Source organism: Xenopus laevis, chromosome 3S (genome assembly GCF_017654675.1).
Source record: "Xenopus laevis strain J_2021 chromosome 3S, Xenopus_laevis_v10.1, whole genome shotgun sequence".
Classification (NCBI taxonomy): Eukaryota; Metazoa; Chordata; class Amphibia; order Anura; family Pipidae; genus Xenopus; species Xenopus laevis.
Genome location: NC_054376.1, coordinates 122,065,037 through 122,136,965, shown reverse-complemented (window position 1 = coordinate 122,136,965; position 71,929 = coordinate 122,065,037). Strand labels below are relative to the sequence as shown.

At 43.0% G+C, this 71,929-nt stretch overlaps 3 protein-coding genes across 5 annotated transcripts; 2 read left to right on the top strand and 1 right to left on the bottom strand.

Moving 5' to 3' along the window:
- Positions 1–5,036: 5,036 nt before the first annotated feature.
- On the top strand, positions 5,037–14,278 carry rdh8.S (retinol dehydrogenase 8 S homeolog). The gene is made up of 6 exons (XM_018254704.2): positions 5,037–5,211; positions 10,694–10,855; positions 11,035–11,214; positions 12,011–12,104; positions 12,287–12,470; positions 12,982–14,278. Exons 1-6 carry the CDS (start codon positions 5,049–5,051, stop codon positions 13,204–13,206), a joined length of 1,008 nt encoding a protein of 335 aa, XP_018110193.1. The 5' UTR covers positions 5,037–5,048; the 3' UTR covers positions 13,207–14,278.
- Positions 14,279–30,942: 16,664 nt separating this feature from the next.
- shfl.S (shiftless antiviral inhibitor of ribosomal frameshifting S homeolog) lies at positions 30,943–48,922 on the top strand. Of its 2 annotated transcripts, none has more exons than XM_018256275.2 (9): positions 30,943–31,157; positions 37,017–37,152; positions 39,312–39,361; positions 40,006–40,047; positions 40,138–40,164; positions 42,735–42,890; positions 45,465–45,568; positions 47,606–47,754; positions 48,124–48,922. In XM_018256275.2, the coding sequence occupies exons 1-9, from the start codon at positions 31,128–31,130 to the stop codon at positions 48,342–48,344; spliced, it is 915 nt and encodes a 304-aa protein (XP_018111764.1). In that variant the 5' UTR covers positions 30,943–31,127; the 3' UTR covers positions 48,345–48,922. The 2 variants fall into 2 exon arrangements, with proteins under 2 accessions (XP_018111764.1, XP_041444790.1); XM_041588856.1 differs by lacking the exon at positions 30,943–31,157 and adding an exon at positions 32,663–34,710.
- A 2,274-nt stretch (positions 48,923–51,196) lies between these two features.
- Positions 51,197–63,289, bottom strand: angptl6.S (angiopoietin like 6 S homeolog). Of its 2 annotated transcripts, XM_018256272.2 has the most exons (7): positions 63,163–63,287; positions 57,775–57,950; positions 56,281–56,913; positions 55,961–56,153; positions 55,089–55,282; positions 54,444–54,714; positions 51,197–51,967 (listed from the first exon to the last, which is right to left on the bottom strand). In XM_018256272.2, exons 3-7 carry the CDS (start codon positions 56,860–56,862, stop codon positions 51,780–51,782), a joined length of 1,428 nt encoding a protein of 475 aa, XP_018111761.1. In that variant the 5' UTR covers positions 56,863–56,913; positions 57,775–57,950; positions 63,163–63,287; the 3' UTR covers positions 51,197–51,779. The 2 variants fall into 2 exon arrangements, with proteins under 2 accessions (XP_018111761.1, XP_018111763.1); XM_018256274.2 differs by lacking the exon at positions 57,775–57,950 and having other exon boundaries at positions 63,163–63,289.
- Between the last annotated feature and the right edge of the window lie 8,640 nt (positions 63,290–71,929).

The window sequence follows — 71,929 nt, the reverse complement described above, 5'->3', positions numbered from 1 at the left end:
GCATGCGCAGCTGCGCAAAGAAAACAGTAGATGGAAGAGGATTGCTCCGTGGTGCTCAGTGGTATAACTCCGGGCTGGTGCAGTTTTCTACTCAGGGTTTCAGGAAAGTCAATACAATCAATTGGGGGTAACACATATACAATAATCACTGCCCGGATTTCTTTAATTCATCATATTAAAAGCTTTAGTGATATGCTACATGATCACTATGTGTTTCATAACCACATGGGTCACTTCTTCAGGGCATAAGTGTGTTATACAAAGAGACCTAGCTTTATAGACAATTGGATATACATTCTCTACATTTCTTAAAGCTATACACTCTTAATTAAAAACGAATGTCCATTCTCCCTACATATTGTCGTCCACACACACATGTGGCTAGGTATATAACATTAATAGTTTTACAAGTTCTACATTTATATTCCTTTCCCGTAGTCGTACTTAGTCTGATTTAGATATTTTCATAAACAATCAATTGGGGGTGCCTAACATTTGGCACCCCCAAATGCAGGACTTTCCTTCTCCTTTAAGATTGTCAACATAGCAAATCTTGCTTCTATACTGTATGAAAGACACCATCTCTCCCTACTATACCTGCTATCCCACAGTCACACTCCCTTCCCAGAGACTATTATCCACTGTTACTATAGGCACCATCTCTCCTTACTATACCTGCTATCCCACAGTCACACTCCCTTCCCAGAGACTATTATCCCACTGTTACTATAGACACCATCTCTCCCTACTATACCTGCTATCCCACAGTCACACTCCCTTCCCAGAGACTATTATCCACTGTTACTATAGACACCATCTCTCCCTACTATACCTGCTATCCCACAGTCACACTCCCTTCCCAGAGACTATTATCCACTGTTACTATAGGCACCATCTCTCCCTACTATACCTGCTATCCCACAGTCACACTCCCTTCCCAGAGACTATTATCCACTGTTACTATAGACACCATCTCTCCCTACTATACCTGCTATCCCACAGTCACACTCCCTTCCCAGAGACTATTATCCACTGTTACTATAGACACCATCTCTCCCTACTATACCTGCTATCCCACAGTCACACTCCCTTCCCAGAGACTATTATCCACTGTTACTATAGGCACCATCTCTCCCTACTATACCTGCTATCCCACAGTCACACTCCCTTCCCAGAGACTATTATCCACTGTTACTATAGACACCATCTCTCCCTACTATACCTGCTATCCCACAGGTCACACTCCCTTCCCAGAGACTATTATCCCTGTTACTATAGACACCATCTCTCCCTACTATACCTGCTATCCCACAGTCACACTCCCTTCCCAGAGACTATTATCCACTGTTACTATAGACACCATCTCTCCCTACTATACCTGCTATCCCACAGTCACACTCCCTTCCCAGAGACTATTATCCTACTGTTACTATAGAGCACCATCTCTCCCTACTATACCTGCTATCCCACAGTCACACTCCCTTCCCAGAGACTATTATCCACTGTTACTATAGACAACCATCTCTCCCTACTATACCTGCTATCCCACAGTCACACTCCCTTCCCAGAGACTATTATCCACTGTTACTATAGACACCATCTCTCCCTACTATACCTGCTATCCCACAGTCACACTCCCTTCCCAGAGACTATTATCCACTGTTACTATAGACACCATCTCTCCCTACTATACCTGCTATCCCACAGTCACACTCCCTTCCCAGAGACTATTATCCACTGTTACTATTAGACCACCATCCTTCCCTACTATACCTGCTATCCACAGTCACACTCCCTTCCCAGAGACTATTATCCACTGTTACTATAGACCCCATCTCTCCCTACTATACCTGCTATCCACCACAGTCACCACTCCCTTCCCAGAGACTATTATCCACTGTTACTATAGACACCATCCTCCCTAACTATATACCTGCTATCCCACAGTCACACTCCCTTCCCAGAGACTATTATCCACTGTTACTATAGCCAACATTCTCTCCCTCCTATACCTGCTATCCCACAGTCACACTCCCTTCCCAGAGACTATTATCACCATGTTCCTATACGCATCCTCCCTCCCTTCCAAGCTTATCCACGTTCACACTCCTCAAGCATCCACGTACATCTCCACTATTACACTGTTCAAGACCTCCCACTATACCTGCTTCAAGCACTCCTCCAAACTATATCACGTCAACACCTTCCACTATACCTGTTCAATACACTCTCCAATATACCTGTTATATAGCACACTCTCCACTATACTGTACAAGCACATCCTCCGACTATACCTGTTACAAGCACCTCTCCCAACTGTATCCACGTAACCCATCTCTCCCAAACTTTATCCACGTTACATAGTCCCACATTCCACTTTACCTAGACTATCCACTGTCACACTCCTTCCCTAACACTCATATCCCTTCTAGAACTACCTCTTCCCTAAGACTATTACTCTTCCTATCACCTCTCCCAGTAGACTATCTCCAAGACTATACCACGTACTATATCCACTCTATACCTGCTATCCCACAGTCACACCCTTCTCCAGAGACTATTACCACTGTTACTATAGGCACATCTCCTACTATATCCTGCTATCCCACAGTCACACTCCTCCCAAGACTATTTCCAGTTACTATAGACACATCTTCCCTACTATCACTGCTACCACAGTCACCTCCCTTCCCAAGACTATTTCCACTGTTACTATAGGCACCATCTCTCCCTCTATACCTGCTATCCCAGTCACACTCCCTTCCCGAGACTATATCCACTGTTACTATAAACCATCTCTCCCTACTATACCTGCTATCCCACAGTCCACTCCTTCCAAGACTATTTCCATTTACTACACCATCTCTCCCTATTCCTATCCCACAGTCACATCCCTTCCCGAGCTATTATCCACTGTATATACACTTCTCATACCTATCTCTCATCACTATACCTTCCAAGACTATTATCCCTTTACATAGACACATTTCCTCTACTATCCAGTCACACTCCCTTCCAGAGCTATTCCACTGTTACTATAGACACATCTTTCCTATATACTCTACACAGTCACACTCTCTCCCAGAGCATTATCCTGACTATACACAACCCTTCCCAGACTATTACCTTATCACTATACACCACTCCCTACTATACCCACGCAACACATCCCTCGTAACTATTATCCACTTTCTATTCTACATCTCTCTACTATACCTATCCCACAGTCCAACCCTTCCCAGAACATTATCCTGTTACTATAGACACATCTCTCCCTACTATACCTGCTATCCCACAGTCACACTCCCTTCCCAGAGACTATTACTATGTTTATAGCACCATCTCCCTACATCTGCTATCCCACAGTACCTCCTTCCAGAGCTATTCCACTGTTACTAAGACACATCTCTCCCTACTATAACCTCTTCCCACTATCCCTTCCCAGAGACTATTTCCCATGTTACTATAGACACCATCTTCCCTACTAACCCATCCTCCCTCCCAGTCCACTCCCTCTTCCCAGAGACTATTATCCACTGTTACTAAAACCATCCTCCACTAATACCTGCTATCCCACGATACTCAACATCTTCCACTTTATATACCACTACCACCTTCCACTACTTACCTGCTATCCACAGTCACACCCCTTCCAGAGACTATTATCCACTGTTACTATAACACCATCTCTCTCCAATCCTCTATCCCAGACATCACTCTTCCTAGAACCATTTCCTACATCTTTCAAGTCACACTCTTAGAACTATTATCCACTGTTACTTAGCACCATCATCTCCCTACTATACCTCTTCCCACAGTACTCTTCCAGAACTTACCACTGTTACTATAGCACATCTCTCCTATACTGCTATCCAAGTCATCTCCCTTCCAGAGACTATTATCCACTTCTATAACACATCTCTCCCCTATACCTGCTATCCAAGTCACACTCTTCCCAGGATATTATCCTGTTACTACACACCATCCTTCCCATAACTTATCCACGTTCTAACACCTTCCCTACAAGATATTTCCACTGTTACTATAGACCCCAACTCTTATTCCTGCTTACCACCTCCCACATCCCTTCCCAAGTACATACCCACTTTCTATAGACACTCTCTCCTACTATACCACTATCCCCACAGTCACACTCCTCCCAGTACACTATCCCTGTTACATAGACACATTCTCCTACTATACTGCTATCCACAGTCCAACTCCTCCAGACTATTTCCACTGTTATATAGCAACATTCTCCATACTATACTGCTATCCCACAGTCCACTCCCTTCCCAGAGACTTTATCCCACCTGTTACTATAGACACCATCTCTCCCTACTATACCTGTATCCCACAGTCACACCCCTTCCCAGAGACTATTATCCACTGTTACTATAGGCACCATCTCTCCCTACTATACCTGCTATCCCACAGTCACACTCCCTTCCCAGAGACTATTATCCCACTGTTACTATAGGCACCATCTCTCCCTACTATACCTGCTATCCCACAGTCACACTCCCTTCCCAGAGACTATTATCCACTGTTACTATAGGCACCATCTCTCCCTACTATACCTGCTATCCCACAGTCACACTCCCTTCCCAGAGACTATTATCCCACTGTTACTATAGACACCATCTCTCCCTACTATACCTGTTATCTCACAGCCATTATCTAGGAGTTAGCTGGGTGAAGCTGAAGGTTGTGAGTTTTAACTATATAATATTATTATGTATATATTTTAATTTTCCATTTTATTTGTCCATGGGATATATGAGATTATAAAAGAGATTGGCACAGCAGAATAAATAAAGAATGTGTATATGTGGTGCAGTTCTGTTGAAGTGTTATTATAGTCATGCCCCCGCATGCTGAAATATTTTAGCCTTTAGTACATCTGTCAGTAGACTGACTAGTGAAGTTTATTTTTAATTTTGAGTGCATAAGAAGGCACAGGACCTCTTGACCTTTTGTGGCAGTGAAGGTGTTAATATGTGCAGCATTAGGATTAGGAGGGAATAAAATGGGCATCACGTGGTTTTATGTTAATCTGGGATCTCTGGCAGAAGCGCCTGGCAGTTCCCAGAGGACAAGGGACAATGGCTGGTGACAGCAAGAAAACTGTCCTCGTAACTGGGTGCTCGTCGGGCATTGGGCTTAAGATTGCAGTTCAGCTGGCAAAGGACCCGCAAGAACGTTACTATGGTGAGGAACCACCACTGTGGGTTATTGGGGCAATATGACCAATTGTGACAGGGGATAAGGAAGGGAAAAGGAAGAGGCTACAGAGGAAGAGTTACAGTATATGGAGAGTCCATTGGAAAATTTGAGGCTACACTGACCAGCAAAAGGGTTTATTGCAAGAATTTACATGTAGAATAGGAGTTATAGGGAGGGTTATATGGAACAATAGTAGGAGTTATAGGGAGGGTTATATGGAGCAATGGGAGGAGTTATAGGGAGGGTTATATGGAGCAATAGGAGGAGTTATAGGGAGGGTTATATGGAGCAATGGGAGGAGTTATAGGGAGGGTTATATGGAGCAATGGGAGGAGTTATAGGGAGGGTTATATGGAGCAATAGGAGGAGTTATAGGGAGGGTTATATGGAGCAATAGGAGGAGTTATAGGGAGGGTTATATGGAGCAATAGGAGGAGTTATAGGGAGGGTTATATGGAGCAATAGGAGGAGTTATAGGAGGGTTATATAGAGCAATGGGAGGAGTTATAGGGAGGGTTATATGAAGCAATAGGATGAGTTATAGGGAGGGTTATATGGAGCAATAGGAGGAGTTATAGGGAGGGTTATATGGAGCAATAGGAGGGGTTATAGGGAGGGTTATATGGAGCAATAGGAGGAGTTATTGGGAGGGGTTATATGGAGCAATAGGAGGAGTTATAGGGAGGGTTATATGGAGCAATAGTAGGAGTTATAGGGAGGGTTATATGGAGCAATAGTAGGAGTTATAGGGAGGGTTATATGGAGCAATAGGAGGAGTTATAGGGAGGGGTTATATGGAACAATAGGAGGAGTTATAGGGAGGGTTATATGGAGCAATAGGAGGAGTTATAGGGAGGGGTTATATGGAGCAATAGGAGGAGTTATAGGGAGGGTTATATGGAGCAATAGGAGGAGTTATAGGGAGGGGTTATATGGCGCAATAGGAGGAGTTATAGGGAGGGTTATATGGAGCAATAGGAGGAGTTATAGGGAGGGTTATATGGAGCAATAGGAGGAGTTATAGGGAGGGTTATATGGAGCAATAGGAGGAGTTATAGGGAGGGTTATATGGAGCAATAGGAGGAGTTATAGGGAGGGTTTCGCCGCAAGCAAATGAATTTGCAAAACTGTGTCAGCAATTTGGCAAAAAATTCACTGCGTCACAAACAAAATTTATGTGCATCAAAATTGGCGTGTGTATAAAAACTGTCACGCCACAAAATTATTCGGACGCCCATTAACTTTAATGCATTTGGACCAAATAGTTGCGAGTTGTGGCTCGCTTCAATATTGATAAGCGTCAAAATTATTTTGACGACACTGACTTCAATATGTTTCATGATTTTTTTGCCGTTTCGCAAATTTCACTGTAAATTCGCCACGTTTTCAGCACAGATTCACCCATCACTACTTTTCAGTGCTTTCTAAATCCCATTGAGTCTTGCCTAATCCTTTAGTCCCTTAATTACCTTAATGTAATACTCTGCTAGTTAAGTGTCCAGATAGTGCCCCCAACAGTGACCCCGGCTTTCTATATGTGCTGCTGGCTGCACAGCCATTACTTCTGGAGTGTGTACTCAAAATGCATTTATATCTGAATTAGTATGTGCAAGTGTGGTGCTTCCACTGACCTTATTTATTATTTAAAAATCACGCATTAATCTAATCGGGTTTTTCCTGAATTGCTTGATTTTTTCAGTCCTTTTCTTGAATTTTTTCAGATTTTTGCCTGAAAAGTCTGAAATAATCAGACTTTCGGGATAATTCCAGTGCAGTCCCCCAGGCTAGGGACCTCTCCCATTGACTTTTATACAACCTCGGTGGCTCTAAGATTGCGGATTTTTAGATTTGGACTTTTTCCATCCTTGGGGTTTAATAAATCTCAAAAAAAATCTTTTTTTTTTTTTTCAAACTAAAAATTCTGATATTATAGTAAAATAAACTAGAATTTTTCGAGTTTTTGGCATTCTGACTTTAATATGTAACCCCTTAATGTTCAAATACAGGCTGGCACAAAGGACCAGACCAGCTCAGAAGAACTCATGCAGTTAAATTATATTTAAAAAAAAAACATCTCCAAAAGCCTTATGCGTTTCGTGCCTTGAGGGCATAGGCTCTGTGTGCCAGCCTGTGATAAAGTGTCCATTGTAGAGCACCCACAGTTGCAGGGGAATTCCTAAATAATCCTGTGTCTCCCAGAGAGGCCCTTCCGTTTTCCCTTTTCCCCTATGCACAGTGTTAGAGTTTATCAATAATCAGACCTTTTCTCCAATTATTTCCTTGGACTCATCCTCATCATTCCTTAAAGGGCTGTTTCACCTTTCAGTTAACTTTAAGAATGACATAGAAAAGGCCAATTCTAAGCAACTTTTCAATTGGTCTTCATTATTTATATGTTACTGTTTTATCTGCCTTCTTCTTCTGTCTTTTTCCAGCTCTCAAATGGAGGTCACTGACCCCATTTAAAAACAAATGCTTTTTAAAGCTACAAATATATTGTCATTGCTACTTTTTATTACTCATCTTTCTATGCAGGCCTCTCCTATTCATATTCCAGTAATTTATTCAAATCAGTGCATGGTTGCTAGGGGAATTTGGACTCTAGCAACAATATTGCTGAAATTGCAAAGTGGAGAGCTGCTGCTAAATAACTCAAAACGCACAAATAATAAAAAATTAAAACCAATTGCAATTTGTCTCTGAACATCACCCTCTACATCATACTAAAAGTTAGTTTGAAGGTAAACAACCCCTTTAAAGGGGCAGTTCTACTTCAAAAGCATATCAGTTATACTTTGGGGCAGATTTATCAAGGGTTGAATTTCGAGTTTATGGAAGTTTCTAAAAACTCCCATCAACTCCCATAAACTCGAAATTCAAAAAAAAATGACCAATCAAAATGTAGTAAAAAAAATAGATTTTAATTAAAATCGAGTGAATAGGATCGAGCTGCATATTCAAATCGCTTTTTATGCTTTTTTGAAAAAAACATTTTATTTTCAAAAGTCCACAAAATGACTCCAAATATTGTAGCAGGTCCCCCATAGGCTAAAACACCAATTCGGCAGGTTTTAGATGGCGAATAGTCGAATTCTTATTCTACAAATAATGATTGTTTCATCGGGTTTCTTTTTTCACCCATATTTTTTTTTTAATTAAAGTTTTAATTGGGGTTCTTCACCTTAAAATTAACTTTTAGTGTGATGTAGAGATTGATATTCTAAGACAATTTGCAATTGGTCTTCCCTTTTTATTTAATGTAGCTTTTGAATTCTTTCGTTTTTTTGTTCAGCAGCTCTCCAGTTTGAATTGCAGCAGGTATCTGATTGCTGGGGTCCAAATTACCCTAGCAACCGGCAGTGGTGTGAATAAGAGACTGGAAGTAGGGCTAAATAGAAAGATACGTAATTAAAAGTAGCAATAACAATAAAATGATAGCCTCAGAAGAAGTAATAGACTGTTACAGTGTGAGCATCAGAGAAATATCAGCAACTTGTGTATCAAACTGTAACAGCTGCTCCGGGATAGACTGAGGCTGAAGCTTCTGCTGCTGTTTGGAAAGGCTTCGACTACTAATGTATCACATTGTGACAGTTTAGGAACCCACAAGCTGCTTCTGGCAAAAGATTTGCCTTATTCAAGCTTATATTTTAGAAGAATGGTAAAAAAAAAAAAACAGCAACTGAAAAAAATTTCATTATTTGTGGTGGACTATTGAGAAATAAGTTGTGAGGTTGAATAGCCCCTTTACATATATTCAATGTTGTCCATCATTCAATAATACCCATTGCCTCCTTTACTGACAAGAAAATTAATAATATCAGTGACCCTAAAGAACCCCTACCTTTGCTGATGCTTACATCTCCTTTCCACCTACTACTCTTTTTTGTTACTAAAGACCTTCTCTTCTTAATTTCCTTTAATACCCTGGGGTTTATTTCTAAGCATTTATTCTTTCTCTTATGCAAAACTTTTTTTTTCCAATTGGACAAGCTTTTCCTTCCATCCCCTTAATCAGCTTATTTGCCCTTTTCTGAACTCTTTCTAGTGAGAGGAATTCCTATTCGCTGCTGAAGGTGGGATCTAACCACTCATTAATGGGGGGCTTATGGGAACTCCATGTCTTGGGTCTATAACCCTATTCTCTTTGTTCATCGCAGTAAAATAGTATATAATATAGTAGTAATATATAAGTATTTATATATATCATTTCTTTTATTAATATGGGTCTTATTTTGCTACCACGATTGAATCTCAATTTATCTTCCATTCTTTAAACTACTCCCCATTACTTATCTTTTTAACAATGTTGCAGAAGCCAAGTCTCTTCAGAGCAGTTAATCAGCTGGCTGCTGCTACTTTGTTTTGGAAGTCAGATCCAGCAGTGCAGAATAATGTAAACAACCAGGCAGACTCAGGCTTTCAACATCAGTTACATTTATAGTTTATATATCTATCAAACCAGTGGAAATGTGCAATGAATGTATATTGGGAAGTTGCTTAGAATGACATTTTCTTTTATTATGAAAGAAAGAGAACTCTCAGCAGTGCAGGAGGGTCACAGAGCTACAGGTGCAATAGATGGCAAAGTTCATTGCGGATACAGTTCCCTTTGGGAGTCTGCCAGAGAAACTGAACTTTTGTTCTCAACAAAATTGTTTTAGTGATAAGGAGATTAATTAAGTGAGGGGAGAGGACTGGGGTAGCCTTTACTCCTCTCATTCAATAAATAAATTCACATGAAATGAACACTGTTAATCTCCAGCCTGTGCCCCAGGGCCGTAACTGCATTATAATGCCCATAATAACTGCTACTGCCTCGGCGCTATAGGAACTCAATCAATCATGGAGGACTCCTTTGTGTGATGTAAGGCGATGCTGAGAACTGTAGTTCAACTACAGCTGAAAAGTTGGGGATACTTTAGGGTCCTCTTTCTGTTACACAGTATACACTGTTGCTGTAAATGGGAATTAACCTTTTAATAAACTTAATTAATAAAAAAAAAAAACTGTTATTGGCTTAATATTTTAATGCTCTTCTCTGTCAGGTTTGGTAGGGTCAGTGACCCCTAGAAAGAAAAAAGGCTACCCCCCTCCTGTATAGTTGGCATTCAAACCACTGCTGGGTGGTTGGGTTCATTGGAAAACAAGATAGCAGTTTAATATCAAAATGCAACAAAGTCCGCATTGGTCTTGTAACCCACAGCAACCAAGAGGATGTTTTCTCTTACAGAGGTGCTGAGTTGTTGCTATGGGTTACTGAACCTGGTAAAAAAAAAAGTCAGACAGTGACATATAACTTTAGCTAGTTAATTCCAGACCCATAAGAAATACAAATGAAGACCATTTACAGATTGCTTTAGAAATACATTGGCTATATTGCACCAGGAGTCAACGATAAGGTCAATGTTCCCCTTGGTTCAGCCAATGTATTGTTTTTCCGTGTCATCCTGACTTGTGCCCACAGTAATAGCCACCATGAGAGACCTGGGGAAGAGTGGCAAGCTGGAAGCAGAAGTGGGAGAGGCCCTCAACAAGACTCTGGTGATCAGACAGTTGGATGTGACCAAAGAAGACTCAGTCAAGAAATGTCTGGATGACCTTCCGGGTCAGAGAGTTGACATTCTGGGTAGGTGAATTGAAAACGTGGGTCACTTTATCCAACATGATCTCATATAAATAATGTGCATGTAATTCTAGCAACTATACCAATGCATGACCTAATCTCCCTGCACATATCTCCATTTCTATTGAGTTTTAAATGCTGGACAACATATGTAACTGCACTCAGTCTTTATCTTCTCACAGTGAACAATGCGGGCGTGGGGCAGATTGGACCTATAGAGAGCTTTTCCATGGAGGACATGAGAAAGGTGTTTGAAACCAACTTTTTTGGGGTTGTGCATCTGATTAAAAAGGTCCTTCCTGGGATGAAGAAGCGAGGGGGTGGCCATATTGTGGTAATCAGCAGCATCATGGGACTTCAAGGTGAGGACCACTTCACCCAATGACCAGTTCAGCTTTATTAGGGTGTCAAACCCCTGAATGGCTCACCTTCCCATCACATTCCTCTAATATTGCTTCCATTCTTACTCCATTTTTTAACCCAGTGATCCCCAAACAGTGGCAACATGTTACTCACCAACCCCTTGGCTGTTGCTCCCAGTGGCCTCAAAACAGGAGCTTATTTTTGAATCCCTGGCTTGGAGGCAAGTTTTGGTTATATAAAAACAGATGTACTGCCAAACAAAGCCTCCTGGGAGTAGTGATGGGTGAATTTCTTCCGCTTCAGTTTGTCGTAAAATTCGCAAATCTCCTGTGAAATTCACGAAGAAATCGTGAAACATGAATTTTGACACCGGTGTCAATTCTGGCGCCGACGACAATCAATGGGTGCCTATTAATTGTCGCCGGCGCTGGAATTGTCTCCATCGTAAACAAAAAATTGATGCAGGTGAATCTTCACTGGCACAATTTCACTGCAAATTCGCAAATGCATTCGCCTTCGGAGAAACGCGCAAGTTCGCTGCAAATTCACGCCTGGCAAATAAATTTGCCCATCACTTGCTGCCAGTCCACATAGGGGCTAACAAATATCCAATCACAGCTCTTATTTGGCACCCCCTGAAATTTTTCATGCTTGTTTTGCACTCCAACTCTTTTTTTTACAACTGAATGTGTCTCACGGGTAAAAAAGATTGGGGTCCCCTGGTTTAACCAGTTTAACTTGGGGTGACTGTTGCAAAGCCTGTCTCAGTCTGATCTGTCCTTGTCTTGTCTCTAGGGGTGATATTCAATGATATTTATGCTGCATCCAAATTCGCCATTGAGGGATTCTGCGAATGTTTGGCCGTCCAGCTGTTAAAATTTAACATTTTGTAAGTATAACAAAAGGCAGACGTTTGAGTCAGAATGCAGGAGTTCTTGCTAGCTGTGTTTTACCTTCATTCATACAGAACCACTGGTTTGAAAGAACAGATATGGCTTGAAAGGGGGCAGTTACTGGGAGGGGGGCAAAAGGAGAATAATTGACTTACTAAGTATGTTTTTGCCTGTCCAGTGTTTCCATGATAGAACCAGGCCCTGTGAACACTGAGTTTGAGATGAAGTTGATGGAAGAGGTGTCCCGCTCTGACTTCCCTGGTTCTGATGCTGACACCATACGCTACTTTAAAGACATCTATCTCCCTTCAGCTCATGAGATCTTCTCTAGCATGGGGCAGACACCTGAGGCAGTGGCAAAGGTCAGTAGTTTGGTTGAGTGACCATTGTATGATGAACATAATGCCTCTCTGTCTGAGGATATTTTGAAATTAGCTGATGGTATGGCTATTAAAAAAGAAACTAGGTGTGAGGCGGAGTGAAGATTCATGGGAATAAAAATAGGCTCATGGAACCTATTGAAACATTTTGTACAGGGGCACCTCTTTATCACCCCTAAACACCTTAGCAATGACAGCAATGCTTTAATCTTAAGCCCTCTATAAAGCAACTTTCCCAGCCTTTGGATTCAATGATAAACTGTCAAATATTTGCTCCTATTGTAGCCCTTGGGTCCCAGGTGTAGTCATATCCCCTGCAACCCTTGCATCTTTATTATTAATGATGATTTTATATGTAATTTATAGCTTACATGCTCCTCTTATATACTGCCCTGGGAAATGCAACCTCCATAACTTCTTAGCTATATGGTCCCGGGGGAAAAGTCTATCTCAGTCTCTTGCTTTTCTTATAGCACCAATGTCCTTCTTGCAGGCAACAGTTAAGGTGATCGGAATGCAACAGCCGGTGTTTCGTCATCAAACCAATGTTCTCTACACCCCTTTGACAGCCTTGAAGTATGCTGACAACACTGGGAATCTATCAGTCCGGACCTTCTATAACCTACTCTTCAACTACGGCACCCTCTTCCACTTAAGCCTCGGCTTCTTGAGGTGCATCACCTGCAACTGCTTCCGTAGGAGGGTGATGCCGGTGTGAAGATGCCATTGCACCAAAAGTGACCAGTTAGCACCTATTTATCATGGTTTCCCTAATGGCAAAATTTGTCGTTTGAAGTTATTTTCATTACAGTTGAAACAAGGCAAGGTTGTCCTCTGCTCCCTCTCTGCATAGAAGCCTTTTCCTCAGCACATGATGACAGAAAGATGATGAGAATAATCTTTTTAAAATATTGTGAATCATTTAATACCCTTAACAAAATGACTTACTAAAAACTATTTATGTTTCTTCTGGAGCAGGTTGCAGGTTTATTTCCCAGCATGCTAGCTTCTGCAACTATTAGCGCCAACCTCAATTCATGCAGAAATGTGCACTTGTGCTCAGTGTTCGAAGGCTGCACCAGGTGCATCCCAGGATTCATTCCCTGGGGGAGTTCCTGCCCTTCTTGCTAGACCCACTATTCAATGAGCACAGGGCCAACTTCAAGATATATACAGTGTAAAGGTGGCCATACATGGTCCAACAGACCGAGTCAGCAGCTTATTAGCCTGTGTGTGGGGCCCTCCAACGGGCTTCCCTGATCGATATCTGGCCTAGAGTCAGCCAGATGTCAATCAGGCAGAGCTAAAAACCTGTCAGATTGGAGACTGCATCTGTTCGTTGATGCTGTCCTGCGATCCGTCCACCCATTATGATACGATCATTGAGCCCACGAATGGATCAGCCCGATATCGCCCACCTCAAGGTGGGCATATCTGGTAGAGATCCGCTCATATGGCAAATCATCAAGCAAGCGGATATTTATGTGTATGGCCACCTACCCCTGTTTTTACAAATTTCATCTAAACCTTCAAAATGTAAAATGGAAGTAAAAATGCTCAGAGTGCTCTTCTTGGCACTTCTTCTGCAGAGCATCATCACCAGATTTTCCTTCTCACTAACTAATGAACAGCAATTGGTGCTGTTATATAAAAAACTGCTAATATTTGGAAAACTACAGAAGTGCTTAGAAGAGCGCAGATATAGATAATATACATTGTATTTTAATTACCTAGAGATAAATGAATATATTCTTTGCACATTAAAAGTAATAAAAGACAATGATTTTTCACTCTTGGTGCCATTGCATTCTGACAAAGAGACACAAGAGGATCGAGTATGAGGGATAACCCGCAGTGCAGTAGTGAACTGAATGTTATTGTGGATGCTGTACATGATGTTTCCGCACAAACCGTAGAATGCTGCTTTTCTGTCCTAGGTTGGTGGACCTTTTCTATAAAAAACACATGGACCTGGGGTACTTGGATAGGAAGTGCCACCATCTTTTTTTTATTGCCCAGAAATTTCTTTCAGGACAAGTGTACTACTAATCTGGCACCACTGGTTCCCAGACTATGCGACCTGGGGAGGACCCAAAGCAGTGTTAGAGGTGTGCCCAGGAATAAGTGCCATTCTAGCTCCAGCAGAACAATGGTTTGCTCTGCACTGCCCTAATTACTACCCATAACCAACATCTGGTCAACACACCCTGGCTTTTCCCACTACAAGCTTAATGGCATTACTGGGACAGACTGACACACCTTGTGTTTTTACAGTGTTTAGTAGGTGCAGATTGGGTGCTGGTGCAACATTGCTCATAGCACCCTGCACCTATTAAATTCCCTACACAGCAGCCTATTGTATTGTGTCTATAACATCAGTCCCTGTCTAATGCTTCAACCTGACACTTGTTTTATAATGTAGAAGTCAAAGTGAGGACATTTATGTTGTACAATACTGACACCCACTGGTGACTATGAGACATTTACATTCTAGCTGGGAGGAAAGTTTTTCAGGGAGATTAGTCGCCCAAAGAAGAGGAGATTTGTTACTGGGCGACTAATCTCCCCAGAATCTTAGCGTGTGACAATTTGGTGACCGGGTGCCCAAGAGAAACAATCACAGAGATTTGACAGACAAGGGGTGAACAGTAGGAACTGATATTGATGTTTTGATTTTTTAAACCAATTTGGTGATTTGGTGTAACTGTACTTATGTGTTGTGGATAGGGTTGCCACCTTATAAGTGCCTTATCCATTAGGCCACTGGGGCTTACAGAAACTCTGGCTTAACTCAATAGTGCTGCTCCAACAGACTTCTGCAGTGAAATCTGTTTTTCAAAAGAAAATACAGATTTTTTCATCTGACGTGTTGTTCGTTTCCTAGGTGCCCCCAGTTATGTGACGTATGCTCTGATAAACTATAGTCACTCATTACTGCACTGCAAGTTGGCGTGATGTCAACCACCCCTCCCCTTCCAACAGCCTAACAACAGAACAATGGGAATGTAACAAGATAACAGCTCCCTGGTAGATATGAGAACAGCATTCCAAGTCCCACTGGGACTCCTCCAGTTACATTGAGTAAGAGAAACAATAGCTGAAAGCATTTCCATTGTGAAGTGCTGGCTCTTTCTGAAAGCACATGGCATAAGATGGCGGCCTACACACCATTATTACAACTGATATTACAATAAGAAATTTTTAAATGGCAGAATGAATTACATGCAATGTTAACAATGTCATCTAGTAATAAAAATAATACCATAAGGGGACCTGATGCATATTTTTAAGGTCAGGTGAGGGTTGAGTTTTTCTCGATCCGCACATCGCTACTAAATATACTGTATATAGAGAGGAGGGGGAGGGGCTAGTAAAAGAATGGGGTCAGAAGTCTCAGGTCGGAGGTGCCTGAGTACAGTAAACTCTCAAGGTGGGAATCTTCAGTAGAGATGTCGCGAACTGTTCGCCGGCGAACTTGTTCGCGCGAACATCGGGTGTTCGCGCTCGCCGGAAGTTCGCGAACGTCGCGCGACGTTCGCCATTTTGGGTTCGCCATTGTTGGCGCTTTTTTTTGCCCTCTCACCCCAGACCAGCAGGTACATGGCAGCCAATCAGGAAGCTCTCCCCTGGACCACTCCCCTTCCCTATAAAAACCGAAGCCCTGCAGCGTTTTTTCACTCTGCCTGTGTGTGCTGAAGAGATAGTGTAGGGAGAGAGCTGCTGCCTGTTAGTGATTTCAGGGACAGTTGAAAGTTTGCTGGCTAGTAATCGTTTTGATACTGCTCTGTTATTGGAGGGACAGAAGTCTGCAGGGGTTTGAGGGACATTTAAGCTTAGGTAGCTTTGCTGGCTAGTAATCTACCTTCTACTGCAGTGCTCTGTATGTAGCTGCAGTGGGCAGCTGTCCTGCTTCTGATCTCATCTGCTGACTGCTGCAATAACAGTAGTCCTTGTAAGGACTGCTTTTATTTATTTTTTTGTTGTTTTACTACTACTACTACTACTATAAGAGCCCAGTGCTATTAGTCTAGCAGTGTTGGGGAGTGGGACTGGTGTGCTAATCTGCTGCTCCTAGTAGTTCAGCAGCACCAACTTTAATTTTTTTTTTTTTAATATTCATTTTTTTTTTATTTTACTTTTTTTTATTTTACTACCGCTGTAGTAGTGTATAAGTTGACCTTTTAGGCATTATTTGCCCTGTAGGCATTTTTTGCCCAGTGTGTTATTCAACCAACTGCCATCTAGCTGTGTGACCTTGTTCACATTCTGTCTAAATATCCATAATATTACCGTCTCCAGAAAAAACACCGGAGTGACTTTTTTCAAGCAGCCATAATATATTTTACGTAATCCGTATCCATCGCTGTAGTAGTGTATAAGTTGACCTTTTAGGCATTATTTGCCCTGTAGGCATTTTTTGCCCAGTGTGTTATTCAACCAACTGCCATCTAGCTGTGTGACCTTGTTCACATTCTGTCTAAATATCCATAATATTACCGTCTCCAGAAAAAACACCGGAGTGACTTTTTCAAGCAGCCATAATATATTTTACGTAATCCGTATCCATCGCTGTAGTAGTGTATAAGTTGACCTTTTAGGCATTATTTGCCCTGTAGGCATTTTTTGCCCAGTGTGTTATTCAACCAACTGCCATCTAGCTGTGTGACCTTGTTCACATTCTGTCTAAATATCCATAATATTACCGTCTCCAGAAAAAACACCGGAGTGACTTTTTTCAAGCAGCCATAATAAATTTTACGAGATCCGTATCCACCGCTGTAGTAGTGTATACGTTGACCTTGTAGGCATTATTTGCACAGTGTTTTCTTCAACCCGCCATCTAGCTGTGTGAGCTTGTTCACATTTTGTCTAAATATTGATAATATTATCGTCTCTAGAAAAACCACTTGAGTTACTTTTTTTCATGCAGCATTCATATATTTTACGTAATCCGTATCCACCGCTGTAGTAGTGTATACGTTGACCTTGTAGGCATTATTTGCACAGTGTTTTCTTCAACCCGCCATCTAGCTGTGTGAGCTTGTTCACATTTTGTCTAAATATTGATAATATTATCGTCTCTAGAAAAACCACTTGAGTTACTTTTTTTCAAGCAGCATTCATATATTTTACGTAATCCGTATCCACCGCTGTAGTAGTGTATACGTTGACCTTGTAGGCATTATTTGCACAGTGTTTTCTTCAACCCGCCATCTAGCTGTGTGAGCTTGTTCACATTTTGTCTAAATATTGATAATATTATCGTCTCTAGAAAAACCACTTGAGTTACTTTTTTTCAAGCAGCATTCATATATTTTACGTAATCCGTATCCACCGCTGTAGTAGTGTATACGTTGACCTTGTAGGCATTATTTGCACAGTGTTTTCTTCAACCCGCCATCTAGCTGTGTGAGCTTGTTCACATTTTGTCTAAATATTGATAATATTATCGTCTCTAGAAAAACCACTTGAGTTACTTTTTTTCAAGCAGCATTCATATATTTTACGTAATCCGTATCCACCGCTGTAGTAGTGTATACGTTGACCTTGTAGGCATTATTTGCACAGTGTTTTCTTCAACCCGCCATCTAGCTGTGTGAGCTTGTTCACATTTTGTCTAAATATTGATAATATTATCGTCTCTAGAAAAACCACTTGAGTTACTTTTTTTCAAGCAGCATTCATATATTTTACGTAATCCGTATCCACCGCTGTAGTAGTGTATACGTTGACCTTGTAGGCATTATTTGCACAGTGTTTTCTTCAACCCGCCATCTAGCTGTGTGAGCTTGTTCACATTTTGTCTAAATATTGATAATATTATCGTCTCTAGAAAAACCACTTGAGTTACTTTTTTTCAAGCAGCATTCATATATTTTACGTAATCCGTATCCACCGCTGTAGTAGTGTATACGTTGATCTTGTAGGCATTATTTGCACACTGTTTTCTTCAAACTGCCATCTAGCTGTGTGTATTATCGTTTCCAGAAAAACCAACTGAGTTTTTGTTGTTGTTGTTTTTTTTTAAAAATAATGCCAGGCAAAGGCAGGCCGCCACGCAGAGGCCGTGCTAGGGGCCGTGCTGCTATGCAATCCTGTGGCCCTAGCAAATTGCCCAGTTTTAAAAAGCCAATGACCCTGAACTCCCAAAATGCTGAAGAGGTAGTTGACTGGCTTACACAGCACACCCCATCCTCTACCGTTTCTAACTTTACCACAACATCCTCCTCATCCTCCACTGCTATGGCCACCCCACGTAACACTTCCTCCACCACCGGTGCCCCTTCTTCACTGGAGTCAGAGGAGTTATTTTCCCATGAGTTTCTTGAACTGAGTAATGCGCAACCATTATTGCCAGAAGAAGATGAAGGAGATGAGGACCTTACACCAGATTTAATTCTGGCAGAGAACACGATAGAGATGGACATAATGAGTGATGAGGAGGAGGTCCCCGCTGCTGCTTCCTTCTGTGATGTGTCAGAAGAAATTGATGCATCTGAGGAGAATGATGATGAGGAGATTGATGTTTTGTGGTGCCTAGTAGAAGAGAGCAAGAGGAGGGTAGTTCAGATGGAGAGACGGAGAGTCAGAGAGGCAGTAGGAGAATAAGACTTAGAAGAAGCAGGGAGGACAGCCCGCAGGGATCAGTAGAGCAACAACATGTATCGGCACCTGTGTTCAGCCGGCCAACGCACCCGCCATTGCCGCCAATGCCGCCAACTTCTACTGTTACCGCCAGATCGCACACTTCCAAAAAGTCAGCAGTGTGGGATTTTTTTAATGTGTGTGCCTCTGACAAAAGCATTGTAATTTGCAATGAGTGCAGTCAGAAACTGAGCCTTGGTAAGCCCAACAGCCACATAGGTACAACTTCTATGCGAAGGCACATGAGCGGCAAGCACAAAGCACTTTGGGAGCAACACCTCAAAGGCAACAGGCAAACTAAAAGCCACACTCCTTCTGGTCCAGCATCTTACTGCTCTACCTCTGCTCTCCTTGACCCGTCTGAACCACCCTCCACTCCGCCTTCCACCTTGACCACCTGTTCCCATTCCCAGTCATCTGCCACCAGCCAAGTTTCTGTGAAGGCCATGTTTGAGCGTAAGAAGCCAATGTCTGACTGTCACCCCCTTGCCCGGCGTCTGACAGCTGGCTTGTCTGCACTCTTAGCCCGCCAGCTTTTACCATACCAGCTGGTGGACTCTGAGGCCTTCCGCAAATTTGTAGCAATTGGGACACCGCAGTGGAAGGTACCCAGCCGCAATTTTTTTTCTAAAAAGGGAATACCACACCTGTACCAACATGTGCAGAGCCAAGTTACCGCATCTCTGTCACTTAGTGTTGGGCCAAAGGTCCATATGACTACTGACGCATGGTCCTCCAAGCATGGTCAGGGCAGGTATGTCACCTACACTGCCCACTGGGTGAACTTGGTAATGGCTGGGAAGCAGGGAATGGGTAGCTCAACAACAACAGTGGAGTTGGTGTCACCGCCACGGATTGCACGCGGTTCTGCCACCACCTCTACTCCTCCATCGCTCTCTACCTCGTCTTCTTCCTCTTCTTCTTCTTACTCTGCTGCTGGGTCCTCCTTCTCCTCCTCCACACCTGTGCACCCCCAGCTCCCCCTAGGCTATTCGACGTGCCAGGTACGCCGTTGTCACGCTGTCTTGGGGATGACGTGCCTGGAAAGCAAAAACCATACCGGATCTGTACTCCTGTCATCTCTGCAGTCACAGGCCGATCGGTGGCTGACCCCACACCAACTGCAGATCGGAAAAGTGGTGTGTGACAATGGAAGCAATCTGTTGGCAGCGTTGAGACTGGGCAATTTAACACATGTGCCCTGCATGGCACATGTGTTAAATTTAATAGTCCAACGTTTTGTCTCCAAGTACCCAGGATTCCAGGACGTTCTCACCCAGTCCAGAAAGGTGTCGGCCCATTTCAGACGTTCCTACACAGCCATGGCACGCCTTGCTGACATTCAGCAGCGCTACAACATGCCAGTCAGGCGTTTGATTTCTGACAGCCAGACTCGCTGGAATTCAACGCTCCTTATGTTGGAACGTCTGCTGCAACAACAAAGGGCCGTCAACGAGTACCTTTTTGAACTGGGTGGTAGGACTGGATCTGCAGAGCTGGGGATTTTTTTCCCCCGTTACTGGGTGCTTATGCGCGATGCCTGCAGGCTCATGCGACCTTTTGAAGAGGTGACAAATATGGTCAGTCGCACCGAAGGCACCATCAGCGACCTAATACCCTTCGCTTTCTTCCTGGAGCGTGCCGTGCGACGAGTGACAGATGAGGCTGTAGACCAGCGTGACGAGGAGCTGGAAGCGCACGATTTCTGGTCGGAATCACCAGAACGAACCCAGGCACCTGCTGCAACGCAGGGAGAGGTGCCAGAAGTGGAGTCAGAGGAGGAAGGTGGCTTTGTGGAGGAGGAGGAGGAGGACCAACAGGAGCAGGCTTCCCAGGGGGCTAGTGGTGACCTTTTGGGGACCCCTGGTCTTGTACGTGGCTGGGGGAGGAGACCGTGGATGATGCAGTCCTTGATAATGAGGAAGCGGAGATGGATAGCTCTGCATCCAACCTTGTGAGAATGGGTCTTTCATGCTGTCATGCCTGTTGAAGGACCCCCGTATCAAGAGGCTTAAGGAGAAGGACCTGTACTGGGTCGCAACGCTACTAGACCCTCGGTACAAGCATAAAGTGTCAGAAATGTTACCAACATACCACAAGTCCGAAAAGATGCGGCATTTACAAACCAGCCTGCAAAACATGTTGTACAATGCTTTTAAGGGTGATGTCACTTCAGGAACTCATCAACATTCCAGGGGCAGAGGTGCCAGTAATCCTGCCACGAGCGCACCTGCAAGGACAAAGCCCTTTGGCCAGTCTGTAACGTCAGACATGCAAATGTTTTTCTGTCCAAGGCAGCGCCACAACCCTTCTGGATCCACCCTCAAAGAACGCCTCGACCGGCAGGTAGCGGACTACCTGGCATTAACTGCAGATATCGACACTCTGAGGAGCGATGAACCCCTGGACTACTGGGTGCGCAGGCTTGATCTGTGGCCAGAGCTGTCACAATTTGCCATGAACCTCTTGTCTTGCCCAGCCTCAAGTGTGCTCTCAGAAAGGACCTTCAGTGCAGCAGGAGGGATTGTAACTGAGAAGAGAACTCGCCTAGGTCACAAAAGTGTCGATTACCTGACCTTTATTAAAATGAATGAGGGGTGGATCTCGGAGGGTTACTGCACGCCGGAAGACTTGTTCTGACTTCTATGCAGCTGTCCTTCTCTTCAAGCCTCATGACTCCACACACAGCTGTCCTTTAGCGTCCTCCTCCCTCCGCCACCGTTACAAACTAGGGTGCAAACCCTACTGGTTTAATTTTTTCTGGCCTCTGTGCTTCAGTGGCTGCAACCAAAAAAACTGGGCAAACAATGTCTACAAGGTCAACGTATGGCAAAAAATGACTATTTTCAGCATTTATATGGCATATTTTTTCTGGCTCTGTGCTTCAGTGGCTGCGGCCAAAAAAACTGGGCAAACAATGCCTACAAGGTCAACGACGTTGACCTTGTAGGCATTGTTTGCCCAGTTTTTTTGGCCGCAGCCACTGAAGCACAGAGGCCAGAAAAAATATGCCATATAAATGCTGAAAATAGTCATTTTTTGCCATACGTTGACTCAACGTATATGGCAAAAAAATGACTATTTTCAGCATTTATATGGCATATTTTTTCTGGCAACTGTGCTTCAGTGGCTGCGACCAAAAAAAACTGGGCAAACAATGCCTAGAAGGTCAACGTATGGCAAAAAATGACTATTTTCAGCATTTATATGGCATATTTTTTCTGGCAACTGTGCTTCAGTGGCTGCAACCAAAAAAACTGGGCAAACAATGTCTACAAGGTCAACGTATGGCAAAAAATGACTATTTTCAGCATTTATATGGCATATTTTTTCTGGCAACTGTGCTTCAGTGGCTGCGACCAAAAAAACTGGGCAAACAATGCCTAGAAGGTCAACGTATGGCAAAAAATGACTATTTTCAGCATTTATATGGCATATTTTTTCTGGAAACTGTGCTTCAGTGGCTGCGTCCAAAAAAACTGGGCAAACAATGCCTACAAGGTCAACGTATGGCAGTTGTTTAAAGAGAACAGTAGATTACTAGCCAGCAAAGCTACCTAAGCTAAAATGTCCCTCAAATCCCTGCAGACTTCTGTCCCTCCAATACAGAGCAGTATCAAGCAGATTACTAGCCAGCAAACTTACTATCATCTGTCCCTGAAATCACTAACAGCTCTCCCCCTACACTATCTCTTCCAAGCACACACAGGCAGATTTTCAGATACATTTTTGCCCTTGATCCCCCTCTGGCATGCCACTGTCCAGGTCGTTGCACCCTTTAAACAACTTTAAAATCATTTTTCTGGCCAGAAATGTCTTTTTTAGATGTTAAAGTTCGCCTTCCCATTGAAGTCTATGGGGTTCGCGAACTGTTCGCGAACTGCTCGCGTTTTTGCGCAAGTTCGCGAATATGTTCGCGAACTTTTTTTCCGACGTTCGCTACATCCCTAATCTTCAGGAACTGCCTCCATCTCTTTGCCCTGTACTCAGAAAGTCCCATTTGGCTATGCAAAAAAATTACAACCCATTTGTGATTTGGGGTCACAGAACTTTGATCCAGTGGATCTGAGCTGAATTGCTGGGCGACAAACAGCACGTTCTGAGGAAAGAGCTTTGGCACTTAAGGGGTTTATACAAGAGAACTGACATTAACAGAGTGTACTGACATCTAGTGGCCACTATAGGTTATTGCACCTTCCAATTTTGCCTAGAGCTGCCCATACACATTAACACCCGAGAGAATCCTAATTCCATTTTGGACAGCCACACACTGGGCCAAATCAAGACGATCCAATCCAATAAATGTATATATACAGCATGAGTAGGTTATAGGCATTGTTATGGCCGCTTTAAACTCCATGTAAAATAGAAATCTGCCACAACCAGCAATGGCCATTAGATGTCAGTACAGTCCCACTGAAAATCACTGAATCTGTTAAAAATTACTCTATGGAGATGCCACTCAGAATCTAGTATGGCACAATACTGACACCTAATGGCTAATTTTGGGTGTTACAATTATTTTGCTATCTATCTGCAGCCCTTCTGTCCCAACTACCAAGTCTTAATATGTGTGTTTTGTGCAGCAGGCAATAACTAGTGAGACACCATAGAATAGTAATTCTGGAGAAGGAGAGTTCAGAAAGCAAGTATAGTCCTACAATATGGAGGCAGACAGTAGGAGAAGAAAGTGGCAGTTGGGCAAAGAGGCATGTGGCATGTTGTGTGTTTCCAGGGCCGGATTTACATGGCGGGCACCCCTAGGCCCGCTGTCATTCGTCGCCCCCGTCCCCTCCCATTTATTCACTGAAATTTTCATCATTGGGACTGGAGCAATGGGAATTGGCGAATGGGAGATTTAAAAAACATTGTATCTCCTGCTCATCCCCAGTGTTTCGGAACCAATGTGGGTGTGGTTGGGCCCCCTAAAAATCTGCCACCCTAGGCCCAGGCCTCTCCACAAATCTGGGTCTGTGTGTTGCAGAGCCTGTGTAGCAGAATTCACTTCTCCACTTGGTCAGTTCATCAGCTAGTGCAACTCTGTTTCAGGAGTCAGAGCAAGCAGTGCAGAGGATACAAACTGCCAGACGGTGCTTATAATGAACTTGAAAAGTGAAAGCTGCTTACATTTTTATATAAAATTCCTATTTCCACCTACTTCTATAATTCTTATTAACTTGTTTCCCCACATGGGCTCTATAGGGAAGGGGAGAGTTGAGTAATTTAAAAAAAAAAAGCTTTTGTGCTTTCCTTTATTACCCAGGAGCAGGAGTGTAACTAGAATTTGGGAGGCTCAATCTCTTCCTTTATATTTTGATGACTCTGGTGTCTGTGTGTGTCTATACAATATACTGGATGCTCTGCCATCTAATGGCCTTCGGACCCAACTGCATTTTAACATACAAAGTGTATCATTAGCATCTGTCCCCAATAGCACGTGCTTCTGGTTCATTGGAACAGGGGACATTTACACAGTTGCACACACAGCCCCCAGCCAGCCTATTTATAGGGGTGACAGGACGCCCCAATACTCCATAGAAAGAGCAGAGCTGGGCCGAGTAGTACTGGTGTCCAAACAGATCTTTGGCCACCAACCCGCTTGGTTAGATATGGATGATCTGATCATTTAGCCCCCAGGCCAGCAATCCGCCAACCAGGGCAGTGATGCCGCACAGACATTGCTAAGGGAGGGTGCCAAAATCCCAAGCAACTCCTGATGGGACTTGAACCCACAATTCCTGGCTTAGGAGGCCAGTGATTTACCCATTATGCCACTGGGGCTTTCAGAATCACCGAGTTAGATTACAATAGCAAATAGGGATGGAAGCCAGTCCAAGAAATGAAAATTACGGTAAGTTGGATTCAATTTTCCCCTTTTCCTGTCCTTCATCATAGCAGTGGGCGCTAATAGGACATATCCCGGCAGTAATAATAAATTCAGTTTTCTGAATTTATTAAGTCACACAACAGAATAAAGATCTTTACATACAAAAGGAGTATTTTTAGCTGCCAAACTATCTAACTTTTAGAAACGACCAAAGGTTAACAACTAAGATCAGACCACTTTCAGGATAAATTTCCCTGTCCTGAAGCATTTTCAGATATGGTTCTTCCCTCAACTTGGATCTCAACCACTCTACCGCTATAAGGAAAGCTGTCTTCATAGACAGCAGATCCAGAGGCAAAGATTGCAGAGGCTCAAACGGTGGCTTTGTAAGAACTTGAAGGACTTGATTTAACTCCCATGATGGTACAACAGGACCTACTTGTGGTCTCAAACTTTTCACTTCCTGCAAAAGTCTTGATGCTAGTGGTTGTTTGGTCCATTTGACTTTAGTAAGAGCTGATAAAGCCGACATATTTAGCATTGCTAAACTTAGTTCTTTCTCCAGGCCTGGTGTTGAAAATGAATCTCCTGACAGTGAGTACCATTCATGAAATTCCTCCTATACCTAGTGTATGCACAGTTGATGATTTTCTAGATGGCAGAAGTCTTCTAATAGAGAAATATTCAAGACCCAGTTTAGTTCATTCTTGCCACATCAAGAGCCAACCCATCAAAGCCCATTTGGGAGCAGACGGGTGTTGTATCTAGCCCTGTGTAAGGATTCCCTGATGACTAAGCAGCAGGAATGTTCTGGCTAGGCCAACTTGAAGTTCCACTTCTGGCTGAAAGCATCCCAAAACAGAGCTTGTTTTTCTAGGAAACAAGAGCAGAACATCCTATTCTTGGATGTGGCAAAGGTCTATCTGGGGAAGCCCTAGAGATCCACCAATAACTAGAATATTTGCTGAGAAAGCTCCCATTCCTCAGGGTGAATGGCTTCCCAACTCAGTCTGTCTGCCAGAACATTCTTATTACCTGGGATGGAAGATGCTGACAATTCCAGAAGAATTGATTCTGCCCATCTGAAGATTTGCAAGGTCAGATTCAAAAGCCTTCTGCTGAGATTCCTATTTATCTCCCTATGATGAGATTGTCAGATTGAGCCAGGACTGCAGTTTTGTGATGATGATGGTTGAAGCCCTGCAGTACTTAAAAAACTGCCATCAGCTCCCTAAAGTTGTATGCCATGTTGCCACCTCAGGGGCCCAGGGACTCTGAACTGAACTGAGAGATGGCAAGTGTGGGATCCCCAACCAAAACTCCTGGCATCCATCTACTACATTATCCATGACTTACATGAACCCTTGATTGATGTTCCCTGTGTCAAACTGTCTCTGACCAACCACTAATTCAGACTGTTAAGGTCTTGACAAGACAAAAGAAAACGAATTTGATTTTGTTTCTCCTACATTAAAGAAGGAACTTGCATTGCAAAGGTCAAAGATGTATCATTGCCCACTTTACAGCTTCCTTTGCTGCCACCAACTTACCCAAGATCTGCTGGAAACTTGAGCAGTCAGGTTTCCGAACCATAAAGACAATATCCCTCATCTTGTCCTGTGGAAGAAAGAATTGCATTCGACGGGTTTCTATTTCAGTCCCTAGAAACTTTATCTAATGAAAAGATAACAACTGAGGTTTCTGGTGGTTTACCAGACACCCGTGCTTTGACAAAGCTGCCAAAGTTAAATGTAAGTGGCAGTTTATCTTCTGACTGCTGGAAACATTCAGTAACAAATGGTCTATGTAATTGAAGATCTGAACCCCTCTCAGGCATAACAAAGCAAAAACCAGGGCCAGGACCTTTTAAAAGGTTCTCGCTGAAGCAGCTAACTTAAACGGAAGTGCTTGATACTGGAACGAATTTCCAGTACTGAAAACATGAGAAACTTTTGGTGAGCCACACGGAACATGAAGGTATGAGTCCTGGAGATGCATCTTCATTTCATTCCTCTGTAGACTTTGGACAATTACATTCAGTGTGTTCATTTTGAATGTCCTCACTTTTAACTTGAAATCCCCCCGGTATAATGAGAGAATAAACCCCTTGTTGTTGTTGACTTGGCGGCACAGCTGTAATTAACTTTTTTAATAAAAGGTCTGATCTGATATCCAAACATCACTGACTGGGCCTCCAATGTTCCTGGATATCGTGACTCTAGAAAGACATCTGCATCAGGCTTACTTGCAAACTCTAGCCCTGGTGATAAGAATTGTTACATAGTTACATAGTTGGGTTGAAAAAAGACCATCAAGTTCAACCCCTCCACATGAAACCCAGCAAGTCTGACTGGTTTGACGGTACCACTACCCTGTTGGAAGGAACCCTAAAACAAGCTAAATGTTGGGATAGCGTAACGTAGTTTGTAAGAAAGCCTGAATATGTTGTAGTCTCACTTTTCCAGGTGGCTTCTAGGCTTCAACTCTATCTGCAGGATTTGGGCTTATCTTGCTTGGGGTCCTTCTTGCCCTGATTCTGAAACTGACTCCTCCACAAGGGATGTTTACCATAATTTCTTCCAGGTCTGTAAGCTTCCTTCTAAGATGATCCGTCAGTTTTAACAGGCTGTCCTATCCGTCCTGCCTTAGAAATAATGTGGTCTAACTTTGGACCAAAGAGATGTTCACCTTCAAACTGTAGAGGGCAGAGATTCCACTTGGAAGGAGAATCCACTTGCCACTATTTCAGCCACGGCATTCTAGATTCACGGGAATCTAGAGCATGTGGCTTCGGCAACTCCATTTGTGTTCAATTTAGCCAACACTCCTATAGGCACAGCACAGAAAAATAAACAATTTTCATATATATCATTACACAAAATGTATTTTGTAGGCACAAAAGATATTTTGTCTTTACACAATTCTATTTCTGATATAGACGGATGTTTAGAGGGCTTATACTGGCATAAATATGTTGACACTGAAATTATTTTTGTGCTCATAAAATCAAGTATGTGCTGAATTGTGTCAGTATTACAGGTACATGTAGAGGCCAGTTGCATTCATGGCTTTTCTTCCCCGCAGGCTGCAGGGCTGTATATTGTTGTGTTCATTTCTCACCCAACCAGTCTGCAGGCAGCACAAGGCAGGGAGTGCTCCATGGGAATCTCAGGTTACCATGAAAGGGACACTTGCTACCTGGAATCTCACCGGTCTCCTTGGCTCCGACTGTGTTTTCCTACAGGGAGCTAATATTGGAACCATTGTTAAATGGCCAGTAACACTACAACTAGGTGGGTGCAGTGTGGGTGTCATGGGGCAGGGAGGGAATGGGGGAATCATGTGACTGGCACAGATATGGGGACACTGTGAGAGAAGCACTTATTGATGGGCAAATTTATTTGCCAGACATGGATCTCTGAAGAATTTACGCATTTCACCGCCCACAAATGTTTTCGCGAAATGGCGGCGAAAATTTGCAGTGGAAAATTCACCACAACTAAAAAAATTGTGCGAGCGTCAAAATTTGGCGCCTGCATAAAAATTGTTGGGCATCAAATTTTTTGGACGCCCCTTAATGCATTTGAACAAAAGAGTTGTTTTGCGCGAAAAGAAATTGTCGCTCGTGTCAAAATTGTCATGTGTCAAAATTATTTTGATGCCCATTGACTTCAAAATGTTTTTTCAGCGAATCCAGAGGAGGCAGATTCGCCCATCACTATACACAACATTTGATGGGGCAGACTGGTCAAGGGTTCCAAATACGGTTGCCACCTGCCACCGGTTGCCCCCCTGATGGAGCCGCTCCCTGCTCTACTACCTACCCTAATACTGCCTCCTACAATAAACTACATCAGTGATCCCCAACCAGTAGCTCGCGAGCAACATGTTGCTCTCCAACCCCTTGGATGTTGCTCTCAGGGTCCTCAAAGCATGTGCTTATTTTTGAATTTTAAGCTTGAAAGCAAGTTTTAATTGCATAAAAACTATGTATAGTGCCAAGTAGATCCCCTTGTTGGCTGCCTGTCAACATAGGGGCTACAACATAGGCAATCACAGCCCTTATTTGGCACCCCAAGGGACTTTTTCATGTTTGTGTTGCTCCCCAACTCTTTTTACATTTGAATGTGGCTCCCAGGTAAAAAAAGGTTGGGGACCCCTGAACTACATCAACACTTCTATATCAACTACTGGGACCTTTCTCTGTTCCAAGCCCTTCGGCACCCCACCTCCTCCAGCAAGTGGAGGTGAAGAAAGAAAAAACATGTGGTGCCTTCCCTTTTATAAAATAGGGAATCCTGACAACTTCTGGCTAGCAAGGGGAACTAAAGCCTAAAATAGAATAATGCTAGAAATGCTGTATTTTGTATACTAATCATAAACATGAACTTACTGCACCAGAAGCCTAATTAAACATCTTTGCAAGACCAAGACTACGCACATGCTCACTGTGGTCTGGGCTTCTGTTGGGAGGCTAAGCTTGGGGATCATCATAAATTAGTACAAGTCAAGTAATATCTTCCATAGAAGCAGATACAGCAAGACTGATTAATAATCAGAATATGCAGACTGCACTGGGTCTGTGGATACGAATCTCTACACAGTCGCCGGCTGCTCTACAGGGAAACAAACAAAGCGGCTCGAGTTCTGGGAAGTCCCTCCCCCCTGCCGTTTGGAAGTATGATTGTTTCCCTTCAGAGCAGTTAGGGACCGTCTGAAGTTTCCTATCTGCAGAAGTCAGAGCAAGTAAAATGAAGGGAGAATTTCACTGCATACAGTCAGGTTTCTTATAAAAACAGTAGACATTTTTTAATTAAAGTATATTGGAAATAGGTATGAGATAGACTATACAGAAAGAAGTTCTCCAAAAAGCTCTGAAATACAGATATGCTAATTTAGAAACTTTATTTTTGATTGATTTGCTTTTTTTCCCTGTAAGAACAGGAAATTAACTGCACTTGATAATAACTAAGCCATGATGAGGTGAGTTTTTATTTATTGGACAGAATATTATTTGGGTTTTACCGGCCTTATAAAAAAAGAACAGAACTAGAGTAGGGTTGCCACCTTTTCCCCGGTGGAGATCGGGCAGGGGCGGGGCCGTGATGTAGAGGGGTGGGGCCATTACATAGATGGACAGGGCTGTGACATAGAGGGGTGGGCCTATGAAGCGGTAAATCCTGCCCAGTTTTCTTATTTGGAAAACCAGATAGGAAGTTTTGACCCGGGCAGCACTTTACAATACGGGGCTACAATACCGGAAACTGGACAGATGGCAACCTAAGGTTGCGGCCTTTTCAGCCAGTGGAGACCGGGCAGGGGGTGGGGCCGTGACGCAGTGGGAGCAGACCATGACATCAGGGGGAGTGACTAGGGTTGCCACCTTTTCTGGAAAAAAATAACAGCCTTTCTATACAATTATCTTTTTTCCAACATTGCGACGAGCCATCATTTTTACCGGCCAGGACGGTAAAATACCAGTCAGGTGGCTACCCTAGAGCCAGAGCTTTAGTTGGGTCCCGGCAGGATGGTGGTGGAATCACCTAGTGATGAGCAAAAATTATGCCCCTAGACTCCAATGGGTGAAAAAATTGTTAAGTCACACAAAAAAATCCATCCATGCATTTTGGCAAATTTTCACATTCACGAATTTCTGGCGAAGTGAAACGGGTCAGATTTGCCCATCTCTAGAGTGACTACAGGGAATAAGATAAATCACCTGCTCCTGGACTACAATTCCCAGCATCCCTCAAACTCTATCAATTTAGGCAAGTGAAAGCCATGTGAAATGATTGGATGTGACTAAATGAGCATTAGTATAATCATGGGACAGTTCTGATTCCCTCCTGCTTGTAGCTCCCATGAGTCCCCAGAAGACCCAGCAGCCTCCTGTCCTCCAGCCGCAGAGAAGCGCAGCTGAACAATAAGTCCTAAATTGCTTTCCGTACAATCACGCGCTGCACGGGTCTCGATCCGACCGCACATTCCACTTACCGTAAACACTGCATCAGCCGCGCACGCTACCGTACTCTCCTCCTCCGTCCCTCCTCTCGCAGGCGGACCCGGAACAAAGTGGAGATAAAAAGAGAGTGTCCGTGGCCCGTGGGACCAGAGCTGCTGCGGAGACGATCCAGTTCGTGACTGTTGTGAGCTGCTGGGCTCAAGCGATGGAGGGGAATGTGCAGGAGGAGCTGGAGGCGAGTGACAGGGATCATTAGAGGGGTGTGAGGTGCAGTTGTGCTGCTGATGCTGCTGCTGGGGATGAAGATCAGGCAACTGATGCCTCTGGGGGGGGGGGTATGGGGGTGAGAGCTGTCGTTCTACAACACCTGGAGCTTCTATGTTACAGGTGTCAGATTCTGTGTGTCCTGGGGATTCAGCAATCCAGGCTGGGCTCCCCAAGTTCTTACTGATTATTCTTTATTCATATAATGCTGCCTTATTCTTTAGCTCTGTACAGTATTTATGTATCATTTACACCAGTCCCTGCCCCATAGAGCTGACAATCTAATGTCCTACACAGACCTGCAGAATTGCTACCAGCCAGCTGTTACAGTAACTCTGGGGTGGATATTATACTGTTGGGGGTTGGTTATTATCTGGGTATTGGTACTGGCTAGTATTGGCTACTGTCTGAGTATTGGTACTGGCTACTATTGGCTACTGTCAGGGTATTGGTACTGGCTAGTATTGGCTACTGTCAGGGTATTGGTACTGGCTAGTATTGGCTACTGTCAGGGTATTGGTACTGGCTAGTATTGGCTACTGTCTAGGGATTGGTACTGGTTAGTATTGGCTACTGTCAGGGTATTGGTACTGGCTAGCAGGGCAGCCATCAGGGGGGGACAGGGGTGAGAGTTGTAGGGGGCCCCGAGGGTAAGGGGGGCCCGGCCACGCCACATTTACTTGATTAGCCGGGTCCCCATCTTTCTGAGAGCTGCTGACTTCGGGAAGGCATGAACGTTTAAGGGGCCCTGACCACCAATTTTCTCATAATGTGGGGGGGGGGCTGGCCACCAACTTTTTTTTCTCATGTGGGGTCCTAGCCACCAATATTTTTTAATGGGGGGGCCTGGCCACAAATGTTTTTTATGGGGGGCCCTGACCACCAATATCTTTTTATTTTCTTATTAACATGTGGGAACCCTAGCCACCAATATTTTTTTAGTTTTTTTACTGTGTGGTTGGGGGCGGACCTGTGGGGTGGGGAGGGCGGACCTGTAGGTGGGGCTTGCGTTGGGTGCAGCCCAGGGGGCCCAGGAAATTTTGTCGTATGGGGCTCTGCGATTTCTGATGGCGGTCCTGCTGTCTAGTATTGGCTACTGTCTAGGGATTGGTACTGGCTAGTATTGGCTACTGTCTAGGGATTGGTATTAGCTAGTATTGGCTACTGTCAGGGTATTGGTAGTGGCTTGTATTGGCTACTGTCTAGGGATTGGTACTGGCTAGTATTGGCTACTGTCAGGGTATTGGCACTGGCTAGTATTGGCTACTGTCTAGGGATTGGTACTGGCTGGTATTGGCTACTCTTGAATAACAGGATATAAAGCACACCATCCTCAGGCTTTGCCTTTAAAACATTTTATTTCAGCGGAATTCACACTGAATTCCGCTGAAATAAAATGTTTTAAAGGCAAAGCCTGAGGATGGTGTGCTTCATATCCTGTTATTCAAGATAAGGGATTTGGCTGACTTGGAGGCAGCTTGGGAGTGGATGCACCCTGAAAAAGTAAGTGGTGTGCTGAAGAAAAAATTGTTTTTGGACTACTATTGGCTACTGTCAGGGTATTGGTACTGGCTAGTATTGGCAACTGTTGGGAGTTGGGTATAATCAGTGTATTGGTACTACCCAGTATTGGTTATTATCAGGGTATTGACACTGGCTAGTCTTGGCTACTGTCAGGGTATTGGTACTGGCTAGTATTGATTACTGTTGGGGTTGGTTATTATCAGGGTATTGGTTCTGCCCAGTATTGGTTATTATCAGGGTATTGGTACTGGCTAGTATTGATTACTGTCAGGGTTTTGGTACTTGCCCAGTATTGGTTATTATCAGGATACTGGTTCTGGAGTACAGCTGTCTAAACCTCCATTCTTAACTCAAGCTGGGCTGCTGGGTACATTCTAGAGTACGAGTGCATAGCAACCAGACTTCCTAAACATCCTAACTCACTCAGGCCCTGACCTGACAGTGGCCCTTTAATCAGACTATATATATTCCAATAATGTATTCACAACGGCTGGGAGTTACAGCTTTACTCACGATTCTCTGTGATGTCATTTGATGCCTAGTGATGTCACTAGTTGCTGGAGTCATTAAATCATGTGTGTTATGATGCAGTCACAATCAGTTTGACCCCATAACGTCCCTGCCCATTGCACCTGTGGCTGTCATATAAATTGCCCCACCCGAGGCCAGGACATCTCGACTCCTGACATGGGGGAGAATTTCCTGCAGATTTGCATTTTCTTGTGAACGTGCCGCAGCCTGACACACTAGGGAGATTGTCCTGTCTCACACCTGCTCAGCCACATGCAGTTTATATAATGTGAGACAATGATACCTTTGAAAGGTACATTACTGGCTCTCCAGCCGACGCCCGAATGGTGCAGTGTGATTGGCTGCTGCGCCTGCTGCTTGTCTTTTCTCCAGCAACAGGAGAATTCCCATAGAATGTCTAAGACGCCCAGTGTAGTGGCTTCAACCCCTCTAGCTAAATGTATGGACCAAGCTTATCTCTGGAGAAATGCTTAGCTCCTTTGTGCCCTTGGTACCTTCTCTCTTGCTTTTTTGGTTGGTTAGACCAGACTGGTTAGACAGTAGGCTTGTGTAAAGATGGGCACTCTGTATAATATCAGATTAGGGGCTTGATCACATATCCGTTTATATAGGGTGCCAGTGGCCAGGACCCCCTTTGAATGTCCAACCTATGGCCAGGGTCCATCATGAAGGTCCAACGTATGGCCAGCATCCTCCTTGAAGATCCAACCTATGGCCAGGGTCCCACTTAAAGGTCCAACCTATGGCCAGGGTCCCAATTAAAGGTCCAACCTATGGCCAGGGTCCCACTTAAAGGTCCAACCTATGGCCAGGGTCCCACTTAAAGGTTCAACCTATGGTCAGGGTCCCACTTAAAGGTCCAACCTATGGCCAGGGTCCCCCTTGAAGGTCCAACCTATGGCCAGGGTCCCCCTTGAAGGTCCAGCCTATGGCCAGGGTCCCCCTTGAAGGTCCAGCCTATGGCCAGGGTCCCCCTTGAATGTCCAGCCTATGGCCAGGGTCCTCCTTGAAGTCTAACCTATAGACAAGGCCCCACTTGCAGGTCCAACCCATTAGCTTGTTACATTAGTATAAATATAGTAGAATATTGGTATATCATTCATTGAGCCAGGGCCGACATCAGTGGGGCACAGGGGGTACTGTTGTGTCCGGTACAACTAAAGGGGGGCCAGGCAGCGCTGCACTTCTCAAATTAGCCAGGTCCCCCTTAACAGCGCCAAATTCATGCGCCAAACCGCTGAAGACCCGAAGATTCGAGGTCCCGAAGATTCGAAGTCCCGAAGATTCGAAGTCCCGAAGATTCGAAGTCCCGAAGATTCGAAGTCCCGAAGATTCAAAGTCCCGAAGATTCGAAGACTTGAAGCTGAGAATGGAGCTGAAGCTGCAAAAAAACCTGACGTTGAAGTACAGAAGCCTCGAAAAGACCCGAAGCCATGAAAGGAGCCAAAGCTGAAGCCCCGAAGCCTAAGGTAAGTTCCACTAAATACCAATGTGTTTTTTTTTTATTTTGTTAAACCCCTTGCCACCAATGCATTATTTTAATAAATTATTTTTTTAATTCATAGGGGGGTCCCTGACCACCAATGTTTTTATTTCTAAAACTTTTATGTTGGACCCTGGCCGCCAATGTTTTTTTTTTTTAACTTGTGTGCTATGTGCCGGCCTCCTCCATATGATAATATTTACCCAGGGGCTGAATGTTCCAATAAGTTTAATTTGGGCCACCAGCTATTGAAAAAAAGCAAGTGGATCATGTATATATAGCCCGTGACAACGGCATTCAGGGCACGGTGTTATTTACGCTTCCTATTGAGCTTGTGCAGTGCCCTTGGTGAAATGCAAATATGCCGTCATGTTTTTGGCAGTGGAACAAATGTAGCTGCAATGTAAAAAAACATTGTGGTCATGGTCGGTGCAAACACAGCCTGACAGTGCAGAGAGTCTGTTTGTGTAGAATTTATCTTTTGGATACAAAGGGCAGAACGGGTGACGATGAAAATCAGCCAATCACTCATCCCCATAGGAAACAAAACACAAGGTGTAACTATAAATATCTCCGTTTGTTCCGTCCTCTACAGGTGGGATCAGCTACCAGGAATTATTGGGACACGGGGGGGGGGGGGATTAATGTGGAACACAAGACCTTATGGCTATTAAAAAGAATTAAAGGTTAAAATGCAATATGTTGGGCACCTCCAGGGAGGTAAATATCTGTCCCATAAACATTTCCCCGACATGGGGTACTTTATTCTTGGACACATTTCCCAGGTATCCCCTGCGTCCAGGGACTGGTCCAATTGCCATTTTGGAGTCAGGAAGGAATTTTTCCCAAATTGGAGAGGCTTCAAGCAGGGTTTTCTCCTTCCTTTGGATAAACTGGCAGTTAGTCAGGTTATATATAGACTTATATATAGACTTAAGGTTGAACTTGATGGACGTGTCTTTTTTCAACATAACTTACTATGTTACTTACAATGTTTCTTACTATGTTACTATGTTACTTACTATGCCACTATGTTACTCACTATGTTACTTACTATGTTATTATGTTACTTACTATGTTACTATGTTACTTACTATGCCACTATGTTACTTACTATGTTACTTACTAATTTACTATGTTACTTACTATGTTACTATGTTACTTACTAATTTACTATGTTAATATGTTACTTACTATGTTACTATGTAATAGGAAGTCTTTAAACAGCTGGAATTGCTTTTATTCGTTCCCTTGTTGTTTGTTTTTTGCATGGGAGCATTGATTCTAGGGATGCACCGAATCCATTATTTGGGATTCGGCCGAATCCCCAAATCCTTCATAAAAGATTTGGCCAAATACTGAACCGAATCCTAATCTGCATGTGGAGATTAGTGACAGGAAAGTAAAAAGTTGGTTAAATGTTTTTACTTCCTTGTTTTGTGACAAAAAGTTATGTGATTTCCCTTCCCATAAACAAATTAGGATTCTGATTAGGTTCGGCCAGGCACAAGGATTCGGCCGAATTTGAATCCTGCTGGAAAAGGCCGAATCCCGAACCGTATCCTGGATTCGGTGCATCACTAGTTGATTCAGCATTGCAAAGAAATCCCTTGTTCTCTTCCTGCGCGCAGTCTTCTATATATGGGTCCAGAGCTCTTCTTTATTGTTGTAATCCTGTTACCAATACAGCCGAAAAGGTGACCAGATGGGTAATATAGTGACATGATCAGAGGGGCGCATTGTTCTTATACGCAATTCTTTTACTCAGGAATTATACGCAATTCAGGAATACGATTCTGTGTTAGATCACTGGGCTCAATGAATTGCTAAAAATAAGTCGTTGGATTCCAGTTGTCCTATTTATAGAAATAAAACATTTACATGAGAGTAATGTCTACTGACACGTGACCAGTTTTTGAGACCCGGACCAGATCCCGCAGCCCACGGCAAAAACCACAACCCGCATATTTACCCAACAGCATCTGCCTTATCCGCAGCCCTATCTGCAACCCCCTGACCACCATTGAACAGGAAGTGCTGTTACCGCAAACCAGAAGTGATATAATCAAAAGTGGGCGGAGACAGAAAAAAGTTTTTTTTAAATTTTAAAAGGAGTAATATATAGACAATATAACAAAAGATAAGAAATAAAGATGAGACCCGCATCTATACCCGCACCCGAAAATCCTACCCTCATCCCACAGGGCACCCGTTTTATTTACTTGACCCGCCGCAGGACTCTACCTTGTGATTTGCAGCTTCTCTTGTTCATATACTTTTCTCCTTTTGCAGTTGGAGAAAAGTGTGCGGAGATTTCGGGAGAAATTTCACGGTAAAGTGTCGCTGGAGACAGCCGTGGCGCTGATGAGAAAGTTCGCCAATAATCATAAACAAGTGTGCGCGTACGTCATACTGTATATGGATAATGGTAAGAGCCTCATGTTGCACCTTCCTCTGCTCTCCCTGATCCAGATACGCAGGCTGCAGGCTGGTTTCTAGCGTTTAGGAATATTATAGGTCCGTGGGCAAGGAATACAATGCTGGCACCACTCGTGCTCTTTCTTTAAAGGTTATTATCAATTGGGCACGCTCATTGCTGCATATTCAAGTATCAAGAAAGTGTCTAATGATTTCAGGTGCCATTCAGTCAATGAGTCGTGGGGGCCCAGGGGGCCAATTCACACCATGTGCCATTGCCTGAACCTGAACACTTCAGACACTTTGTCAACTGCTTCCTAACATGATGCTCTAGCTGGACCCTAGTTACAGGCTTACAGCCCTAATGCTGACTTCTTCTGCATCCACAGACACTAAATTTGCTGCTGCTTAAATCCCAGGGCATACAGGCTGCTTCTTCTGATAGATGAAGGTTGTTTTGCATCTATAAAGAATGCTTGTCATTTCCTAGATACAGGCTTCTTCCTCTAGATACAGGCTGCTTCTTCTAGATACAATCCGAAAAATACAAGTCGCTGTCAAGCGCTGACCAAGTATTCAGGAATCCAGTTCAATTATCATCAAATATAGGCTTCAGTGCCCAGCTATGGGGCATGAAACGCGTTAGAATTGCACACCCCCCACTGTAACTCCTTTTAATTGTGCGAATAAAAGCCTATATTTGATGATAATTGAACTGGATTCCTGAATACTTGGTCAGCGCTTGACAGCGACTTGTATTTTTCGGATTGGAAGCATTAGCCGGTGTGGAGTGACCGGCTTATCGCGAGAGCTGCGACCTAGCAGGAAGGCGTATCGGTCCGGACGAGCTCCGCCATTGACGCTCCGTGAGTAAAAAGCGTTCTTCTAGATACAGTTGGCTTCTCGTAGATACAGTTGGCTTCTCCTAGATACAGGCTGCTTCCTCTAGATACAGGCTGCTTCTTCTAGATACAGTTGGCTTCTCGTAGATACAGTTGGCTTCTCCTAGATACAGGCTGCTTCTTCTAGATACAGGCTGCTTCCTCTAGATACAGGCTGCTTCTTCTAGATACAGGCTGCTTCTTCTAGATACAGGCGGCTTCCTCTAGATACAGGCTGCTTCCTCTAGATACAGGCTGCTTCCTCTAGATACAGGCTGCTTCCTCTTGATGCAGGCTGCTTCTTCTAGATACAGGCGGCTTCCTCTAAATACAGGCTGCTTCCTCTAGATACAGGCTGCTTCCTCTAGATACAGGCGGTTTCCCCTAGATACAGGCTGCTTCCTCTAGATACAGGCTGCTTCCTCTAGATACAGGCTGCTTCCTGTAGATACAGGCTGCTTCCTGTAGATACAGGCTGCTTCCTCTAGATACAGGCTGCTTCCTCTAGATACAGGCTGCTTCCTCAAGATACATTCTACTTCTCCTAGATACAGGCTGCTTCCTCTAGATACAGGCTGCTTCCTCTAGATACAGGCTGCTTCTTCTAGATACAGTTGGCTTCTCCTAGATACAGGCTGCTTCTCCTAGATACAGGCTTGTTCTTCTAGATACAGTTGGCTTCCTCTAGATACCGGCTGCTTCTCCTAGATACAGGCTGCTTCCTCTAGATACAGGCTGCTTCTTCTAGATACAGTTGGCTTCTCCTAGATACAGGCTGCTTCTCCTAGATACAGGCTGCTTCCTCTAGATACAGGCTGCTTCCTCTTGATACGGGCTGCTTCTTCTAGATACAGTTGGCTTCCTCTAGATACCGGCTGCTTCTCCTAGATACAGGCTGCTTCCTCTAGATACAGGCTGCTTCCTCTAGATACAGGCTGCTTCCTCTAGATACAGGCTGCTTCCTTTAGATACAAGTGGTTTCCTCTAGATACAGGCTGCTTCTCCTAGATACAGGTTGGTTCTCCTAGATACAGGCTGCTTCTCCTAGATACAGGCTGCTTCTTCTAGATACAGTTGGCTTCTCCTAGATACAGGCTGCTTCCTCTTGATACAGGCTGCTTCCTCTAGACACAGGCTGCTTCTCCTAGATACTTCTTTTGCTCCTTTTGCTAGATGCAGTCACACTCTAGATGCCGTGTGCTGCCCCTAGACAATAACTGATAATGTTTCTGCCCCAGGTACAAGCAACTGTTTCTCTCTCAGAACTGTGATTCTTTTTATATTTTAGATACTGATCTTGATGTGAGAAATGAATTAAGAAACGACCCAGTTGCAAGGGTAAGAAAATCTTATGTTAAAGGCTGTTGTTTGTAGGGATGCACCTTATCCAGGATTCCGTTCTGGATTTTTTTCAGGGTCTCTTCCCTGCTTGTTTCCCTGATGTACATATGCAAATTAGGGTTCTGATTTATTTGGCTAAATCTTTCACAAAGGATTCGGGATTCGACCGGATCCTAAAATAAAGTGTTTGGTGAATTCCTGGTTATCAGTGAGTAGATGACGTGTCTGAGAGTAGGTGGGGTTGTGTCTGGGGTAACTAGGAGAAATGGTCTGAGCCTGTAGAGAGTTGTGGTATAAAGAGCTAAAGTCTGAAGCAGAAGAGGCAAGAAAAATTGACAGTGTCAGGGGCAGCAGTTAATCTCTGGGGTCTGATGGTGCAGGAAAATGATTGGTGAACACAAAGCATCAGGGGGGGCATCATAGACATCTGGGAGCCAGGGATAGAATGGGAAGAAGTGAGTGGCTGGAGTTAGATGGGGCTGTGTAGTGAGAAAAGGCCACAGTGTGAGTCAGGCACAAGAGAGGGACAGTAGATTGGGGGGGGAGCAGAATTTGGTCCTAGATCATACCTAGATGTTTATAACTCTCTGTTGGGTGAATTTTGCTCTTCCCATTAATCCCCTGCTCTTTTCTCCAAACAGAATGTCATCAACAAAATTAAGAGAGATGACCAAAAAGCAAAGGTAAAATGGAAGAGATTTCGTGGCACAAAAGGTACCAATCCTGCTCATTAAACCATTAATGCTCATTATGATCTCTCTCTCTTTTTTTAGGAGATTCCCAAAGACAAAGATATTCAGGTTAGTGGTGACTCATTTTATATATAATAGACTTTCCCTCTATTGTCACATATCCATGATAATGTCCAAATGTAGTTCTAGGTGGCATTGGTTGTTTGTGATTAAGCAGTGGTTCAATGGCATAGTCTGTCCCTCCCACTGCAGGGTGATACAGTGACACAGACAGGAGGGAACTATGGGACATGGGTCTGTCCCTCCCACTGCAGGGTGATACAGTGACACAGACAGGAGGGAACTATGGGACATGAGTCTGTCCCTCCCACTGCAGGGTGATACAGTGACACAGACAGGAGGGAACTATGGGACATGAGTCTGTCCCTCCCACTGCAGGGTGATACAGTGACACAGACAGGAGGGAACTATGGGACATGAGTCTGTCCCTCCCACTGCAGGGTGATACAGTGACACAGACAGGAGGGAACTATGGGACATGAGTCTGTCCCTCCCACTGCAGGGTGATACAGTGACACAGACAGGAGGGAACTATGGGACATGAGTCTGTCCCTCCCACTGCAGGGTGATACAGTGACACAGACAGGAGGGAACTATGGGACATGAGTCTGTCCCTCCCACTGCAGGGTGATACAGTGACACAGACAGGAGGGAACTATGGGACATGAGTCTGTCCCTCCCACTGCAGGGTGATACAGTGACACAGACAGGAGGGAACTATGGGACATGAGTCTGTCCCTCCACTGCAGGGTGATACAGTGACAGACAGGAGGGAACTATGGGACATGAGTCTGTCCCTCCCACTGCAGGGTGATACAGTGACACAGACAGGAGGGAACTATGGGACATGAGTCTGTCCCTCCCACTGCAGGGTGATACAGTGACACAGACAGGAGGGAACTATGGGACATGAGTCTGCCCCTCCCACTGCAGGGTGATACAGTGACACAGACAGGAGGGAACTATGGGACATGAGTCTGTCCCTCCCACTGCAGGGTGATACAGTGACACAGACAGGAGGGAACTATGGGACATGAGTCTGTCCCTCCCACTGCAGGGTGATACAGTGACAGACAGGAGGGAACTATGGGACATGAGTCTGTCCCTCCCACTGCAGGGTGATACAATGACACAGACAGGAGGGAACTATGGGACATGAGTCTGTCCCTCCCACTGCAGGGTGATACAGTGACACAGACAGGAGGGAACTATGGGACATGAGTCTGTCCCTCCCACTGCAGGGTGATACAGTGACACGGACAGGAGGGAACTATGGGACATGAGTCTGTCCCTCCCACTGCAGGGTGATACAGTGACACAGACAGGAGGGAACTATGGGACATGAGTCTGCCCCTCCCACTGCAGGGTGATACAGTGACACAGACAGGAGGGAACTATGGGACATGAGCCTGTCCCTCCCACTGCAGGGTGATACAGTGACACAGACAGGAGGGAACTATGGGACATGAGTCTGTCCCTCCCACTGCAGGGTGATACAGTGACACAGACAGGAGGGAACTATGGGACATGAGTCTGTCCCTCCCACTGCAGGGTGATACAGTGACACAGACAGGAGGGAACTATGGGACATGAGTCTGTCCCTCCCACTGCAGGGTGATACAGTGACAGACAGGAGGGAACTATGGGACATGAGTCTGTCCCTCCCACTGCAGGGTGATACAATGACACAGACAGGAGGGAACTATGGGACATGAGTCTGTCCCTCCCACTGCAGGGTGATACAGTGACACAGACAGGAGGGAACTATGGGACATGAGTCTGTCCCTCCCACTGCAGGGTGATACAGTGACACGGACAGGAGGGAACTATGGGACATGAGTCTGTCCCTCCCACTGCAGGGTGATACAGTGACACAGACAGGAGGGAACTATGGGACATGAGTCTGCCCCTCCCACTGCAGGGTGATACAGTGACACAGACAGGAGGGAACTATGGGACATGAGTCTGCCCCTCCCACTGCAGGGTGATACAGTGACACAGACAGGAGGGAACTATGGGACATGAGTCTGTCCCTCCCACTGCAGGGTGATACAGTGACACAGACAGGAGGGAACTATGGGACATGAGTCTGTCCCTCCCACTGCAGGGTGATACAGTGACACAGACAGGAGGGAACTATGGGACATGAGTCTGTCCCTCCCACTGCAGGGTGATACAGTGACACAGACAGGAGGGAACTATGGGACATGAGTCTGTCCCTCCCACTGCAGGGTGATACAGTGACACAGACAGGAGGGAACTATGGGACATGACTCTGTCCCTCCCACTGCAGGGTGATACAGTGACACAGACAGGAGGGAACTATGGGACATGACTCTGTCCCTCCCACTGCAGGGTGATACAGTGACAGACAGGAGGGAACTATGGGACATGACTCTGTCCCTCCCACTGCAGGGTGATACAGTGACAGACAGGAGGGAACTATGGGACATGAGTCTGTCCCTCCCACTGCAGGGTGATACAGTGACACAGACAGGAGGGAACTATGGGACATGAGTCTGTCCCTCCCACTGCAGGGTGATACAGGGACACATAAGCTGTGGGTGCTAAAGTTTAGGAATGTTTATTGATTCCAAAATGTTCTTGGTCTCCGCTAGGATTTGGCCAATAAGATGAACACCCTTCCTCTGACCGAGAAGAATCTTAAGATGTTTAATGATGCCGCAGAGAATCGCATCCCCTCCCGAGACAGACAGTTTGCCTGCAAAGAGTGTGATTACATTTGGTGGAGGAGAGTCCCACAGAGAAAAGAGGTGCGTGTGGGGCAGGTTGTATATTCTCTGATACACACAGACAATCTGGTATAGGGGAGTCTAAAACTCTGTGCGGATTTGATGGCCTGAATTTCCTTATAGCTTATATTTACCTTACTGCATGGAGAGGACTAGATAGATCCAATGCTTGTGTCATAGGTGGACTCTCTAGTTAAAATGTGATCTCAATGTAGGAAGACAATGGGCTTTATGTAGTATTTGGGTGAGCAAAGTTCTATGCAAACATTAATATGCTAAATACACTCCTAGTCGATACGGAATGTGTCAGGTTGAGGCACAGGTGAGTGTGTAGCAGGCGGGAGCCCAGGTGCTGTAAAATACGGGTAAAACGGCTATTTGAGGTGTTGATAGGCCGTAAACATGTTATGGAGAAGAATGATTTAATAATGAAAATTACAACAGTATAATAAATGAAAGTAACATATAAAAATTATACAGGTTCTTACACCAGGCCAGTGGTCAGGGCAGGCAGCAACAATGATAAGTCTGTATAACAGGCTGAGGTCATGGGCAGCAACACCAACATTTTTATCTCCACTTTTATTTTGTCTCAATATCATTATGTTAATGTGAATTCTCCCCATACACTAACTATAGAGTTTAGTATCACAATAGCCTTTGATATTATGTCTGTCCAAAAAATCATCCAAGTCCCTCTTATAGTCATTAACTGAATCATCATCACAACATCACTCGGCAGTGCATTCCCCAACCTCACTGTCCTGACTGTGAAGAACCCCCTACGTTGCTTCAAATGAAAGTTCTTTTCTTCTAGTCTAAAGGGGTGGCCTCTGGTACGGTGATCCACTTTATGGGTAAAAAGGTCCCCTGCTATTTGTCTATAATGTCCTCTAATGTACTTGTAAAGTCTAATCATGTCCCCTCGCAAGCGCCTTTTTTCCAGAGAAAACAAACCCAACCTTGACAGTCTCCCCTCATAATTTAAGTCTTCCCTCCCTCTAACCAATTTAGTTGCACTTAGTCTCTGCACTCTCTCCAGCTCATTTATATCCCTCTTAAGGACTGGAGTCCAAAACTGCCCCCATACTCCAGATGAGGCCTCACCAGGGACCTATAAAGAGACAGAATTATGTTTTCATCCCTTGAGTTAATGCCCTTTTTTATACAAGACAGAACTTTATTTGCTTTAGTAGCCACAGAATGACACTGCCCAGAATTAGACAACTTGTTATCTACAAAGACCCCTAGATCCTTCTCATTTAAGGAAACTCCCAACACACTGCCATTTAGTGTATAACTTGCATTTATATTATTTTTGCCAAAGTGCATAACCTGCATTTATCAACATTGAACCTCATTTTCCAGTTTGCTGCCCAGTTTTCCAATTGTAGCAGTAACATAGATTGTGGATCAATTCTATGGCTGATGCATCTTACCAAAAAAGCAACTTTGACCCTAGTGACCCAGGTGTTGTGTCTCTGAATCTGTTCTGAAGCATAAAGCCCTGCACCTCGGGTATTAAGGTATAACTAGTGGAGGGCAGAACATACAGACAGGGAGCCGACACCTGTACCCCCCTAACAAGTGGAAACAAAATACAGACTGCTATTTACACTATTACTTGTGTAACCATCTGTTTCTGCTCACCCAAGTGCCACTTGCTCTTTCTCTTGCTCCATCTATGGGTGATGTTTCAGGTCAGACTGTTTCTGCTCACCCAGGTGCCACTTGCTTTTTCTCTTGCTCCATCTATGGGTGATGTTTCAGGTCAGACTGTTCTGCTCACCCAAGTGCCACTTGCTTTTTCTCTTGCTCCATCTATGGGTGATGTTTCAGGTAAGACTGTTTCTGCTCACCCAAGTGCCACTTGCTCTTTCTCTTGCTCCATCTGTGGGTGATGTTTCAGGTCAGACTGTGTCTGCTCACTCAAGTGTCACTTGCGCTCTCTCTCTCTCTCTCTCTCTCTTGCTCCATCTATGGGTGATGTTTCAGGTCAGACTTTGACTTGCTGTCTTGGTTATAACTGTAGCATGTCCTGTAGGAACCTCTCAGAGGTATTGCATGGAAAATCACTATAGATTCAGTCTCTTCTTCAGTAACTGAATATTTTATTCAGGAAAATGGTAACTAAAGTATGGTATAGACTATAGAGAGTGATGATCTGAGACAATTTGCAATTTTTTATCATTTGTGGTTTTTGAGTTATTTAGCTTTTTATTCAGCAGCTCTCCAGTTTGCAGTTTCAGCAGTCTGGTTGCTAGAACCAAAATTACCCTAGCAACCATGCATTGATTTGAATAAGAGACTGGACTATGAATAGGAGAGGCCTGAATAGAAGGATCAGTAAGAAAACTTAGCAATAATAGTAGAGTTGTAGTCTTACAGGGCATTTGTGTTTTTTAAGATGGGGTCAGTCATCCCCATCTGAAAGTTGGAAAGAGTCAGAAGGCAAATAATTCAAAAACTAAAATGAAGACCAATTTAAAAATTTCTTACAATTAGCCATTCTATAACCTTCTGAATGTTAACTTAAAGGTGAACCTTTAAGCTTAATACAAATGCATGTGAAATTGAGCGTTCGTCCCATTTTAGGTGTCCCGATGTCATCGTTGTCGCAAGAAGTTTGACCCGGTACCTGAAAAGAAGATGTGGGGGATCGCAGAGTACAACTGCCTTGTCTGCAAACGCATGTTTAGGTAAAGTTGCCCTTCTTCTTAATTCTAGGCTGCATGGGCAACAGACTCCTCTTCCTCTTAGCTCTTCCTTTCCACTTATCTCTGTAGCCTCATCTTCTATCATCATAAGTATGCAGATCACTTTTACCAATAGATATTCATTTTTCTGTAAGCAAGGTGAGGTGGTCAAGCTTTCTTCTTTTCTTTTTTCAACCCCACTGGGGAGTTTGTTTGGCAAAACATCCATTTACACTTTTTTAAAGGAATAGTTCAGTATAAAAATAAAAACTGGGTAAATAGATAGGCTGTGCAAAATAAAAAATGTTTCTAATATAGTTAGTTAGCCAAAAATGTAATGTATAAAGACTGTATGACTGGATGTGTAACATAATAGCCAGAAAACTACTTCCTGCTTTTCAGCTCTCTAACTTTGAGTTAGTCAGTGTCTTGAAGGGAGGCCCACATGGGACATAATTGTTCAGTGAGTTTGCAACTGATCCTCTGCATTCAGCTCAGATTCAAAAGCAACAGTTATGGTCCATGTGCCCTCCCTTCAAGTCTCTGATTGGTTACTGCCTGGTAACCAATCAGTGGAAACCAAGAGAGCTGAAAAGCAGGAAGTAGTGTTCTGGCTATTATGTTAGACATCCAGTCACTCCAGCCTTTATACACATTTTTAACTAACTAAGTTATTGTTAGTTTTTATTTTTATACTGAACAATTCCTTTAAAGGATAAGTAAACCTTTAAAATAAGTGAATGTAAAATTGAAGAGGAGGCTATTCTAGGTAATTTTGTAATTTACATTCATTATTTATTTTCTTTCTATTCCAAGATATTAAGGGATATATGTACTGTTAATATGAATGAATTTTGTTACAACAGCGCCACCTGCTGCTCAGTTTCCCACCAGTCTGACCACCAAGTAGTCAAGGAAGTTGTCAGGAGAAAGAAAGAGGCTGCTCTGATGTTCTTCTGCTTAGGAAACGAATTACAACCCGTTCTCACATCTTTCCTAAGCAGAGGAACATCATAGCAGCTTCTTTCTTTCTCCTGACAACTTCCTTGACTACTTGGTGGTCAGACTGGTGGGAAACTGACCAGCAGGTGATGCTGTTGTAACAAAATTCATTCATATTAACAGCACATGTATCCCTTAATACAGGGGTCCCCAACCTTTTTAAACCATGAGCCACATTCAAATGTAAAAAGAGTTGGGGAGCAACACAAGCATGAATAAATCCTTTGGGGTGCCAAATGAGGACTATGATTGGCTATTTGGTGGCCCCTATGTGGACTGGCAGCCAACAAGAATCTCTGCTTGGCACTATACTTAGTTTTTATGAAATTTTAACTTGCTTTCAAGCCTGGAATTCAAAAGTAAGCTCCTGCTTTGAGGACCCAGAGAGCAACATCCAAGAGGTTGGAGAGCAACATGTTACTCACGAGCTACTGGCTGGGGATCACTGCCTTAATATCTTGGAATAACAAGAAAATAAATAATGAATGTAAATTACAAAGGTGCTTAGAATACTCTCTCATCAGTTTTACATTCACTTATATTAAAGGTTTACTTATCTCTATTTCCTTTTTTACCTCCCATTGTCTTCTTTTCAATACCTAAAAAGTGTATTTCCCTTACATAAAAGTTGTGATAATCCTGTACATGCCTCACTAACTTTAGACCAAGGGACACATGGGGGTATATTTATCAACGAGTGAAGTTAGAGATGGCCACAGTCCTCTTGAGTGAAATTTCACCACTCTCCATTCATTTCTATGAGATTTTGAAAGGCGTATTTATCAAAGGATGAACTTTCACTTTCACCCATTGATAAATACTCATTTAAAAATCCCATAGAAATGAATGGAGAGTGGCGGAATTTCACTCTGGCGATCTCTAACTTCACTTTTTGATAAATATACCCCATTTAGCGTTGGCTTCGCTGCTATCGGCCTGTGCACTTTTTTCAGGCTGAGAGAAGCAGATCTGCTCTGTACTCCTACATAGGTATAGCAGTTCTCTCATTTCCTTCTGTGCCTTCTTCTTCATCCGCAGGGGATACGGACAGAAAGAAGTCAGCAGTCCATGTTACGTGTGCAGAAATCCTGTGTTTTCCACTTGTATTCTCCCCCCACGCCGGAACCAAGGCCCTCGAACCCGCAATACTCACAGCTGTTTTGCTGAAAATTGTTACAACCGAAGAGGTGAGATGAGAAGGGTCCCACAGGGGTCCTGGGAGGATGGAGAGAACATGCAAGGGGCTCTTTATTTATCAAGCACATTGTAATAATATTGTGTCCTCCTACTAAGATGGCCATTCACAGTCTGACATTTACTGTGGCCAATGTGCTTGGGGCAAAAAGTGCTGCACCAATGAGAATCTTGCCTCAGACGGCAGCAGCCTGCTAGCGAAAAGCTGCTCCTCGTAACTAAAAAGAGCCAAAATTCTGATTTTTAAATCCCATAACAGGGAGACCTCTCATGTATTCAGCTGGCCTAGCTTATTATGTGCACAGAATGTGCTAATGATATTCACTGTGCATGGTCTGATCTCTGTAATGCCCTCCTTGCAGTAACCTTCGTTCCCGGCCTCCAGTGCCCCCATCCAAAAAGCCGAATCATGAACCAGCTCCCCAAAGTGTTGTACCCTAGTGAGCGGCACATCAGTACAGGCTCCACAATAGCCACCTGCCTGAGCCAAGGGAGTCTGACCGAAAACGATATTGATGACATCATACTGGACGATATCAAGGAGGAGGAAGATGATGTGGAAACTGATGACAGCGACAGTTAAAGACACCCATTGTTCATTGGATCCACCTCGGCTGAGCATGACTGCAGTGGGGATTGGCCAGGGGAAGACCAAAGGCCAACACTGTCCGAGCCTCTCCTTATAACCTTTAGGTCACTGGTTTACTTCTGTTTGATACTGAACTCTGTTCCGGCTGCAGATTAGAACATAATCATTTCTCTTTCAGTTCCTGTTATTTAAATGTATCTGTTTAGCTTGTGAGGAAGAAAGCGGAGTCACATCGCCTCAGAACTGGAAGGACTAAGTTACCATAGTGCCTTAATCTTTTCCATAAGTAACCACAACTGGTCCACACAACTCACTTTTTATAAACACCTACACATCTTCATACTCGTTATAAAGCTTCATCCACTCCATATATCTATCCATATAATCTTATTCTATAAAGCCTTGTCTTCTATAGCAAGCTCTCCTCCTCTTCATGTTTCCTGACCCTATAAACACTGTTGTTACAGATATCTCCTCCCTATAACTCCTCCTATTGCTCCATATAACCCTCCCTATAACTCCTCCTATTGCTCCATATAACCCTCCCTATAACTCCTCATATTGCTCCATATAACCCCTCCCTATAACTCCTCCTATTGCTCCATATAACCCTCCCTATAACTCCTCCTATTGCTCCATATAACCCCTCCCTATAACTCCTCCTATTGCTCCATATAACCCTCCTTATAACTCCTCCTATTACTCCCTATAACTCCTCCTATTGCTCCATATAACCCCTCCCTATAACTCCTCCTATTGCTCCATATAACCCTCCCTATAACTCCTCCTATTGCTCCATATAACCCCTCCCTATAACTCCTCCTATTGCTCCATATAACCCTCCTTATAACTCCTCCTATTACTCCCTATAACTCCTCCTTTTACTCCATATAACCATCCCTATAACTCCTATTGCTCCGTATAACCCCTCCCTATAACTCCTCCTATTGATCCATATAACCCCTCCCTATAACTCCTCCTATTGCTCCATATAACCCCTCCCTATAACTCCTCCTATTGCTCCATATAACCCCTCCCTATAACTCCTCCTATTGCTCCATATAACTCCTCCCTATAACTCCTCCTATTGCTCCATATAACCCCTCCCTATAACTCCTCCTATTGCTCCATATAACCCCTCCCTATAACTCCTCCTATTGATCCATATAACCCCTCCCTATAACTCCTCCTATTGCTCCATATAATCCTCCCTATAACTCCTCCTATTGATCCATATAACCCGTCCCTATAACTCCTCCTATTGCTCCATATAACCCTCCTTATAACTCCTCCTATTGATCCATATAACCCGTCCCTATAACTCCTCCTATTGCTCCATATAACCCTCCCTATAACTCCTCCTATTGCTCCATATAACCCTCCCTATAACTCCTCCTATTGCTCCATATAACCCTCCCTATAACTCCTCCTATTGCTCCATATAACCCTCCCTATAACTCCTCCTATTGCTCCATATAACCCTCCCTATAACTCCTCCTATTGCTCCATACAACCCTCCCTATAACTCCTCCTATTGCTCCATATAACCCCACCAATTTCTAGATTTATTCACCGTTAACTCTTCTGGTCTTGCTAAAGAAACTCCTCCTACTTCTCAAAACTTCATTTAGGCATCCATAGCAGAAGCCGAGTTAGGCATGAATGTAGCACTTATTGCTTTCAGCAGATCTGCGTCTGTGCCTCTTGCTGCACAAAAACATTGGCACTTAACTTGCCCGTAAGGGTTGTTTCCATTTTAGTTTCTTTAAGATGTAAATAATTACAAGAATGTTCTCACGGTCTTAATGTGTTTTCTGAAACTTAACTATTTTTTAGAATAAATAAAAAACATGTTTTGGACCTAATGTCACCTGTTTGAAACATTTTTCTGATTCATAGAGATTTTATTGAAAAACATATCTCATGGTTTATCACATGGAATCTCTATTAAGGTCTAAGGGAAAGTTTGGAAGCGAATTAGGAGATGAATAGTGATGGGCAAATCTGACCCATTTCGCACAACCAATTTTTTCACCCATTAGAGTCTATGGGCGTCATTTTCGTGGCGAAACTTGGTGAAAAATGATCGATCATCACTAGAGATGAATTTCTGTAATTTACTACTGAATCTTTATTACACCCTGACCAGTTAGGAGTTAGGCATCATGGCATGGATGAGTATCCTATGAATGACCTTTATATAAAAGAACTGGTAACAGTTCAAAGTAACTGAGCAATGAATACGTAGTATCCCCCTCAAAAATGTCATCTTGAATATGTTGCCTAAACCAACCACGCTTGGTCAGTTGTGTTCATAGAAGAACTGATAATATATATTCATGGCTTGCAAAATAGAACTGCAGGTATTTTTGTCTCAATGTAAATGAGGAAGAAAGGCGATTTCAGTATCAGTATAGAAAGTTTTCTCTTTGAAGGGATACTGTTTTTTTTTTAAAAAAAATTATCAGTTAATAGTGCTGCTCCAGCAGAATTCTGCACTGAAATTAGTTTTTCAAAAGAGCAAACAGATTTTTTTAAATATAATTTTGAAATCTGACATGGGGCTAGACATATTGTCAGTTTCCCAGGTGCCCCCAGTAATGTGACTTGTGCTCTGATAAACTTCAGTCACTCTTTACTGCTGTACTGTAAGTTGAAGTGATATCACCCCCTCCCTTCTCCCCACCCAGCAGCCTATCAGCAGAACAATGGGAAGGTAACCAGATAACAGCTCCCGGGATATATAAGAACAGCACTCAATAGTAAAAATCCAAGTCCCACTGCAACTCCTTCAGTTACATTGAGTAGGAGAAACAATTGCCTGTCAGAAAGCAAATCCATCCTAAAGTGTTGGCTCTTTGTGAAAGCGCATGACCAGGCAAAATGACCTGAGATGGCCATCAGTTGTGCCTGACAGTTGTAGCAAAGCAACACTGGCAATTTTTTTGCAATTGTGGTATCTAGGTACTCGATATATTCTTTATTGACATATATACATTTTGTATATTGAAATAAATGCTATCACTGGGATAGAGGATTTATTTCGATGTATACAAAGACTTCATTCTACAGGGCAGTGGTTTCCATGTCAGAGAAGCTCAATATAGGGGGTGGTGTGTTCTTTATCGCTATACTGGAACTTACGATACATAAATAGGACCTAGAGTGTATTTATGCTACATCCGTGACAATCAGTGTATGATGATACTGAGAGATCAGTGTAGTAGGATTACCACCACCTTCCCATGGTTTTTCTGTATCAGCACAATATGGCGTCTAAATGTAGCCATTAAAAATAGATGTTCAACGTGGATGAGCAGAGATGTTAAATGACCCCATGTAATTAGGGTGATAATGATCCACCTCATCTCATGACAAAGGGTAACTTGACATCTCTGCTTGGTGAGGTGGCAGCAATAACTGTAGCCTTCATACATTCGGCTTGATCATCATGGACACCTTCTTAAGAGAGTAGGCGCCCCCGCGGAATTCAGCCCAATATACTCCATCTTGGTAGCGGCTCCGGTAATGGCCTCCTCGATACCATATCCCATTGAGGTTGGAATGGGCGCACATGTTGTACCACCAGCCGCCCTTATGGAAATACGCACAGTTACCTTTAGAAAGATAAGGGGAAGTAAAATTCTAGCAGGAAAATCATAAATAGTAAAATATAACTTTTTCACGTGGAAAACCTATTGGCAGCATTGACTTTTGCTTGTGAGCAGCATCTTGCTTGTGAGCCACTGGTATGGGATCACTGAATTAGAGCATTCATGGGAGAGTACTCCCAGTAGTACTCCTAGGGGCAGATTTATCAAGGGTCCAATTTCGAAGTGTAAAATACTTCGAAATTCGACCCTGGAATTAAAATACTTCAAATATCAAAGTCAAAGTATTTTTCACCGAATTTGGCCATCGTACGATTTTACTTCGATGTGTGAAGACTTAGAAAATGGTTGTAGAAGGTCCCCATGGGCTAACATAGCATTGAAGTCCAAGTATTTTTGAAGAGACAGTACTTCGATTATCGAATGGTCGAATATTCAAACTATTTTTACTTCAAATCGAAGTCGAAGTAAGTTCGAAGTCGTAGTATCCTATTCGATGGTTGAAGTATCCAAAAAATTACTTTGAATTTCAAATTTTTTTACCTCGAAAATTCCCTCGAATTCAGTTCGACCCTTGATAAATCTGCCCCCTAGTGTCTTTCTAGTTTGTTGGGGTGAAAGGGGAGGTAGTTGGGGATCACTGAATTAGACCATTCAAGGCAGAGTACTCCTAGTGTGTTTCTAGTGTGTTGGGTTAGAAGGGAGGTAGTTGGGAATCACTGAAATAGACCATTCAAGGCAGAGTACTCCCAGTAGTACTCCAAGTCTCTTTCTAGTTTGTTGGGGTGAGAGGGGAGGTAGTTGGGGATCACTGAATTAGACCATTCAAGGCAGAGTACTCCTAGTGTGTTTCTAGTGTGTTGGGTTAGAAGGGAGGTAGTTGGGAATCACTGAAATAGACCATTCAAGGCAGAGTACTCCCAGTAGTACTCCAAGTCTCTTTCTAGTTTGTTGGGGTGAGAGGGGATGTAGTTGGGGATCACTGAATTAGACCATTCAAGGCAGAGTACTCCTAGTGTGTTTCTAGTGTGTTGGGTTAGAAGGGAGGTAGTTGGGAATCACTGAAATAGACCATTTAAGGCAGAGTAGTCCCAGAAGTACTCCTAGTGTCTTTCTAGTGTGTTGTGATGAGAGGGGATGTAGTTGGCGATGACTGAATTAGATCATTCAAATCAGAGTACTTCTAATGTCTTTCTAGTGTGGTGGGGTGAGAGGGGAGGTAGCTGGGATCACCGATTTAGACCATTCAAGGCAGAGTACTCCCAGTAGTACTCCTAGTGTTTTTCTAGTGTGTTGGAGTGAGAGGCGAGGTAGTTGGGGATCACTGAATTAGACCATTCAAGGCAGAGTACTTCTAGTAGTACTCCTAGTGTTTTTCTAGTGTGTTGGGGTGAGAGGGGAGGTAGTTGGGGATCACTGAATTAGACTATTCAAGGCAGAGTACTCCCAGTAGTACTCCTAGTGTTTTTCTAGTGTGTTGGGGTGAGAGGGGAGGTAGTTGGGGATCACTGAATTAGACCATTCAAAGCAGAGTACTCCTAGGGGCAGATTTATCAAGGGTTGAACTTTGTAAAGTTTGTAAAAACTCCCATGAACTCGAAATTTGAAAAAAAAAATTTCAAATTCGGGTGAATGGGATCGACCCGCAAACTCGGATCAAATTCAAATCTAATTCAAATAGAATTTGATTCAAGTTTTTTCACCAAAGAAACTCAATTTTCAGGAAGGCTGCAAACAACTCCAAATTGATCCCTGGACGTCCAAAATAGGCTAAAACAGCAATTTAGAATTTTTTTAAAAACTCGAATCGAATTTTTACTATTCCCTAGGCGAATTCCACAAAAAAAACTCGAAAATTGGGATTGACCTGCAAACTCGAATCAAATTCAAATCTAATTCCAAATGAATTCAATTCGAGTTTTTCACCAAAAGAAACTCGATATTCAGGAAGGCTGCAACCAACTCCAAATTGATCCCAGGACGACCCCATAGGCTAAAACAGCAAATAGTCAAATTCTTAAAGGGCAAATACATGATGAATTTCAAAAAATCTAATTAGAATTTTTTAAAAACTCAAATCAATTTTAACTATTCCCTAGTCGAATTCCACTAAAAAAAATTCGAAAATTCTAAATGTTCACTTCCACCCTTTATAAATCTGCTCCTTAGTGTCTTTCTAGTGTGTTGGGATGAGAGGGGAGGTAGTTGGGAAGTTCTGTTGCACAGGCTGTGATTTTTGTCTAACTCTGACTGGCAGGCAGGCTCGGACTGGCAATCTGTGGGTTCTGGCAAATGCCAGAGGAGCTGCTGTAGGTTGCCATAGTCAGTCACTATTTATTGGGCTGGTGGGGGACTGATTGGGCCTCTGTGTACTTAGTATACTAGGGCCTATTGTGAATCCCAGTCCAGACCTGGGGGATTGGAAGTCAGGTATTTTTTTTCCAGAGGAGTTGCCAACTGTAATTGTGACCCTAAATCTCACCTGTGTATGAATCTCTGTCCTTGTCGTTGGTGCTAAACTGTTTGTCACTGTGCCAAGAGAGAGAGTCCCCTGCGCTGCCACGATAATGGCCTAAGCGCAGCCGATAAAAATCACTCTCAGATTCCAGTCGGAAGTAGTCATATTCAGCTTTGGCGTGAAGGCCCAGCCAGTCTTCCATAATGATGAGGAGCTTGAAGCTTCCTTGGCTGGCCAACCAGTAAATATTCTCCAGACCCAACCAGTATTCTCCATTCAGGTTTCCAAATCCATTCTGCAAAGAGATGCACAATCTGAGACTAAAATACAAATCGATGCTGCCTACTCTAAATACATTGACTGCTTGTGCTCATAAGACTAATCTCTATCCTGTTTAGGTTCCCCTAATTTTTCTGTTTAATAATAACAAAAATAGGCAAAACATGCATTTCTGGCTTAAACATAAATGTGCTTTTAAGGGTTTATTACAATAAATATCAAGAACTTATCTCCCAAGCAAAAGTTGCAAGTAAATCCCAGACCTTACCCTCTGGAATATGGTTCTAGCAATCCATTTTTGACATCAGAGATTTCTGGGGCCCATGCAACCACCTATTCCTGTGCCCATTTACCCATTGCTGCCTCTAAAACAACCAAAAATGGACTCACCTTGTAGCTATTCCAGTTAGTAAAAAAGTTAGTTGATCCATCTTGACGTCTTTGGATGACAGTCCACCCTCCACCAGAGAGTTCCTGCTCACACCATGCTTGCATCACTTGGTTTCCTCCACGAGGCCTCAACAGGTAAATACCACTGGACTTTTGATTGCCACGCAGAGCATCATAGCAGTCCGTCCACGGTCCTGTCCAATGAGATGCCTTGTCAGTATTGCATTTTCCATGTTAATCAAATCAGTTTAATGTTAATTTCACATATTCAACTCTCCTGCTTTGTTAAAATACTGAACTTAGTATTGTAATTAGCTCTAAACAATAAAGATAAGCCAAGCTATTGTACACAATATGGCCAAAATTATGTGGATGAGAAAGCCACGTCCATTATTGTCAGCACAAGTGCCATCATATTATACAATATTCTGGGCAATTTGATGCTATCTACTACGTGGACACATTTTTGGAAGTGCTTTTCCAGTTTATGCAGGAAAATTACCTGGTGTACAAAGCAACTAGTTTGCAGACATGGAAGACTTTGACCTACACAGAGCCCTGACCTCAACCCAGTTGAAGACTTGTGGAATGAGTTGGAGTGCTGATGCAAGCCAGGCCTGTTTACCCAACATATGCCCAACATAAAAATCAAATTGCACCAACAATGTTCCAACATCTAGTGGTCTTTAAAGAATGGTAGGGGGCAAAGCTGTTTCAGCTGCAGATACAGGACAACTTCTTATTAATACCCTTGGTTTTGGAATGAGATGTTTGACGATCATAAGTCCACATACTGACCATACAGTGTAAAGCTCTTCATATGAAACGTCTCTTATTAGCCTTGCTAAATAGTCTTAGTTAAATGTAAGTACCTAATGATTCAGCAGCCTCTGTTACAATCACAGCAGGTACATTGGTTGTCTGAGCAGGGCCTTGTGCAACTGGAGAAACGTTCTTCTTGTCCAAAGTGATATCCATTTGATCTGCCTGTATTCCAGCGCTGTGTTTTTGTCTGGCATCCGAACCACTGGAGGAACCACTTGTCACAACTGAATGTGCAGGATTCTTTTTTTTTAAAAAAAAAAAAAAGCAATGCATTGTGAATAAAGTCAAGGTCAAGTTTCAATAACTTTATTAAAAAAAGCTCAGAGACCATAAAGTTTTAAGATGTTCCCGCTTGACCCATTCTCACCTGGCCAGCTTGTCGCTGAAGAATATTCTGCTGGCAGAGTTCTTCAAGGCGAGCGATGGTCGCACTCTGATTGTTAATTAAGAATGACAGGAAGTTGTATTTTTCCTGAAGTTCTTTGTACTTGGTTGCCAACTTTAGCACTTCAGAAGTAGCATTCAATCCTCCATCCTCCCCCTTAGAGGCTTCAGTTGACTCATTTTTTCTCTGCAGGACCTCATGAAAAAGCTGAGTTTGAAGGTTGCTGAGACTGGAACCCATATTCCTGTTTTCTTTGCGGAGTTGTTCCATTTCCATGATCACGTCATGGTCTATTTCAGCTAACTTTTTGAGTTCCTCAATCTCAGTCTGCTGGCGATTAAGCTCTTCCCTTAGAATATGCACCTCACTTTTGTTTACACCCAATGAAATAGGAAGCCTCCCTGTACTTATGCAGACAGCACCAGTTATTTTCTGCTGTGGTACCACAAATGTGTAAGTGCATTTAGACGGAGGCACCTCACTGCTTTCTGAATGCTCAGTGGTTTGCTGAAAATGGCAGAGCAAAGGTGCCACCATCAGCACAAGGAGCCAAAATAAGTTCATTTTTTAGGAATGGTGATGGGCACGAAATGTAGAGAAGATCTCATGTGACAACTGTAAATGAATGAAAGAGAAAGCTTATGAAAAGAGTATAATGAACACGATGCCTCTTTAAAGGGATACTGTCATGAGAAAAAAACATTTTTTTCAAAATGAATCAGTTAATAGTGCTGCTCCAGCAGAATTCTGCACTGAAATCCATTTCTCAAAAGAGCAAACAGATTTTTTTATATTCAATTTTGAAATTTGACATGGGGCTAGACATTTTGTCAATTTCCCAGCTGCCCCAAGTCATGTGACTTATAAACTTCAATCACTCTTTACTGCTGTACTGCAAGTTGGAGTGATATCACCCCCCTCCCTTTTTCCCCCCCAGCAGCCAAACAAAAGAACAATGGGAAGGTAAACAGATAGCAGCTCCCTAACACAAGATAACAGCTGCCTGGTAAATCTAAGAACAACACTCAATAGTAAAAACCCATGTCCCACTGAGACACATTCAGTTACATTGAGAAGGAAAAACAGCAGCCTGCCAGAAAGCATTTCTCTCCTAAAGTGCAGGCGCAAGTCACATGACCAGGGGCAGCTGGGAAATTGACAAAATGTCTAGCCCCATGTCAGATTTCAAAATTGAATATAAAAAAATCTGTTTGCTCTTTTGAGAAATGGATTTCAGTGCAGAATTCTGCTGGAGCAGCACTATTAACTGATTCATTTTGATAAAAAAATTTTTTCCCATAACAGTATCTCTTTAAAGTTAATTGAAGAACAGTATCTGTACTTATTTGTATTATGGATTCAACACTGGACACTGGAAATTGTATCTAACAAGCTGCTACAATTCTTTGTATTGTTGACTATTCAATAAATCCTATATCTTAAGATTAATGAAGACTTATTGATATATTTACATACCTTGGTAGGGTCTTCCAGCTTCCACCTTTTTATTTCTTGCACTTCTAGAGTCCCAAGCAAGATTCTGTATGGGGTATTTTCTTGCTTATTTTACTACAGCCAATCAGTAGCTGTGTCTACTTTCTTGTGTTGTTACAGTTTCAGCAAAGACTATTTCCCAGCAGAAAAAGAAATGTCTGAAAGCAGAATTTTTGCTTAGGAGAGTGGAAACATGTCAGATCCAAGAATGTCAGGGTTGGTGCTTGTGGTTAGAAATATTACATTGCTTTTTGGAACCTCTATAATATCTGTGTATAAGCTACCAGAGGAAAATATGTGTTACAGGGCCAGGAGTGGGTTATTTGATTCCCGGATCTGAGAACAATCATGTTTAAGGTATGTTTTCAAACTGTGCTTGTTTTTCCAATGAGACTCAACATAGTCGATCAAAAGTTAGGAATCCCCAGCTTGGTCCCATATTTGTTTGAAGGTTGAAGGTCATAGCTAAGGTTATGGAGCTCAACTGGAACAGGATTAAAGACAACTTATTGAGAGGGTTGATTTATTTAGGTGATTGTTATTTCAGTATTGCTTACCCCACTACTAGGAACATTGAGACAACTAACTAGATCTGGGAATGGAATGGGGCTGTAGAGCAAAAATAAATAAATAAATAAAAAAAATTGCCAGCACTATTGGAATGTCACTACCACCCATAGGGGGAAATTCACTAAAGGGCGAATTTTCACCTGGGAAGGCGTTGCCACTTCGTCAGACGTTAATTCCAGGGGCGATCCTGGCCCCTCTGCTGCCCCCCCTCCCCCAGAAATTCGCTCTTAAAGTACCAGGAGCAGCATTTTTGCTGCCCCTGGTACCTTGTGGGGCACTGCCGCCTGAGGCGACAGCCTCAACTTGCCTCATTGGCGAAGCACCCCTGGTTAATTCGCAGCGCATAAGCTACTTCATCAAAATGCAAAGTTACATCTCGGAAGGCAAACGCTGGCGAAGTTTCTGTAGCGTAAATTCAAGCATTTCATAGCAAACATTCGCCAACGTTCATTTCTGCCTAGAGAAACTTCATAGTACACTTACGCTTAGGTCAATGTGAATAGGACATTTACATATAGGTCATATATACGTCTTTATTAGAGATGTTGGTGCAAATGATTGAAGTGGCCACTTATTATTACACATGTCCAAGGAAGCAAAATAAAGACAAAAGAGACCCTCTAATGTCCTAGACATGAGCCCACCCTAAAACAAATGTGACATGACCCTCAAATTGTAATAAAAAAATATATTTAACAGTCACATCTTTTAAACCACTTTAAAATATGAAAAAAACGCCAGTGTTTTTTTTTCTTTTCATTTTTATAACTTTTCAGCATGCAGGATATGATGTCACTGACATAAGATTGAGGAGGATGAAGCTTCATCTTAACAGTTCGCCAGGTATAACCTGGAGAAGGAAACTCTGGTGAAATGGGTAACGTAATAGAAAATTCGCACTTAAATGGAGAATTCAACCCTTTAAGAAATAAACCCTTACCCCCCACGTAGACCCCCCTCCTCCTCCCCCCCAGCCTAACTGCCCCCTGGGGAAATGCCCCATACCTTAAACTTACCCCTCGGCGCAGTTTCTGGCATCCAAGTTCCACACAGCCATCTTCCGGTTCGTCGGTAAGCTGAGCGGGAGATCGGCGCATGCGTAGTTGGAGCAATTTGCCGGTTTGCGACAGCTACGCATGCGCTGAAACTCACGAAAATTGCCGAAGCGCCGGAAGAAGACAAAGACCGGGAAGATGGCTGCGTGCAACTCGGATGCCAGAAACTGCGCCGAAGGGTAAGTATATATTATTGGGCATTTCCCCGGGTGGCAGTTAGGCTGGGGGACGAGGGAGGGGGGTCTACGTGGGGTGGGGGGTACGGGTTTATTTCTTAAAGGGTTGAATTCTCCTTTAAGTAAATTTGTGGAGTAACGATCATTAGCCTGAGCATTAATTCGCCTGGCGAAAGGGTGCGAAACTTCGTTGGCGATGTTCTCTTGCGCTAGTGAATTGTCCTTTACGCTTGTTAGTAAATTTGCAATGTACCTGCGGATTGGATTTCTGGCAAATTTTTGCTAGCACCGGCCACTTTGCCCTTTAGTAAATTTGCCCCAATGATGGAAAATTCTTACATGTGCAATAATTGGCCTTGGCCATTTGTGGGATGCTCAAGATGAAATTAAGCAAGTTGGAAGCTTGACCTCTCTCATCATCTGTTTTTCCAAGAAAAAAATTTCGAAAATTCTAATTGGAATTTTCACTTCGACCCTTAAAGGGGAAATATCACGAAAATTTTAATATAATATAAACTACATCATACTGAAATAAGAAACTTTCTAAATACACTCAATTAAATTTCTGTACCATTTCTCAAATAATCAAGTTTATCTTCACTATCCCTCTCTCAGCATCTGTTTCTCTTCATTCTGTCTTCATGCAGCAGTTGGGTGTCAGATATTTATTGACGGTTAGATCCAATATATCTTATAGGGGGGCTCCTTTTGCCTAGAAGATGTATTAGAGATCACTCTATTAAAATCACCAGACATCATGTCTCTCTACATGCAGAATTTGTGCAAAAGGCAGTTATTTTCTTCTGCATGAAGACAGAATGAAGAGAAACAGATGCTGAGAGAGGGATAGTGAAGATAAACGTCATTATTTCAGAAACGATAAGAAAGTTTCTTATTTCAGTATGATGAAGTATTATAAATCTGCCTCCTAGTGTCAGGGGCATGGCAATAGTGCTAACATTTCCTAAGTGCTAATATTTCACAAGTGCTTAGAAATGGCAATTAAACAAGGCAGTTGGATTGACAAGGCTCAAGGCACGAAAATCCCTTCAATCAACATCGAACCAGCTGAGAACCAAGAAAACACTGATTTGTCTTTTACTTCACACTTCAAAATGTTTCTTTCCTGTATTTCTCCTGTTTGCACATTTCTGCTTTCAAGAGATCTCTTAAAACACACTTATTTCGAGAAGCCTCCCCTCACTATGTTTAGCTATCAAATGCAATACCATATGCTACATCCCTCGCCTGCTTATTCCTTGGCCACGCCCACAGCTTGGGGCAAATTCACTAAGATTCGTAGTTGCGCCAGGCGTAACTTCGCCGCATTTCGCCAAACTTCGCCGGCGTAGTTTCGCCAGCGCTTCGCAAATTCACTAAAATTCGAAGTTGCGCTCAGGGGTAGCGTAAGGTTGCGAAGTTGCGCTAGCGTTGATTCACTAAGTGAAGCGAAGTTACGCTAGCGATGGTTAATTTGCATACGGTGCCAAATTCAAATTTCAATGGAGGAATACGTAGAATCACTACAAATGCCTGGGAAACCTTCAAAACATCAAATAAAATGTTTATTTTGCCCTACACATGAGCCCACTGTATAGTTAAGTTGCCATGAGTCAGGAAATGTAGGGGGGAAGGAGGGGAGCCCCAAAAAATTTTTCGATCTTTTTCAGCCTATCACCCATAATATAGAAAAAACGCCAGCGTTTTTTGGGACTTAGAAAAAATTTGAACTTTTTTTGAAGCAATCCCTATCTACTCTATTGCGCTTCGCCTGGTCTGAGGTGGCGAAGGAAGTCTAGCGTAAAAGGTAGCGTTCAGTACACTGCGCGCGTTAGTGAATTTGCGTAGCTACGTCCGTAGCGAAAATTCGCCAGGCGTAAGGGTGCGAAGTAACACTAGCGAATTTACGCCAGCGTTCGTTAGTGAATTTGCGAAGTAACGAAAATGCCCAACGCTAGCGAATTGACGCTAGCGTTCGGCGCTTCGGCGCTTAGTGAATTTGCCCCCTTGTGTCTCATCCCATTCTCCTTCTCATAGATTGTAAGCTCTTTTGCACAGGGCCTTTCTCCCCTTTTGTACCGGTACTGGTTGTTATGTATGTAACTCTGTATGTTATATGTATGTAATTCATGTGATTTCTTTGTATAAACACATTCATTTTACAGCCTACGCAATATATTGGTGCTCTAAAAATACATTTAATAATAATATTACTCCACTGTTCTGGCTTATCATACAAATTTCTCCTTTTTACACTATGTATCTCCTATAAACAACATTCCCAGCACCCCTATCATTAAAGGGCAAATTAGCAAGGAATGCAAATGCAGAAAGGCATGGTATGCATGACAGATAGAAGATAAAGTGACAGTCAGCAGGCCTGGTAAAGGAGCTGCATCCTGCTAACAGCTACAGATGGGTCCGATTTGTTTATACCACAAGGTTAAGAAACTCTACAGGCACCGGAGATCTGTGAAATGAAAAATTAACCCTTAACTGCTCAGGAGTAATTTTTCTCTCCAATCCCGAGCGTACATATCCCCTTATCGTTAGAATATGATGTATATGCTTCTAATTATTTAGCAGTTTCTATAAAATGATTACTAAATACAACAAAAGAGATGATACTATAGGAAAGTATAAGGTTTTTTTCTTACCCAGGGGCCTTATTTATCAAAGTCACAATTTCTCTTATCATTTAAATCCATAAAGTCAGACCGAAGTAGAATTTCACGATTGGACCGTATTGATTAATAAAATATTACAATTTTATCAGATCAGGGACATACTTAGAAAAATCGAGCGAAAATCAGAATCGTACGAGTTTTTTCCCGAACCGCTCAATTTTTCAGGCTTTTCCACTAAAGTTTTCAGTTTTTTTCCCGTGAAATTCCAAAATAGTCAGATTTTTGGGCTAATTCCAACACAGACCACATAAACTTCCAAATAGTTTAAGGACCTCCCCCATTGACTTATATACAACCTAGCTAGGTCTGATACGCAGGATTTTAGGATTCAGACTTTTTCCATCCTCGATGTATAATAAATCTTGAAAAATTCTAGTTTTTTTTTTCCACTAAAAATTTGGATTTTATAGTAAAAAAAAATAATTGAATTTTCCAAGTTTTTGGCATTGAGACTTTAATAAATAACCCCCTTGATGTTGTTATTAGACCCTTTAGTCCTATTTGGACTAAAACTCTTAACATTTTTTATATTTCTTATCAACTGTTCTTTAGAGGTAGAGGATGTCTGGTATCAGAAACTGTTATAACTATTGGTCCCTGCAGCAAAATCTGCAGTTCTAGGCAATTATCAGTTATAACAAAGCCATGGATTTATAGCAGAACTATAATTTCTGGCATTCTAGTTAGGCTTACAGTGTCACAGTTTGGGCTTGAATGATCTATAAAAAAGTGGTACTTTGTACAATAAAAGTTTCACTATATAGGATAACTACTGACATTCAAAGCTGGATAAAGAAAAAAAAGGAATACTCTGCATTTAGATATTTCCGAGAGAAGGTTCTCAAATTCCTTTCCTGTTATATATAAAGTAAAATCCCTTACCTGGTGGCTGCGTAGAGGCAAAGGCAGGAATCTGTTTATTCCATGGATGCTCCCTGGGATGGAACTGAGACAGAGAGGGAGTGAGAGACTGTTTATTTAGGATTGACGGCTGCTGTATAATGAACTGTAATCTACAAGCAACACCCCCCCCCCAAATATGCAGGAATGTGCTACTTTGTATTGTTGTCACACTCACACCAGAGCCCTGTCCCCACAGAACTGCTTGTCTTGTTAGGACTGAGGAAGTTCATGTTCAGGACAGCTTGCAGTTGGTCACCTTTTTTTGCTGCCTCTTTCTATATGAAAGTCTGGATCTTCATTGTTAAAGGGGACCCGTCAACCAAAAAAAATATTTAAAATCCTATTTTATCACATTAGTCAAGCAAAATGAACTTTAATTACACTGTAGAAATTATTTGAAACTTGTTTCCATCAGTCTGGGAAAAATTAATTATAACAAGCAGGGAGCAGTCATTTTGTGCCAGGCTCAAATTTGCAGCAAATTTGCATATTACGGTGTCAAAAAAATAATAATCAGACACCGGCGACAATTAAACGGATGCCCATTGACTTTAGTGTGCGTCAATTGTTGCCGGCGTTGATTTTGACGCCAGCTAATTGTCGCCGGCGTCAAAAATCCTGTTTTGCAAATTTCACAGGAAATTAGCGAATTTCATGGCGAAACGGGACAAATTCGCAGTATCCAGAAAATTACCCTCCGCCCCTGAGTCCACAAATACGGACAGTTTAACAGAGCCCGTAGGCCAAGTTAGTTTAACTGGTAACAAGACTTTAGAGGCAGATTGGGGAGAGGAAACTCCTGCGCCCAAATGGAGCTCCCCTTCTCCATTTAGGCTTCGGAGTTTCCCGGCCTCTTAGAACATTGGTTCAGAAAATGTCCCTTCTCACCACAGTACATACAGAGACCCATGGAACGCCTGCGTGCCTTTTCCTCAGGAGTTAGGTGGGATATGCCTAATTGCATAGGCTCCTCCTGAGGTAGAGGCACAAAGGGGTTAGGAGATTTCACATTGGTCACCACATTGGATCTTATATTGGTAACCCCAGAGAAGTTTGTACTCCTCTCACCCCTTCTCTCCCTTTGCCTTCTATCTACCTGGATGGCGAGGGACATGAGACCATCCAGGTTAGAAAGCAGGGGGTAATTAACCAGACTATCCTTTACAGAATCGGATAACCCCAACCGGAATTGACTCCTTAGAGCCAAATCATTCCACCCAGTCTCCACTGCCCACCGGCGGAATTCGGTGCAATACACCTCCGCATCCCTTTTCCCTTGGCGCAACTTACGAATCGCGGTATCGGCAGATGATGCACGATCCGGGTTATCGTAAAGAATGGCCATGCTGTTAAAGAAGGTGTCTAGGGAATAACGAGCAGGGTCTGAAGAAGGCAGCCTGAGGGCCCAAATTTGGGGGTCACCCAAAAGCAGGGTCATTATGAACCTTACTTTCTCCTCATCAGATTGAAAAGAATGAGGAAAGAAACTAAGGTACAGCTTACAAGCCTCTTTAAAAACAAAAAATTTAGTGCGATCCCCACTGAACCTTTCGGGGAACACAATCTTGGGTTCATGGGGTTTAGATGAGTTACCCCAACTGGCAGAAGAACCCACAGGAGGTGCAGGAACAGGATTAGGCGGCTGCTGCGAAGGCCCCAACTGGCGGGTCAGATTGTGGAACCCTTGAAGCAAATAATTTTTGATTTTGCTCTTGCTCCTCCATACGTTGCAGCAAGGTAGCGAGCAACATCTCAGTGGAAGTTTGAGGTGTAGCAGAGGCAGCAGCAGCTTCATGACCATCGTCCTCCATGGCCCGTGATAATGTCACGGCCGGCACCCAATACCAGAACAGGTGCCAAGTACCCTGGTCTCGGCTCGGCTTCACCAGTAGTTTGACCACCGTTGGGCTTTGGGAGGAGCCCTCAGCTTACTTGGGTGCCGAGATGTTCTGGCTAGCAGAGGGGCACGGCAGGTAAATAGTCTTTTGGGCCGAAGGTCACGGTACAAATGGAACAGGCAAGAGAATCGTCAGACAGGCAGGGTCGAGGCAGGCAGATATCAAGAATCGTCAGGCAGGCAAGGGTCAAACCGGGTAATCAAACAGATGGGGTCAGGCAGAAAGAGTAGTCGAGATGCAGGCAAAGGTCAGGATTCGGATATCAGAATAGTCAGGAACAGGCAGGGATCAAAACCGGAATAACAGATACAAATTTCACAGGAACAGACAGCACAAGGCTTCAGGAACCACCAGAATCAAGATTCTATCACGGGAACTGGCTGGGAGTAAGAATGGGCCTTAAATACCTCCAAATTTTGCGCCAAAACGTGCCCAATGCGCGCTGTACCTTTAAGCGGCGCGCCCTAGAGAACCAAGATGGTGCCGGCGCTGGAGGCCGGAACAGAAGCGCGGTGGCGTGGCGGCCGTCCACGCCGCCGCACCACTAGACCACCAGGTAATTTTATTACAGTAGGTTAAACAAGGGGTTATACTGTTCCTTTAAACTATTGCAAAAAATTACATACCTCCCAACATTTTGCAAATAGAAAGAGGGACGAAAAAATTTGCCATGATCCGCGAATCGAAAAATGTTTGACCACGGTCATTTTTTTGTGGCCACAACCGATAATTACCATGTTCATTTTACAAAATTTGGCAGATTATGAAAGTTTGGACACATTTCTGTGGTTTTTATGTGTTATAACAGTTTTGCTAATGAAGGTGAATTGCCCTTTAAGCTGCAAGTCAGTTTCCCCAAGAGACCTGCTTATCTTAAATTGTTACAATTGTTTCTTTGCTTATCTTAAATTGTTACAAAAGTATCCAAAAGTATACCTGCCACATATTCTGGACTCTCTGCCAAAAGCCAATTAAATTAGAAACGTTGTATCTTTTTCTGGCTGTTCAGTTCAGGAGATCAAAGAGAGAGTCGGGACATTTCAGTAACAATCCGGGACTGTGGGTAGAGTGCGTGATTTCTACCAACCCTGAAATCAGAAACCAGACCTACAACTCTGTGCGGCTCATTTATAAACTTTGCGCAGGGCAGATTGGTTCGCACAGTGAATATTTTTGCCCTGCGCATGGCTGAATAAGAGAATTGCAAATTTTTTCACAATGCAAATGTCAAAAATCGCAAATATTTATGCGCACACACTGCGTTTGAATTACGCCAGAACTTTGATTGCTGGGAAAACAGTTGTGAATTTAAGTTATTGTCAGCGCTAAGGTACTTATTGGGGTCCCCCAGGGCTCAGTATTGGGTCCACTTTTATTTAACTTGTTCATTAATGACATAGGAGAGGGTGTTGTAAGTAATGTATCAGTGTTTGCAGATGACACAAAACTATCAGCCCAATTAATTCCATCCAGGATGTGGCACTTGCAACAGGATCTTGACAAACTGGCAATCTGGGCAGCTAAGTGGCAAATGAGATTCAATGTTGATAAATGTAAAGTCCTGCACCTGGGATGTAACAATATTCACTTATACCCTTAATGGGACTGCACTAGGCAAATCCATTATGGAAAAGGACCTTGGAGTCCTTGTAGATGAGAAACTTGTCTGTAGCAAGCAATGCCAGTCAGCAGCATCAAGGGCAAATAAGGTCTTGAGCTGTATTAAAAGGGGCATAGAGTCACGGGAGGAGGGGGTCATTCTTCCACTGTATAGAGCACTTGTAAGGCCCCATCTAGACTATGCCGTACAGTTTTGGTCTCCATCACTCAAACAGGACATTATTGTATTAGAGAGGGTACAGAGAAGGGCAACTAAGCCGGTAAAAGTTATGGAAAATCTTAGCTATGAGGAAAGACTGGCCAAATTGGGGATGTTCACGCTGGAGAAGAGGCGCTTAAGGGGAGATATGATGACTATGTATAAATATATAAGGGGATCATACAGTGTTGGACTGGCCCACCAGGATACCAGGAAAACTCCCGTTGGGCCCAGGTGTCAGTGGCCCCTCATGCTGCTAAACATTTAGCCTATTTCATGGCCATTCCCTATTTCTATGAGAACAACGAGGCTAAATAGATGGAATAATAGATTATAGGATTATAGTAGGCAAAAAAAGAGACAAGGAGAATAGAGTTGAGTGAGGAGAGGAAGATAATAGGACTGTGAGTGGGCCCCTGGTTTTAGGTTTTTGGGTGGGCCCCTGGTGTCCCAGTCTGACACTGGGATCATATAATAATCTCTCTAATGATTTATTTACCAGTAGGTCTTTCCAGCTGACACAAAGTCACCAATTCTGTTTAGAGGAAAAGAGGTTCTGCCTAAATATTGGGAAGGGGTTTGTTACAGTGAGAGCTGTGAAGATGTGGAATTGTCTCCCTGAATCAGTGGTACAGGCTGATACATTAGATAGGTATAAGAAGGGGTTGGATGGTGTTTAGCAAGTGAGGGAATACAGGGATATGGGAGATAGCTCATAGTACAAGTTGATCCAGGGACTGGTCCCATTGCCATTTTGGAGTCAGGAAGGAATTTTTTCCCCCTCTGAGGCAAATTGGAGAGACTTCAGATGGTTTTTTTTGACTTCCTCTGGATCAACTGGCAGTTAGGCAGGTTAAAAAAGTTTTTTTCAACCTAACTTACTATGCTACTATTTTACTATGTTACTTAGTAGCACTGAACTTCTGGGAATTGCTAGGATTTGTAGCTTCACAACAGTAGGAGCTTGGAGAATGGTGAGTACATATATTCATATATAATACACAAAAGCTGTGAATATCCTGTAAATTATATCCTTATAAACGGTGAGTTCTGATGTCATCAGTTATAAACGGTGAGTTCTGATATCATTTCTGTCACATGACTCACTGAAATTTGTGTATTATAATAAATAAAGTACCCCCAGTTGTAAAATATGAGGATATTAGAAGTTACCTCGGAGTTCCATGACCTGTATAAAAACACTCGGCCTTCGGCCTCGTGTTTTTATATGGTCATGAAACTCCTCGGTAACTTATAATATCCTTATATTTTACAAGAGGGGGTACTTTATTCACTATATATTCATATATACTAAGCATATAACACCCCACACACACGGCTCCCTTTGATTGCGCTTCACATTCTGATGGGCATGAGTGTGGCAAGTTTCCCTTACGAGGTTTCTAATACAGAAGTGAAGTCAAATTGGTAATGAAAAGTCAGGTGATCAGGTAGAGCAGGGGAGCCCAAAATGTAGATAGGGATCTACCAGTAGACCTTTAGCTGGTGATCAGTAGATCTCAAGCCTCTGTCAACAAACAGCTTGTCTATATCCCCCTCTCATTTCATGCTTTTCATTCAGATATTTATTATGTTAAGGTTACATAAGAAATAGATGTTTGTTATATGTAGCAATATACATTTTCTCATGAATCAATATTTAAGTAACATTTTCCATGGAACAGAATGCCAACATTGCTTTTATAGATCATCGCTAAACGTAGACCTTACATTAGTATGGGCACCTGAGGTAGAGGAATAAAAAGTTAAGGTAAGAGTTGAGCTACATCTCTGGATCCCACAGTGTGAAGAGAAAATGTATGTTCAGAGCTATTAAAGGAGAAGGAAAGCTCCATGACAGTGTATTGCCAACAGATTAGCCACAATAGTGAAAGCTAGAACGCTATATTTATTCTGCAGAATGCTTTACCATACCTAGTAAACAGCTCTAGACACTGTCTCTGTTTGTTTTGGATAGCAGCTGCCATATTAGCTTGGCGTGACATCACTTCCTGTCTGAGTCTCTCCCTGCTCACTCACAGCTCTGAGCTCAGATTACAGCAGGGATGGGAGGAGGGAGGGAAAGAGGAGCAAACTGAGCATGCTCAAGCCCTAGCCCTGGAGGATTAAGCTGAAAACAGGAAGTCTAATACAGAAGCCCATGAGTACACAATAGAAGGAAAGAAATGTGCTGTTTCTTTTGACAGAGGACTCAGAGCAGCATTACTTTGAGGGTTTACTAGTATTTATACTGACCTTTCTGATAAAGCTTACTTAATTGTAGCCTTTCCTTCTCCTTTAAAGTGGTGGTTCACATTTGAGTTATCTTTTAGGGGCATATTTATCAAAGGTCAAATTATAGAGTTTTTTTTACCTTGAATAAACTTGTATGACCTTGAAACTCAAATGGTATCTTATTTAAGAAAAAACTCGAATGTCAGGAAGGCTATCAACATCTTCAGATGGGTCAACGGACCTCTGCCATTAACTTCAACATGACCTCAGCAGATTTTTAGGTGTCGTACTATCGAAATTTGAGTTGTTCCCAGGGTCAAGGTATGATAAATCTTGAATTTGAATTTGGATTTTCCCCAACTTGAATTTATGAGTTTGACCAAAAATCCAACCCAGAAAATTTGCCATTCAAATGTTAATAAATCTACCCCATTGTATGCTACAAAATGGCTTTCATTTTGTATAGTTTTTGAATTATTCTGCCTTCTTCTGACTCTTTCCAAACTGGGAATGGAACATGTGCGTTAAAGGAGAACTAAACTCTAATGTTAAAAAACCCCTACCCCCCTACCCAACATAGACACCCCTTCCTCCTCCCCCCAGCCTAAGTGTTACTCCGGACAAATGGCCCATACATTTTACTTACCACTCATTGCAGATTCAGGCATTGGAGTTCATGGGTGCCATCTTCTTCTCCTTCAGAATGAGACGGGTGTGGTGGCGCATGCGCAGTTGGAGCAATTTTCTGTTTCTCGACAACTGCGCATGCGCCGAAACTCACAAAAATTGCTGAAGCACTAGTCTCAATCCGAAGATTACCGAAGCGGTTGAAGATGGCGCCCGTGAACTCCCCGAGGGGTAAATAAAATGTTAAGGGCAATTGCCTGGGTAGCACTTAGGGAGGGGGTCTATGTAGGGTAGGGGGATAGGGTTTTTTTAACTTTAGGGTTTAGTTCTCCTTTAAGAGCAGGGATAGCGTGAAGTCCCCTGAACTTGAGCCCAGTTCTGCTCAGAAAGTACTGCTGTCATTTCTTTGTTGAACACCATTATTACAGTTCAACAAATCCGTGATTTTAGGAGCCATTTGTCTTTCTGTGCCTTAGTCTATACCAAAACGAGTTCAAGTATATTGTGACTCCACTACTGGGTTATAACTGAACTTAAAGGAGACATATCGGATAAGTAAAAACACCCTTGTAGGCAATAATGAATAATATATGGCCTCTTTATTGGAGCGCTCTAAACTTAAAGCAGGGTGAAACATATAACCAATGAAAACACACATCTCCGAATGCTCATTATGTTTTGGATTAGTTTCTTGGTATCATTCTGAATCAGATGATTTTGCCAAGGAGCAAGTTCCATTGGGAAACATTCAGCAGGGAGGTGGTCAAGCCAACACACTAGCCCAAGTGGCTTCAGTACAAACAATCAATCTTGCTAGTCTCAAGTTTGTTTCTTATGAAAAATGATTCACAGTTTAAATGGTGAGGAGTGATTTATATGGCATTTGTTCATGTGGTTGTGCATTTACTGTAAGGAGAGATAACTAAACCAAATTTCAACACATACACAGGGCCCAAAGTAGTGAATATAGGGTTAGGGGCAGATGTAAGAAGGGTCGAATATCAAGGGTTAATTAACCCTCGATATTCGACCAGGAACTAAAATCGTTCGACTTCGAATATCGAAGTCGAACGATTTAGCGCAAATCCTGCGATTGAACGATCGAAGGATTATTCGTTCGATCTAACGATTAAATCCTTCGAATCGAACGATTCGAAGGATTTTAATACAACGATCGAAGGAATATCCTTCGATCAAAAAATCACAGGCAAGCCTATGGGGACCTTCCCCATAGGCTAACATTGACTTCGGTAGCTTTTAGCTGCCGAAGTAGGGGGTCGAACTTTTTCTTAAAGAGACAGTACTTCGACTATCGAATGGTCGAATAGTCGAGCGATTTTTAGTTCGAATCGTTCGATTCGAAGTCGAAGTAGTAGTCGAAGGTCGAAGTAGCCCATTCGATGGTCGAAGTAGCCCAAAAAACACTTAGAAATTTGAAGTTTTTTTCATTCGAATCCTTCACTCGAGCTTTGTAAATCTGCCCCTTAGTGTCAGACTGGGATGCCAGGGGCCCACCAGACAACCTTAGACCATGGACTCACTTTCCAAACTATTATTCCTCCGCTCCTCACTCAACTTCTTTACTATCCTAGTCTTTTTTATCTACTTAATATATTCTTCCATTATTAAGCATTTGTTTCCCATAAAGAAATAGGGAATGACCATAAAATATGCTAAATGTTTAGAAGTAAATAGTTCACTGACACCTGGGCCCACCGGGAGTTTTCCTGGTTTCTTCCGACACTGGGTTAGTATTAGACTATCATTATTAATGGTGAGTAGTGATTTATATGGCATTTGACATGGATGGTCAAACTGACTAAACATTTGTATTTTTCACGGATGAATCAATATGGGACCCATAATGATCACCTCCAGTAAATATACTACCTATCCAATTGAAATACAGTCTGTTCGGAGCAGATTCCCCAAAATGACGCACATCTTTCCGCATGTTGTGGTCTTAAAAAAGATATTTTGCTTAAAGGGGTGATTCACCTTTAAGTTAACTTTTAGTATGTTGTAAAATGGCCAATTCTAAACAACTTTTCAATTGGTCTTTAATATTTGTATAGTGTTTGAATAATTTCCCTTCTTCTGACTCTTAAGGGCAGAGACACACGCTCAGATTCGGGGAGATTAGTCGCCCAGCGACAAATCACCTCTT

Coding starts and splice junctions, on each gene's coding strand:
- rdh8.S (XM_018254704.2), top strand. CDS start 5,049: ATGTTAATCTGGGATCTCTGGCAGAAGCGCCTGGCAGTTCCCAGAGGA. Junction 5,212..10,693: donor CCCGCAAGAACGTTACTATG/GTGAGGAACCAC, acceptor TTGTGCCCACAG/TAATAGCCACCATGAGAGAC. Junction 10,856..11,034: donor TCAGAGAGTTGACATTCTGG/GTAGGTGAATTG, acceptor ATCTTCTCACAG/TGAACAATGCGGGCGTGGGG.
- shfl.S (XM_041588856.1), top strand. CDS start 34,675: ATGAAAGGAGCCAAAGCTGAAGCCCCGAAGCCTAAG. Junction 34,711..37,016: donor CTGAAGCCCCGAAGCCTAAG/GTAAGTTCCACT, acceptor CTCCTTTTGCAG/TTGGAGAAAAGTGTGCGGAG. Junction 40,165..42,734: donor CCAAAGACAAAGATATTCAG/GTTAGTGGTGAC, acceptor GGTCTCCGCTAG/GATTTGGCCAATAAGATGAA.
- angptl6.S (XM_018256274.2), bottom strand. CDS start 56,862: ATGAACTTATTTTGGCTCCTTGTGCTGATGGTGGCACCTTTGCTCTGC. Junction 55,283..55,960: donor AGAGGCTGCTGAATCATTAG/GTACTTACATTT, acceptor CTCATTGGACAG/GACCGTGGACGGACTGCTAT. Junction 51,968..54,443: donor GGACAGAGATTCATACACAG/GTGAGATTTAGG, acceptor ATCTTTCTAAAG/GTAACTGTGCGTATTTCCAT.